The sequence below is a fragment of the Engystomops pustulosus genome, chromosome 6, assembly GCF_040894005.1.
Source record: "Engystomops pustulosus chromosome 6, aEngPut4.maternal, whole genome shotgun sequence".
NCBI classification, from domain to species: domain Eukaryota; kingdom Metazoa; phylum Chordata; class Amphibia; order Anura; family Leptodactylidae; genus Engystomops; species Engystomops pustulosus.
The window spans coordinates 19,934,981-20,007,069 of record NC_092416.1 but is presented as its reverse complement, the minus strand read 5'-3'; the positions used below and the strand labels follow the sequence as shown (position 1 = coordinate 20,007,069).

At 44.7% G+C, this 72,089-nt stretch overlaps 4 protein-coding genes across 4 annotated transcripts; all 4 read left to right on the top strand.

The window, feature by feature from the left end:
* Nucleotides 1–9,173: 9,173 nt before the first annotated feature.
* On the top strand, nt 9,174–14,301 carry LOC140065567 (serine protease inhibitor swm-1-like). Its single transcript, XM_072113159.1, has 4 exons — nt 9,174–9,373; nt 11,759–11,822; nt 13,546–13,584; nt 13,836–14,301. The coding sequence occupies exons 2-4, from the start codon at nt 11,786–11,788 to the stop codon at nt 14,201–14,203; spliced, it is 444 nt and encodes a 147-aa protein (XP_071969260.1). The 5' UTR covers nt 9,174–9,373; nt 11,759–11,785; the 3' UTR covers nt 14,204–14,301.
* A 17,505-nt stretch (nt 14,302–31,806) lies between these two features.
* LOC140134624 (mucin-5B-like) lies at nt 31,807–35,210 on the top strand. The gene is made up of 4 exons (XM_072155069.1): nt 31,807–31,872; nt 32,662–32,725; nt 33,682–33,720; nt 34,344–35,210. The coding sequence occupies exons 2-4, from the start codon at nt 32,689–32,691 to the stop codon at nt 34,712–34,714; spliced, it is 447 nt and encodes a 148-aa protein (XP_072011170.1). The 5' UTR covers nt 31,807–31,872; nt 32,662–32,688; the 3' UTR covers nt 34,715–35,210.
* A 4,137-nt stretch (nt 35,211–39,347) lies between these two features.
* Nucleotides 39,348–41,842, top strand: LOC140134625 (serine protease inhibitor swm-1-like). Its single transcript, XM_072155070.1, has 4 exons — nt 39,348–39,437; nt 39,702–39,765; nt 40,887–40,925; nt 41,379–41,842. The coding sequence occupies exons 2-4, from the start codon at nt 39,729–39,731 to the stop codon at nt 41,744–41,746; spliced, it is 444 nt and encodes a 147-aa protein (XP_072011171.1). The 5' UTR covers nt 39,348–39,437; nt 39,702–39,728; the 3' UTR covers nt 41,747–41,842.
* Nucleotides 41,843–53,788: 11,946 nt separating this feature from the next.
* On the top strand, nt 53,789–65,626 carry LOC140134622 (mucin-5B-like). Its single transcript, XM_072155068.1, has 5 exons — nt 53,789–53,813; nt 60,353–60,384; nt 60,518–60,581; nt 60,823–60,861; nt 64,999–65,626. The coding sequence occupies exons 1-5, from the start codon at nt 53,804–53,806 to the stop codon at nt 65,346–65,348; spliced, it is 495 nt and encodes a 164-aa protein (XP_072011169.1). The 5' UTR covers nt 53,789–53,803; the 3' UTR covers nt 65,349–65,626.
* The last annotated feature ends 6,463 nt before the right edge of the window (nt 65,627–72,089 follow it).

The following is a 72,089-nucleotide window of genomic DNA, read 5'->3' as shown; positions in this document are numbered from 1 at the left end:
TGGAACTCTCTGCCGCAGGAGGTTGTTATGGCCGACTCTATGTACATGTTCAAGAGAGGCCTGGATGACTTTCTGGAGAGAAAAAATATCACGGGTTATGGGGATAAAACATTTATTTAATTCTTGAAGGTTGGACTTGATGGACTTGCGTCTCCTTCCAGCCTTATATATACTATACTATGAAGGACAGCCACCAGCAGATCAACCAGAAATCAAATATATATAACGCTACTGTAGGCGTAAGTAAGCCGTTTGGATTCTCCTATGGCTATTTTCTAGCCAAGTATGAAAGCACACTACTATGCCAGATGAGATGACACTGAGTTATTAAAAAAATAAACGTAAAATAAAAAAGGAAATGGCAGACTGTGCCTAATTGAAATCAAACCCCTAATAAATTTTCCCACTTCGGTCTTTGCTATGGATATGTGCGTCACTAAGCGCAAAACACAGCGGTCGCAAGTCTCACTACAAATTGCTCACAATTTGCTAGTAGATGCACTGCAGCAAGGACAGCCACCAGCAGATCAACCAGAAATCAAATATATATAACGCTACTGTAGGCGTAAGTAAGCCGTTTGGATTCTCCTATGGCTATTTTCTAGCCAAGTATGAAAGCACACTGCTATGCCAGATGAGATGACACTGAGTTATTAAAAAAATAAACGTAAAATAAAAAAGGAAATGGCAGACTGTGCCTAATTGAAATCAAACCCCTAATAAATTTTCCCACTTCGGTCTTTGCAATGGATATGTGCGTCACTAAGCGCAAAACACAGCGGTCGCAAGTCTCACTACAAATTGCTCACAATTTGCTAGTAGATGCACTGCAGCAAGGACAGCCACCAGCAGATCAACCAGAAATCAAATATATATAACGCTACTGTAGGCGTAAGTAAGCCGTTTGGATTCTCCTATGGCTATTTTCTAGCCAAGTATGAAAGCACACTGCTATGCCAGATGAGATGACACTGAGTTATTAAAAAAATAAACGGAAAATAAAAAGAAACTGGCAGACTGTGCCTAATTGAAATCCAACCCCTAATAAATTTTCCCACTTTGGTGTTTGAGGTGGATATGTGTGTCACTAAGAGCTAAACACAACGGTAGCAAGTCCCCCTGCAAATTCCTCACAATATGGTACTAGCTGCAAATAAAAAAAAAAAAAGTATAACGTTATTGTAGCCCTAAGAAGGGCTGTTGGGTTGTTGTAGAATCACTCCTGCCTAACACTATTCTAATAGAACACCCTAACGCTTTCTCTGACCAGCAGCAGCTCTCTCCCTAGCGGCATCCAGACACAGAATGATCCGAGCAGCGCGGGCAGCGGCTAGTCTATCCCAGGGTCACCTGATCTGGCCAGCAACCACTGCTATCTACGTGTAAGGGTACCACGTCATGCTGGGTGGAGTGCAGAGTCTCCTGGCTTGTGATTGGCTCTGTTTCTGGCCGCCAAAAAGCAAAACGGCGGGAGCTGCCATTTTCTCGAGCGGGCGAAGTATTCGTCCGAGCAACGAGCAGTTTCGAGTACGCTAATGCTCGATCGAGCATCAAGCTCGGACGAGTATGTTCGCTCATCTCTAATGATAGTTGATAAATAAAAAGTATATTTTTTGGGGGAATGGTCACCAAATGTCTTGGACTTTCGGGACTCCCTTGTGTTATTTTACTTTGTTGTCATATTGTTTATTTTGAATGTTTGGTCGTCCACTTGGCAAATGAGATTCAATGTGGATAAATGTAAGGCTATGCACCTGGCAACTCCTTGGGGGAGTAAATCTGGGAGAGTCCCTTGTTGAGAAGGACCTGGGGGTACTAGTAGATCATAAATTGAATAACAGCATGCAATGTCAGTCAGCTGCCTCTAAAGCCAGTAGGATCTTGTCATGTATCAGAAGTAAGTGGTCTGGACTCTCGTGATAGGGATGTAATATTACCACTATACAAGGCACTGGTTCGGCCACACCTGGAATATGTCGTCCACTTCTGGGCACCGGTCCATAAAAAGGATCCCCTGGAGCTGGAGAGGGTTCAACGTAGAGCCACAAAAATGATAAGGGGTATGGAGGGTCTTAGTTATGAGGAAAGATTAAAACAACTAGATTTATTTAGTCTGGAAAAGAGACGACTACGAGGGGATATGATAAATTTATATAAATATATGAATGGTCCATGAAAAAAATATGGTGGTAAGTTGTTTCAGATTAAATCAAATCAGAAGACGAGAGGGCACTGTCTCCGTCTGGAGAAATCAAGGTTTAATCACCAGAGGCGACAGGGCTTTTTTTACTATGAGAACTGTCAATCTGTGGAATAGCCTGCCTCAGGCGCTGGTCACAGCAGGGACAGCAGAGAGCTTCAAGAAGAGTCTAGATGCCTTTTTACACCTAAATAACATTGATGGTTATGTTATATAGAATTTTTTCTTTAGAATTTTTTTTAGAATCTCTTCCTTACTCTATCCCTTCACTTCCTTGAGTGAACATGATGGGCAAGTGTCTCTTTTCAAACGTATGAACTTTGATACCATGTAATATTACACTATTCAAGGTATCGGTTCATAAAATACGGTCTATAAATTTTTTTTATTTATTTAGTCTCTAAAAGACTAAGTGGGGACAGGATTAATTTATATAAATATGTAAATGGTTCATACAAAAATTATAGTGAAAAGACGCTGTCTGTACCTCTAGTAACAGGGTTTAATCTCCAGAGGCGACAATATTTCTTGACTGTGTATCTGTGGAATAGCTGAGCTCAGGAGCTGCTCACAGCAGGGACAGCAGAGAGCTTCAATAAGCATCTAGATGCCTTTTTTCATCAATGTTTATGTTATGATATAGAATCGTTTCCCTTACATCCCTTCCCTTTCCTTCCTTTGTTGAACTTGATAGACATATGTCTTTTTTTCAACCGTACTAACTATGTTACTTTGTATAGGTTTTGTATGCTATAAACTTTCTTTACCTACATTTTTTTGGCTATTTTGTAGGTTTGCTCCTCCTGATGATAACCTCACTTGATACGAAGAGTAAGGCTTTAATGTTTTCCTTTTCTGCAGATCATTGTACTATATTTGCGCTATGTTTATCATATTCCTCTCTTTTATTTGCTCTATTATTCCAGAGGCATCAGCACAGCTATTCATGTGTTGTGTCTGGTATTACATCTCCGCTTCATAGAGCGAGTGAGGATGAGGATCTACATCCTGTATGTAGCAGTGGCGCCACTCATTTCTTATTTATTGTTTCTTGCAGTCACCTGTAGAATAGAAGAAGGTAAAGTATATACTGAGTGTGACGGCCACTGTCAACCCACCTGCAATAACTTTGATCCTCCATGCCCCAAAAAATGTGAAGAAGGATGTCTGTGTAAGAGTGGCACCGTAGCTGATAATACTGGAAAATGTGTTGCACCGCGGGGATCACCACATATGCAGCACGTGGCAATGACTGTGGTCGTTTCTGCAGGAAACCTGGAGACCCCCTAGTAAAGTGCTCACTACATTGTTTTCCAGGCTGCTTCTGTCTCCCTGGATATACACACGACGCATTTCTCTCCAAGAGATGCGTCCTACCCGAGGACTGCCCGAGGTACACATTACCATATTACTCCTACAATACTCCACCACACTGTCCACATATACAGGGACCTGGTCCAATGTCCTGGAGATGAGTCTAATGGGAATAAAATCATTGTCAAACATTGTTTTCATCTGTTTTATTTTATCTTCTGTTACATCCACAGATCTGGGATCAATCGCTGACCAATCAATTCATAGCCAATTTAAATGGTGGTGTAGATGATTTATTGCCAGAGCCTGGGGTCAGGACATGGGGAGATCTACTCTAGTGTATGGAGGTGGCCGGAGCCTGGGGTCAGGACAGGGTGAGATCTACTCTAGTGTATGGAGGAGGCCGGAGGCTGGGGTCACGACAGGGGGAGATCTACTGTAGTATATGGAGGAGGCCAGAGCCTGGGGTCAGGACAGGGGGAGATCTACTCTAGTGTATGGAGGAGGCCGGAGGCTGGGGTCACGACAGGGGGAGATCTACTGTAGTGTATGGAGGAGGCCGGAGCCTGGGGTCAGGACAGGGGGAGATCTACTGTGGTGTATGGAGGAGGCCAGAGCCTGGGGTCAGGACAGGGGGAGATCTACTGTAGTGTATGGAGGAGGCCGGAGCCTGGGGTCAGGACAGGGAAAGAACTACTGTAGTGTATGGAGGAGGCCGGAGCCTGGGGTCAGGACAGGGGGAGATCTACTGTGGTGTATGGAGGAGGCCAGAGCCTGGGGTCAGGACAGGGGGAGATCTACTGTAGTGTATGGAGGAGGCCGGAGCCTGGGTTCAGGACAGGGTGAGATCTACTCTAGTGTATGGAGGAGGCCGGAGGCTGGGGTCACGACAGGGGGAGATCTACTGTAGTATATGGAGGAGGCCAGAGCCTGGGGTCAGGACAGGGGGAGATCTACTCTAGTGTATGGAGGAGGCCGGAGGCTGGGGTCACGACAGGGGGAGATCTACTGTAGTATATGGAGGAGGCCGGAGCCTGGGGTCAGGACAGGGAAAGAACTACTGTAGTGTATGGAGGAGGCCGGAGCCTGGGGTCAGGGCAGGGGGACATCTACTGTAGTGTATGGAGGAGGCCAGAGCCTGGGGTCAGGACAGGGGGAGATCTACTGTAGTGTATGGAGGAGGCCGGAGCCTGGGTTCAGGACAGGTGGAGATCTACTGTAGTGTATGGAGGAAGCCATGGCCTGGGGTCAGGACAGGGGGAGATCTACTGTAGTGTATGGAGGAGGCCGGAGCCTAGGGTCAGGACAGGGGGAGATCTTCTGTAGTGTATGGAGGAGGACAGAGCCTGGGGTCAGGACAGGGGGAGATCTACTGTAGTGTATGGAGGAGCCCGGAGCCTGGGGTCAGGACAGGGTGAGATCTACTCTAGTGTATGGAGGAGGCCGGAGGCTGGGGTCACGACAGGGGGAGATCTACTGTAGTATATGGAGGAGGCCGGAGCCTGGGGTCAGGACAGGGAGAGAACTACTGTAGTGTATGGAGGAGGCCGGAGCCTGGGGTCAGGACAGGGGGAGATCTACTGTAGTGTATGGAGGAGGCCGGAGCCTGGGGTCAGGACAGGGGGAGATCTACTGTAGTGTATGGAGGAGGCCGGAGCCTGAGGTCAGGACAGTGGGAGATCTACTGTAGTGTATGGAGGAGGCCGGAGCCTGGGGTCAGGACAGGGGGAGATCTACTGTAGTGTATGGAGAAGGCTGGAGCCTGGGGTCAGGACAGGGGGAGATCTACTGTAGTGTATGGAGGAGGCCGGAGCCTGGGGTCAGGACAGGGGGAGATCTACTGTAGTGTATGGAGGAGGCCGGAGCCTGGGGTCAGGACAGGGGGAGATCTACTGTAGTGTATGGAGGAGCCCGGAGCCTGGGGTCAGGACAGGGGGAGATCTACTGTAGTGTATGGAGGAGGCCGGAGCCTGCGGTCAGGAGAGGGGAGATCTACTGTACTGTATGGAGGAGACCGGAGCCTGGGGTCAGGACGGGGGGAGACCTACTGTAGTGTATGGAGGAGGCTGGAGCCTGGGGTCAGGACAGGGGGAGATCTACTGTAGTGTATGGAGGAGGCCAGGGCCTGGGGTCAGGACAGGGGGAGATCTACTGTAGTGTATGGAGGAGGACAGAGCCTGGGGTCAGGACAGGGGGAGATCTACTGTAGTGTATGGAGGAGGCCGGAGCCTGGGGTCAGGACAGGGGGAGATCTACTGTAGTGTATGGAGGAGGACAGAGCCTGGGGTCAGGACAGGGGGAGATCTACTGTAGTGTGTGGAGGAAGCCATGGCCTAGGGTCAGGACAGGGGGAGATCTTCTGTAGTGTATGGAGGAGGCCGGAGCCTGGGGTCAGGACAGGGGGAGATCTACTGTAGTGTATGGAGGAGGCCGGAGCCTGGGGTCAGGACAGGGGGAGATCTACTGTAGTGTATGGAGGAGCCCGGAGCCTGGGGTCAGGACAGGGGGAGATCTACTGTAGTGTATGGAGGAGGCCGGAGCCTGGGGTCAGGACAGGGGGAGATCTACTGTAGTGTATGGAGGAGGCCGGAGCCTGGGGTCAGGACATGGAGATATCTACTGTAGTGTATGGAGGAGGCCGGAGCCTGGGGTCAGGACAGGGGGAGATCTACTGTAGTGTATGGAGGAGCCCGGAGCCTGGGGTCAGGACAGGGGGAGATCTACTGTAGTGTATGGAGGAGGCTGGAGCCTGGGGTCAGGACATGGAGATATCTACTGTAGTGTATAGAGGAGCCTGGGGTCAGGGAAGTGGGGAAATCTCATATATGGATATTTTATTGTTATACTACAGTATAGTAGTGTGACATGTACATATAGGGGTTAATTACTAAGGGTCCGTGGAAACACTTCTGGCATGGAAACACCTTCTGGCGTTTTGGGTTTTGCGCCACTGTGAAAGTTATTTAACCGGGGATTGAGTCGCAGATGATCAGTGTTTGGCGCAGCTGCGCTGCCATTCATGTGACAGAAATCAGGTGGCGGCCCGTTGGACGATCCGACTTATTCGGACTGAGTCCTGGATTTAACTTTCAAATTATGTCTCAAGATCAAGCACATGCACCGGGGAGAAGAAGGCGAACTCTGCCGGACCTGAGCGGGGAAGTGACACGTTCAGGATATCGTGCGCACGATCTTAGTGACTCCCTGCGCAGAGCATTATACACGGACAATGCACTTTCTATAAAGTCCCCCAGATGGAAAAAGTAAATGTGCTCCACAGTATCTAATTACATTTCAAAACTTTATATTACTGTTATACCCATAACATGAATGTACTGTGTAATAGTGATATATACAGTACAATTATACAGTGAATATTAGTTTACATTATGGGGCTTATTTACTAAGGGTCCGAACTTTCTGACGTTTTCGGGGTTTGCACGTCTGTGACAGGTATTTAACAGGGGATTGCGTCCCACACGATTGGCTTTTGGCGCAGCTGCACTGCTTTCATGCGATAGAAGTCTTTGGGCAGGCCGTTGGACGAACCATCGGATTCAGGCTGAGCGCGGGATTTAACTTTCAAAATATGTCGCAAGCCCAATCACTTACATGCACCAGGAAGAAGAAGGTGAACTCTGGCGGACCTGAGTGGGGAAGCGACACATGCAGGATATCGATATCGATCCTTAGTGAATCGCGGCACAGCGCATTATCGACGGACAGCGCATTTTCTGTGAATCCCTCCGGACAGGTAAGTAAATGTGCCCCAATGTGTATATACTGTATGGGGAAAAAATTTTACTGTATACAGTATACAGTATTCAGTTACAGACCAAAGGGATGAAGACTGTTGAAGAGCAGAGGGCAAAGTAGCTAAAACACTCTGCTTATACCAGGGCTTCCGAGTCCAAACCTCTTTTTGCATCAATGTCTGTACAATCATGCTCTCCGGTGCCAGGAGCCATGTGAGATGGGTCTCCATGCCCGAGTAGCTGCATGCTAGGATTACATCATCAAGGACAATGGAAAGCATCAGATAGAGGTGTGTAACACACAATGCTACTACCGGAGAGATGTTCTGTGGAGTGAAGGATCCAATGTCTTTGTACGGCAGTCAGAACCTTCATTTGTATCTTGTTTTCTCAAATGGGCTTTATTAAGAACAGTACAGTTGCCCCCCACTGTGACATACTGAGGCATCAAGAGTCCCTCAAGCCTCCTATACCCTAAAACTGTCACATCTGTGTTGCATGTTGTGTTGTGCCAGACTGCACCACAGACACATCTCAAAGATTCATGCTGAGCTCTCTTCACCGGGCAGGATTTTTATCTCTCAAAAACTATTTTTCCTTTACACAGAAAAGTTTTACAAACTTTGGTTCAGGGGACGGCCATCTCAATGCCACCTCCCACTGTATCACTCTTCTCCTTCCTCTGATGTCCCTCCTCACTTTATCCTCTATATCACTCCTGCTCTCCCCCTGGTGTGCTGCCTCTCTTCTGTCTCTACATATTTTTTATCTTAACTTAACTTCTCCTCTCTCCCCCTCTCTTCTCCCTCTACATATTTCCTCCTCCCTCTACATCTCTCCTTCTCTCTCCTCCCTCTACATCTCTCCTCCTATCTCCTCTCTTTAAATCTCTCCTCCTCCCTCTACATCTCTACTCCTCACCCCTCCCTTTAAATTACTCCTCCTCTCTCATTCCTATACATCTCTCCTTCTCTCTCCTCCCTCTACATCTCTGCTCCTCACCCCTCACTTTAAATTTCTCCTCCACTCTCCTCCCTCTTCATCTCTCCTCCCTCTATATCTCTCCTGCACTCGCCTCCCTCTACATCTCTCCTCCTCTCACTTCCCTCTACATTTTCCTCCTCTCTCCTCCCTCTACATCTCTCCTCCTCCCTCTACATCTCTCCTCCTCACTTCTCCCTCTACATTTTCCTCCTCTCTCCTCCCTCTACATCTCTCCTCCTCTTTCGTCCCTCTAAATATCTCCTCCTCTCTCCTCCTCCTACATCTCTCCTCCTCTCTCCTCCCTATACTTCTCTCCTTAGCTCTCCTCCCTTTACATCTCTCCATCTCTTTCCTCCCTCTACATCTCTCCTCCTCTTTCCTCCTTATACATCTCTCCTTCTCTCTCCTCCCCCTACATCTCTTTCTCACTCCTCCCTCTACATCTCTCCTCTTCACCCCTCCCTTTAAATTTCTCCTCCTCTCTCCTCCCTCTACATCTCTTCTCCTCTCTCCTCCCTCTACATTAATCATCCTCCCTCTACATTTCTCCTCCCTCTACATCTCTCCTTCTCACTCCTCCCTCTATATCTCCCCTTCTGTCTCCTCTCTCTACATCTCTACTCCTACCTCTACATCTCTCCTTCTCTCTATCTCCTCTCTCTACATGTCTCCACCTCTCTCCTCCCTCTACATCTCTCATGCTCTCTCCTCCTTCTACATCTCTCCCTCCTCTACATCTCTTCTCCTCTCTCCTCCCTAGACATCCCTCCTCCTCTCTCCTCCCCCTACATCTCCCCTCCTCTACATGTCTCCACCTCTCTCCTCCCTCTACATCTATCATGCTCTCTCCTTCTACATCTCTCCTTCCTCTACATCCCTCCTCCTCTACATCTCTTCTCCTCTCTCCTCCCTAGACATCCCTCCTCCTCTCTCCTCCCTCTACATCTCTCCTCCTCACCCCTCCCTTTACATTTTTCCTCCTCTCCTTCTTGGGTATAAGTATCTGCAATTTCCCCTCTGGCATAATTACCTTCCATCCTGATAACAGATCACTGGGTCTGATCGCATTAGGAGCCATTGGTTACAAGATTACAAACTTTTTTCTTCTTGAAATTTTAAGGTAAATGATGACACTTTTCTGCATGTGCAGTCTTTTCCTCTATGGTTCTATTTGTTCTATGTCTATGCTAGCTTGGATATCAGATGACGCGCAGTGTACATCATAGTGGTATTATCCAGTACTCCATCCCGAGAGTCAGTATTCTGCCGGTCGCCTAACCCTTCCTTCTGTATGTTGTGTTACCTCTTTTTTTTAGTCTTAGTTGTATTAATGTGGGTATAGTCTCATCCTATATCTCCTCCTCACTGTCAGAGCCTCCTTTACAGCTGATCTGACTATTTCCATGATGTGACCAGGGCACAAGGGCTGTTCTCTCCTCCCGGGTCTAAATCTATGAGCATTTCTATGACGCAGGCTTCAGAGTTGTTGTGTCTTGAATTTTAACCTTGAAGTGAGTAATGAATGTCTACACCAGGACACTACTGCACATCTTTTAGCAGAAGGTGTATCTCTCCAATTATGTGTCTTAAAATGCTTGGACACAGGGTTATCCTGAAGCCAAATGTCTCTACTTCATACTCTATACCCCGATTTGATAGAACTACAGCACAGAGCGGGGGTTTAGATACCTGTCTCTGTGTATGAGAAGGCATTGACATATCAAGGCTTTTTCTTCTACTTTTATAACCATTAACCAGATACAGAAGTGGCACTGGACCTCAGAAGGAATATGGGTACAGGGACTTCTGAGTTATTTTCAGTGCCCAGGTCATCCGGACCTCAGTGAGCACTCGGCACTCCACGTGCAGATCCAAAAGCTTTTATCTGCACTGGCTTGGGTATAGTATCTCTAAGATCCCACCATTGAGTCCTCTATGGGGCTCACCGGTTGCTGTCTTCTCTTGCCCCTATGAAGTACTGGATCAGGAAGCAGGAGCTCGGGGTTGGGCTTCCACACTCATACACAAAACCTAACTACCTTTCTTGAGGAAGAGAGGGAAGGCCAAGGGTGGGTACATGGATCTCCAAACAAGCTGAAAAGCACAAACACACAGCAGAAGCTTCAGAAACAACCACACGGAATAGCAGAGCTGCACTAACTATTCTACTGGTGTAGTCACTGTGTACATATTACTTATTTTTTACTGATCATGAGTTGCACCGTGCTTATAAATCCACTAAGGTGGATAATTATAGGGGTCAATAACGGGTTAATCTAGGTGACAAGGCTTAAGTAAGGTTTGCAGTCACTGTGACCTGCTCTTTTGTTACCTCCACAATTTGGAAGATATGATCAGCAGTGTTGATATCTAGCAGAGCAGGAGGTGTACAAGTTACCCAAATGCTGTAATCGATAATCAGCTTTCCCTGGAGCAGCAGTCGTCTTCTTTTCTCTCTGTGAGGTGGGAAAGTAACCGGCCGCTGTAAGCAGTTCTGATACATTCAGAATGATGAACCTAAACTTGGTCCAGAGCTACATACACAGAGGAGGAAACAGGGGCTTTGGGGGAGCGGGCAAAGCTGAATATCAATGTACTGTAGGTTCTACAGACAGAGGATCATTATAAGTGAGGTGGGTAGAGAAAATGGGACACTATAATATCCGCTATGTATAATGTCCACTTTTTTGTGGCTTGTCCTGATATGGATGGGGCTTCAGAAAAGATGGTCCAATAAGGAGGGGGCTTCAGAAAATATTGTGGCTATCTGCTACTTATTGAAATGTGGTGAGCTGACTATTTTCTTTTTCTACTATTTGCTACTACTCGACAATGTAACAATTGGCTTCTGGCAACACTGTGGCTATTGGCTATTGTGTGGCAGGCACTGTGACTGTTGGCTATTGTGGGGCAGGCACTATGACTATTGGCTATTGTGGGGCAGAAACTGTGACTACTGGCTATTGTGGGGCAGGCACTGTGGCTATTGGCTATTGTGCGGCAGGCACTATGACTATTGGATATTGTGGGGAAGGCACTGTGACTATTGGCGAATGTGGGGCAGGCACTGTGACTATTGGCTATTGTGGTGCAGGCACTGTGGCTACTGGATATTGTGGGGCAGGCACTGTGGCTGCTGGCTATTGGGGGGCTGGCACTGTAACTATTGGCGAATGTGGGGCAGGCACTGTGACTATTGGCTATTGTGGGGCAGGCAATGTGGCTACTGGCTATTGTGGGGCAGGCACTGTGACTATTGGATACTGCAGGGTAGGTCCTGTAAACCTCTGAGAGTGCACTGTTATTATTGACTGCTGTAGTACATTGTGACTATAGGTTCAAAGGAGTAACTGTGACTATTGTTTGAAAGATCTGTGACTATTGGCTACTGTTGGGGCACAAATATATTCTATGCCGGTGTCTAAGGTTATTTAACTATATATTCAGCTTTCTGGTTGCCCTGAACAGATCACAGTCATTTTTTGCCGTAATCGATTAATTGCAGGGAAACATCTTAGCCTTCAGTCTGAAGATGACCCGGACCTCCGTGATGCTGCTGCCATCCCTGAGTAAGTTGTATTTATTATCTTCTTGTACATTATTGTGTTACTTATAATATTACTGCTATTATACACAGATTCATAAATATTCTTTTTCAGGAATTTATAAATTGCATTATCTGTGCTTGAGATACAACAAAAACCTCAAATCAGGTTTTCGTTTATAGTTTGTAGACTTTAATAAGAAGTGCAGTCTGTGCCACTGCCAAATAGCTCTTCTTCACCTCTCAGAGCAAGAAAACCCAAGAGGGTGTCAAGTTCAAATTGTCAACTACACCAAATCCAACCAATATGCACATTTAAAAAAAAATCCTTTATTTATATAGCGCACACAGATTACGCAGCGCTGCGCAAAGTTTGCCAAATCAGTCCCTGTCCCTAATGGGGCTCACAGTCTAATCACCTACCAGTATGTTTTGGAGTGTGGGAGGAAATCGGAGGACCCGGAGGAAATCCACGCAAACAGGGGGAGAACAGACAAACACTTTGCAGATGTTGACCCTGGGACTTAAAGCCAGGTCCCCAGCGCTGCAAAACTGTAATGCTAACCACTGAGCCACCATGCCACCCATTTGATCTGAGTTATGGAATCTATTTTAATGTAGTGGGGCGATGTAAATGTTTGAAGTTCTGATTGGATAATTAGAATGTATAGATTTTTAGGGAATGGACATTTCTTTATTTGGGTGTAATATTACCACTGTACAAGGCATCGGTTCAGCCTCACTAGGAATATGCAATTCAATTGTAGGCCCCAGTCCATAAAAAGGAAGCCCTGGAGCTGGAGAGGTTGCTATGAAGAGCCACAAAAATAAGGGGAGTGGAGGGTCTCTTTCTTTAGTAAAGAAATTACTAAAATAATTTGATTTAATTTGTCTCAAAAAGGGGGGAGGGGATTAATTTATATAAATATGTAAATGGTTCATACAAAAAATATGGTGAAAAGTAGTTTCAGGTTATATCAAATCAGAAGACAAGACGTTGTCTGTATCGAGAGTAAAAAGGTTTAATCTCTAGAGGCGACAATGTTTCTTTACTGTAAGAACTGTAAATCTATAGCTGAGCTCAGGAGCTGCACATAGCAGGGACAGCAGAGAGCTTCAATAAGCATCCAAATGCCTTTTTTCATGAAAATAACATGATGGTTATGTTATAATATATAACATAATATAATATAGACCTGCTCTCTATCCTTCCTTTGTTGAACTTGATCTCTAGAGGCGACAATGTTTCTTTACTGTAAGGACTGTAAATATATGGAATAGCTGAGCTCAGGAGCTGCTCACAGCAGGGACAGCAGAGAGCTTCAATAAACATCTAAAATGTTTTCATCAAAATTACATGATGTTATGTTATAATATATAATATAATGTAATATAATATAATATAGAACTCTCTCTCTTACCTTCCTTTGTTGAACTTGATCTCTAGAGGCGACAATGTTTCTTTACTATAAGGACTGTCAATCTATAGCTAAGCTCAGGAGCTGCTCACAGCAGGGACAGCAGAGAGCTTCAATAAGCATCTAAATGTCCTTTTTTCATCAAAATTACGTGATGGTTATGTTATAATATATAATATAATATAATATAGATTTGTCTCTCTTACCGTCCTTTGTTGAACTTGATGGACTTGTCTTTTTTCAACCATACTTACTAGGTAACCTTCGCATTGTATATGTTTTGTATGTTATTAACTTTCTTTTATCTAATTTTTTTTTGTTATTTTGCAGGTTTACTCCTCCTGATGATGACCTCCCTTGATGCAAAAAGTAAAGATTTACTCTATTTTCTGCAAATCACTGTCCCACTATACTTATCACATTTCTCTCTTTTATGTTCTATTCTTCCGAAACATCGGCACAGCTATTCATGTGTTGTGTCGGGTATTATTATAGAGTGAGTAGGGATGAGTCGCAATACCACTTACATCCTGTAGATAGTAGTGGCGCTGTCCTGGATAACCACATTTTTCTATTTATAGACAAAATCCTAAGTATTTCTCATGTATTGTTTCTTGTAGTCACCTGTAAAGAGGAAGAAGGTAAAGAATATAGCGAGTGTAACGGCCACTGTCAGCCCACCTGCGATGACTTCACTCCCGTGTGCCCTAGAATTTGTGTAGAAGGATGTCTGTGTAAGAAAGGCACCGTAGCTGATAATACTGGAAAATGTGTGAAAAACGAAGCCTGCTGCACCGGGGGGAACACTACATATGCAGCATGTGGCAATGACTGTGGTCGTTTCTGCAGGAAACCTGGAGACCCTCTAGTAAAGTGCTCACTACATTGTTTTCCAGGCTGCTTCTGTCTCCCTGGATATACACACGACGCATTTCTCTCCAAGAGATGCGTCCTACCCGAGGACTGCCCGAGGTACAAATTACCATAATACTCCTACAATACTCCACCACACTGTCCACATATACAGGGACCTCCTCCAATGTCCTGGAGATGAGTCTAATGGGAATAAAATCATTGTCAAGCATTGTTCTTATCTGTTTTATTGTCCACTGAATGAAGATCTACAGTATTGATCCATAAATGATATCTCATTGTTTGGATATCGTGTAGATAGATCTAGATGCTGGAGTTGGTGTATGAGGTTGGTGAGACATTGGGGGTCATTTACAAAGGGCCCGAATCGCGGTTATCCGAATATCTCCGTTTTGCGCAGATTTTCCCTCGGGATTTTGGCGCACGCGATCGGATTGTGACGCAGCGACACCTGGTGGACATCGGGCGCACTACCTTAGTGAATCGCCGGAAGACCCGAATCCTCCACAGAGAACGCACCGCTGGATCGAGAATGGACCAGGTAAGTAAATCTGCCCCATTCTACGATAAATTATTGGCTACGACTCAGGATGATGCAGGGGTATGGAATTCAAAGTAACTTTTTGGTTGAGGGGTTTACTTCTTATAATTTTATTTTCTAATCAGTTTCACTTGAGGAGTGGTAGTTAGATTGTCTATAATATCTTGACCCGCTATACAAATGGCCCACAGTCCTGTCCGATCTACTGTAATGTATGGAGGAGGCCGGAGCCTGGGGTCAGGACAGGGGGAGATCTACTGTAGTGTATGGAGGAGGCCGGAGCCTGGGGTCAAGACAGGGGGAGATCTACTGTGGTGTAGGGAGGAGGCCAGAGACTGGGGTCAGGACAGGGGGAGATCTACTGTAGTGTATGGAGGAGGCCGGAGCCTGGGGTCAGGACAGGGGGAGATCTACTGTAGTGTATGGAGGAGGCCGGAGCCTGGGGTCAGGACAGGGGGAGATCTACTGTGGTGTATGGAGGAGGCCAGAGCCTGGGGTCAGGACATGGGGGGATCTACTGTAGTGTATGGAGGAGGCCAGAGCCTGGGGTCAGGACAGGGGGAGATCTCACCCGTGCCCCTCTATGTTTGCAGGTGGGGCGCTCGCACTGCTCACCTCTCCCCGTGCCTGATTCCCATCCGGCTTCAGGAATTTTAAAGGGCCAGCGGACCATTAATTGGCGCAGGTCATTTTCCAGAAATCAATTTTAACCTGCCTCTTCCTGCACACCCTGCCAAATCTTCGTGCCTTGTGCCTTAGAGAAAGCTTTGTCTGATGCCCTCCGCTGTCATTGTGATTTCCCATTGTGACCCCGGTTCCGTTTCTGACTATGCTCGTACGCTGCCTGCCCTGACCTCTTGCTTCATCTCCGACCTTGAACCTCTGCCACCTACATTGACCTATTGCTTGTCCCCGGCCATGAGATTGCTTGCCGACTTTGTACCTTGACCTTGGCTGCCACCGCAGACAAGTGGCGCCTGTGGAACAACCTGGTGGTACCACACCGCAGCAACACCAACCTGCATTGCGGCGGGCTCTGGTGAAGACAGGGTGCCATTTAGATTCTGTTCCAACGTGTCGGCTTGTGTCATCATCAGCTGTAGTCCAGGGGGTTCACTTACCCCGAGCCTTGACAGTAGTGCAGCAAATTAGACCAACAAATGGATTATGCAAATTACTGGACAGATTTTATGATCCAGCATCAGAGACATGGTGATAAATCTGGCACAGCAAAGACTAGTCTAGTCTACACTGATCTCATGAGCGACACATTGATACATCTCCAGTGTTCTGTAGTAGATAGTGATGAATAGACTTGTTAAAATTTGGTTTCAGACGAGATCCAGATTTAAAATATTTGTTTGGGCCTGGGTTTATTTTGGGGAGGGTAGTTGCTTCCGATGACAGCACCAATGGCAGACTTTGACAGGGGAAAGTGCCTGTGCACTCTTACTGATTGGTGACTGTTGTAACCTTCAGTCATTGCTGTTCTCTAATTATCATCATCATTAGAGATGAGCGAGCACTAAAATGCTCGGGTGCTCGTTATTTGAGACAAACTTTTCCCGATGCTCGAGTGCTCGTCTCGAATAACGAGCCCCATTGCAGTCAATGGGAGACTCGAGCATTTTTCAAAGGGACCAAGGCTCGGCAATAAAATGTGTCATTTTATTGAGAAATAATGTCTTCTGATAAGTTAGCAGATGTATGCAAATATCTGCAATCTATTCTTCACTGAAGAACACATTGCAGATGTTTCCATACATCTGCTAACTTAGACAATTTGCATTAACGCGAGCAGTTCTTGAGCGGGCGAAATACTCGTCCGAGCAACGAGCCGTTTCGAGCATCAATCTCGGACGAGTATACTCACTCATCTCTAATCATCATGTATTTTGCAAAAGGTTTTATGTTAATTTAGTTTTCTAGTCATTATAGAAATAGTTTGGGCTGAAACATCACAACGAGCCCACAGAAGTGACACATTCAGTCCGACAATGTTGTTGTAAGACATCATGTCAGAGGGACTGGGATAATGTGCCGGGATGGTAGTTACACATGGATATAGTGAGAGAAACAGTTAGCTTATCACTTGCCATTACTATGTTGACAGAGGAGAAGAGTCTGTTAAATGACTACCCTTAAAGATCACTGGGAGCAGAGACTGAGAGGAGGAACTGTAACTGAGGGATCATGGGATTTGTTGTATCAGAGAAACAAATTATTTCAGTTCTATTTTGTGGTTATTGACACTGTGTATTGTTGTATTAATTTATTTATAGTCTTAAATATCCAACAAGGACAATGGCACCACCTAGTGTCTCCTCTGGGGATTTGTTCAGCAAATAAAAAAATCTATAAAAAATGCCCTGTGCACTGTCCTGCTTGTAGTGACATACATGGAATAGGTGGTGCTCAAGTCCTAAGCAAACAGTTAGTTAAATATTCAAATTCGGAGAAGAGATGGACGGCACTCACCAATCTTCAATAAAATCTTCTTGCTCTTTATTTCACATCACAGGAGCAAAGACATACTCACAACAATACGTGCAAGGGAGGGGGGAGTGGAGGCAGAATGCCTACGGTCGGTGGTAATGGCCGTTTCGCGCAAACCTGCGCTTCTTCCGGCCTCCGATGTCAGTGATTTAAAACATGCAAGGGTATTTATGCACCTTTGGACCTAATGGGATACACCCACCAGAGTAGATACCTGATAGGTGGTAAGGGCTATAAATCTCTGCCCCCAGGAAGTCTACCTTTAAAACACCACTCCCCGCACACAAAGGGACAAGGGGGGGAATGTGGTAATTATGGACAGCGAAAACTACAAAGCGGAATCTGAAAGGTTATTAGGGGCCGAAAAAAACTATGAAAAGTTAACTAAAGACCCTACACCAAGATACATAGAACAACTTAAGACCCTACTAAGATCAGCAGTAGAGAAGGTCATCCTATCCAAAACCACGGCAGAAAAACTGCTCCCCCCTTTCCTAAGTAACCGGATTGGTATATTTTACCAAAGATCCACAAAAACCTGGAAAGACCGCCGGGCCGGCCAATCGTGGCTGGCATCGGGTCGGTTACGGAATATCTATCCCAATATATAGATTGGCTACTTAGACCCATTCTGAAAAATATCCCCTCATTTTTAAAAGATACCAATGATTTTTTAAAAGCACTCAACGAACAGATTTGGCAGAGCGGCTACCTCTTGGCTTCCATCGACGTGGAGAGCCTTTACACTCGGATTCCACACAAGGAAGGTATCTGGGCGGTTAGAGGGGTTATCTCAAAAATAGGAAGAGATAAGGATCTTGTTAACTTTGTATGTGATGCATTGCACTTTATATTGTCCCACAATGCTTTCATCTTCGATGGGACTTGGTACGCTCAACGAGATGGAACGGCGATGGGTACTCCCGTCTGTACTTATGCAAATATCTTCTTAGCGGTATTTGAGAGCCTTTACATTTTTAGCGAGAGCAACCCATTTGTTAAATACATCCAATTCTATAAGAGATATGTGGACGATGTGATAATAATATGGTCCGGTACCAAGGAGACATTCGAGGAAATGGTGACACACCCCAATAGAACAAATAGAATCAATATGATGTTTACTTTTACCATTAGTAGCCATAGACTCGAATTCCTGGATGTGCTGATAGAGATCAGATTTGCACATCCGTACATAGAAAACAAATTGCAACAAATGCCCTACTCAATTTTAATAGTTACCATCCACAACACGTAATAAGGGCCATACCGTACGGGCAACTACTGAGGACAAGACGCATTAATAACACCCAGGATAAATTTGAACAACAAGCCACAGAGCTTAAAGAGCACCTACCACCCCGATTCTACCTATAAAGGTAGAAGGGGTGGTAGGTGGATGGATGGGACGTGCGGATAGCCCTTTTTTGGGCTAATCCTCACGTCCCGGGTGTCTTTTAGAAAACTTTATTGCATGTATATGCTATTTTTTTTATGCGGCTACTGGGGCGTGGAGTAGCCGGACATGAGGCTACTAGTCACGGCTACTCCACGCCCCAGTAGCCGCGTTACTCCGCCTACCAGGTAATCTTCGGCGCGCAGCTACCAGGATTCCCTCGGCATCTTTGGCCTTCTGCTCATGCGCAGTAGCTCCAGCCCGGAGCCGCGCCCGCGCAGCCGGAGGCCTGCGTTCTGAGCATGCGCAGAACGCAGGGGACCCGGATGAGGGCGCACAGCTACCAGGAGCTGCGCGCCGAAGATTACCTGGTAGGCGGAGTAACGCGGCTACTGGGGCGTGGAGTAGCCGCGACTAGTAGCCTCATGTCCGGCTACTCCACGCCCCAGTAGCTGCATAAAAAAATTTGCATATACATGTAATAAAGTTTTGTAAAAGACACCCGGGACGTGAGGATTAGCCCAAAAAAGGGCTATCCTCACGTCCCATCCATCCACCTACCACCCCTTCTACCTTTATATGGCAACGCGTCACCTGACGATGCGGTTAGTGGGTGTGGCTCCCGGTCACGTGACCCGCCTGACGTTCTGGGGGCTGAGGGAGGCGCCGCCACTGCCTAAGACCTGCACGGCGTGGCGCGGCCCCGGACAGCCTCTTACCGGGCGGGCCGGGATTTGGTGGGTGGAGCGACGCAGCAACAGGTGGTGTTTTAAAGGTAGACTTCCTGGGGGCAGAGATTGATAGCCCTTACCACCTATCACGGGGCCTATCTACTCTGGTGAGTGACCATTAGGTCCAAAGGTGCATAAACACCCTTACATGTCTTAAATCACTGACATCGGAGGCCGGAAGAAGCGCGGGTTTGCGCGAATCGGCCGTTGCCACCGACCGTAGGCATTCTCCACTCCCCCCTCCCTTGCACGTATTGTTGTGAGTATGTCTTTGCTCCTGTGATGTGAAATAAAGAGCAAGAAGATTTTATTGAAGATTGGTGAGTGCCGTCCATCTCTTCTCCGAATTTGAATATTTATAGCCTTATTTGTAGAGATGAGCGAGCACTAAAATGCTCGGGTACTCGTTATTCGAGACGAACTTTTTTCCGATGCTCGAGTGCTCGTCTCGAATAACGAACCCCATTGAAGTCAATGGGAGACTCGAGCATTTTTCAAGGGGACCAAGGCTCTGCACAGGGAAGCTTGGCCAAACACCTGGGAACCTCAGAAAAGGATGGAAACACCACGGAAATGGACAGGAAACAGCAGGGGCAGCATGCATGGATGCCTCTGAGGCTGCTTAATCGCACCATTATGCCAAAATTATGGGCAACAGCATGGCCATGACAGAGTGACAGAATGAAGCTAGATAGCATCTAAAACATCCAATAATTGACCCTGACACTATAGGGGACGGCATGCAGAGGCAGCGGCAGCAGCGGAAGGCTAGAGAGTGGCATGGCGACATACCCTAAATGGACTCAGGCTTCAAACCAATGGGTGGCAGAGAGGAACCAAAGGAGGTGAGCAAGAAGCGCTGAAATGATTTCCTATGTGAACAAAAGGTTGACGGTATATTTAGTCGATAACACAGCATGGTGGCGACATAGTGACCAAGTTCCATAACCTATCTGGTGAAACACCCAAAAAATTAGCCTGACACAGCTCTTTTGATAAGGGGACGACATGTGGAGGAAGCCATGGAGACGACTTCCATGATTAAGAGCGACAGTATGGGGCATTCATATTGCTCTGCTATGATTGCAACTTCAGGTCTCCAGCATGGCGGCGACAGATGGGCCGAGTTCCACTATGTATCTGGTGAAACACCTGAAAATTCTGCCTGACACAGCTTAATAAGGGGATGATGTGCTGCATATCCTCTCGTGCTCCAGCGTCTGGGATATAGAGAGTTGAAATGATACATTGGTGGACGCTGTGGAGGATCGTGGAGGCAAAATGGACAGGAAACAGCAGGGGCAGCATGCATGGATGCCTCTGAGGCTGCCTAATCTTGGGATGGAGCTGGCGGTCCGCTGCCAGGCGAGCTTTCGCCTGTCTAAGCCCCTGTCTCTCGGCTCCTCCCCACCCAAAATGGGCCTGGGGGCCAGAAGCGTTTACTTTGAAAAAATTATAATTTTCAAATGGAGGCAGCGAACAAGTAGTAGATTAAAGGTGCTGCAGTTAAAACTATGTTAGTTGGATCTTGGGATGGAGCTGGCGCTCCGCTGCCAGGCGAGCTTTCGCCAATCCAAGCCCCTGTCTCTAGGCTACTCCCCAAACAGCACTTCTAAGAACCTTTTGTATAAGATCAAGTGTAGTAGCGTTCTTATAAGTTTGGGTTCTGGTTCTCGTTTGATAAGGGGACCATGTATGGAGGCAGCTATATGGACGACTTTTGGAGGCAGCTATGGCGATGACGTGTGGAGGTAGCAATGGAGACAACGTGTGGAGCCAGCTAAAAAGACGACGTGTGGAGGCTGCTATGGAGACAATTTAATTTGGATAGTGCCTGTATGTGGCAGTCCAAAAAAGTTTTCAAACCAGAGGAGCAGGTAGATGGTCCTCCAGAAAAATTAAATAGATTGAGTGCCTGTATGTGGCACTCCCAAAAATTGTTTAAAACAGAGGACCGGGTAGGTGGCCCTCCAGAAAAATTAAATACATAGAGAACTATAGCTAGAACCAGTTGGCCCTGGCAAAAAATAGCCAGTTTCCTCTGCTTTAGTGTACAAAGAGGAGGAGAAGGAGGACAATGAGGAGGAGGAGTGCATAAATTATTCAGGTTGAGCTTCTTTCACCTGGTGGAGAATGGAAATGCGGAGAAATCCAGGCTTTATTCATCTTAATAAGCGTCAGCCTGTCAGCGCTGTCAGTCGACAGGCGTGTACGCTTATCGGTGATGATGCCACCAGCTGCACTGAAAACCCGCTCGGACAACACGCTAGTGGCAGTGTAGGCAAGAACCTCCAAGGCGTACAGCGCCAGTACGTGCCACATGTCCAGCTTTGAAAGAAATGTGCAAGTGAATTAAGAGATCTATTTTTCAGGATCAAAATAAACAGCGAAATATAAGGTAGTGAACAATAATGGCTACATAGTTACAAAGTAAAAATTAGTTAAAAGGTACAAGAAAAAGTATAAGGATATATAATTAATTATATAACTATAACTTATACTTTTTCTTGTACCTTTTAACTAATTTTTACTTTGTAACTATGTAGCCATTATTGTTCACTACCTTATATTTCGCTGTTTATTTTGATCCTGAAAAATAGATCTCTTAATTCACTCGCACATTTCTTTTAAGAACCTTGAATCTGCGGCATCGGCGCCACTATATAGATACGAGCGATCGCGGCGTTTTTTGTGTGATGCGGCTGTAACCACAGACGCTCGCAAACCTTGCTTAGTTACCTAGTAACTGATTATGGACTGCACGTGATCTCAGCCGAACCTCAATGCACCTGGGAGCAGGTAGGACAGAGGTACATAAGGGAGCCTGGCACTCCAGGGGGGACTTTTACCCCTGAGGAAGTCTCCTAAAAGGAGTCGGAACGCGTGGGGAGCCCTCCACCCCCTCCACCCTCACTCCGTTGCTTTACAGATTTACCCTCTTCCACTCGACTGGAACACTGTTGTCCAGTGTGCAGTGTAATGTATCTAGGCCAGACTCTTTTGTGATAGGTATCTTTATTGCACCATTTTATCTCTTTATACCTTGGCTTGGTTAGCACACGTAGTCAGGTGTTTATGGAAAGTACTTTATCCCATGTGTGAGGGGGTGTTGTTGGTATATACTTACCTGTGTATCCAACTTTGGATTTTTCATGTGTACTTGGTACTTTTTAAGTGATTTTAACCTTAAGTTTTCCTTGTATGTCTTGTATGTAACCTACTATAAAGATTTTTTCATTTTTGTACTACCATTTGCCGTATGACACACTGGCTTCTTTTCTTGGTATATGCATTAACTGTTTATTGGTGTGTCGGCAATTATTATTTTTGATTAGGCTGTGCTAGGTCATTCTTTTGTGCGAACTATGAGATTTAACACATGGGCCAGGCATGGCACATGTGTCAGTCTGCCGAGTTGCAGAGCTGCCACCAGGTTACGGCCGTTGTCACACACAACCATGCCTGGCTTCAGGTTCAGCGGTGCCAGCCACAGATCAGTCTGTGCCGTGATGCCCTGTAATAACTCTTGGGCGGTGTGCCTTTTATTGCCTAGGCTCAGCAGTTTGAGCACCGCCTGCTGTCGCTTAGCGACGGCACTGCTGCTGTGCCTAGAGCTACCGACTGATGGCGCCATGCCCACGGATGGTAATTCAGAGGAGGAGGTGGAGGAGGGGTGGGAGGAGGAGGAGGCATAGTAGGCCTTTGAGACCTGGACCGAGGTAGGCCCCGCAATCCTCGGCGTCGGCAGTATATGACCAGCCCCAGGGTCAGACTCGGTCCCATCCTCCACCAAGTTAACCCAATGTGCCGTCATCGATATATAGTGGCCCTGCCCGGCAGCACTAGTCCATGTCCGTGGTCAGGTGGACCTTGTCAGAAACGGCGTTGGTCAGGGCACGGATGATGTTCTCTGACACGTGCTTGTGCAGGGCTGGGACGGCACATCGGGAAAAGTAGTGTCGGCTGTGGACCGAATACCGAGGGGCGGCCGCCGCCATGAGGTTTCGAAAGGCCTCGGTCTACCAGCATCTCCAGGCTAAGTAATTTGGAGATGTGGATGTTGAGGGCTTGGGCATGTGGTTGGGTTGCACAATACCTCCTTTTGCGGTCCAGCGTTTGGGGTATGGAGAGCTGAACGCTGGTGGATGCTGTGGAGGATCGTGGAGGCGAAGATGGGGTTTTCGCACGGGAGGTGTTTGGGCCGGGGTCCTGGGCAGGGGGCTGAGTAGCAGATGACACAGGGGAAGGAGCAGTGGTGTGCCCGGCCGGAGGTGAACAGGCTTGGCGCCATTGAGTGGGGTGTTTAGCATTCATATGCCTGCGCATACTGGTGGTAGTTAAGCTAGTAGTGGTGGAACCCCTGCTGATCCTGGCGTGGCACAGGTTGCACACCACAGTCCGTCGGTCATCCGGTGTTTCTTTAAAGAACCTCCAGACATCTGAAAATCTAGCTCTCGCCACGGGAGCTTGACTACAGGCAACATTTGGCGCTGATGCACCAGCTCTGGCCCTGCCTCTCCGTCTGGCCCCACCACTGCCTCTTCCAACCTGTTCTGCTATAGGACTCGCCTCCGTCTCAGAAGCACTGTGTTCACCCGGCCTATCAACCCAGCTTGGGTCTGTCACCTCATCATCCTCCGATCCCTCAGTCTGCTCCCCCCTCGGACTTCCTGCCCTGACAACAACTTCACCACTGTCTGACAACCGTGTCTCCTCATCGTCCGACACCTCTTTACACACTTCTTCCACTACGTGAATAATGTCATCATCACCCACAGACTGCGACTGGTGGAAAACCTGGGCATCGGAAAATAGCTCAGCAGCAACCGGACAAGTGGTTTGTGACTGTGGGAAGGGTCCAGAAAAAAGTTCCTCAGAGTATGCCGGTTCAAATGCCAAATTTTGCTGGGAGGGGGCAGACTGGGGGGAAGGAGGCTGAGGTGGAGGAGCTGGAGGAGTGCTGATTTCGGTGACATGGGTGGACTACGTGGAAGACTGACTGGTGGACAAATAGCTAGAAGCATTGTCCGCAATCCACGACATCACCTCTTCGCACTGTTCTGGCCTCAACAGTGCTCTACCACGAGTACCAGTAACTTAAGACATGATGAACCTAGGGAGTGTAGCTCTGCGGCGTTCCCCTGCTCCCTCATCAGCAGGTGGTGTCTCACCCCGCCCAGGACCACGGCTTCTGACCCCTGCAGTAGTTGGACGCCCACGTCCACGCCCTCGTCCTCTACCCCTAGCCCTCGGGTTAAACATTTTCCAAATTAAAGTGTAAACTTTAAATTTTTTTTGTGTTTATTTATTTATTTAATTTTTTTAAACAAAACAATGCTATCCTATTGCTATGGCTAGTTTCTAACCTACACTGACAGCACACAACTGGATTTTGTGCTGTGCCTGATGACTTCGAGTTATAAAAAGAAATAAAGGTAAAAAAAAATAAATCAGCAGACTCTGCCTAATTCTAATCAAACCCCTAATAAATTGTCCCACTTTGGTGTTTGAGGTGGATATGTGTGTCACTAAGAGCTAAACACAACGGTCGCAGGTCTCCCAGCAAATTCCTCACAATATGGTACTAGCTGCACTACTAATGCCAGCAAGCCCAGCCACAAGCAAAGCAATAAAAAAAAAGGAAAATATAACGCTATTGTAGGCCTAAGTAAGCCGTTGGGGTTCCCCTATGGCTTTTTTGTAGCCTACAATGAGAGCACACTGCTTTGCAAGATGACTTTGAGTTGTAAAACGAAATAAAGGTCCAAAAAAATAAATCAGCAGACTCTGCCTAATTGAAATCAAACCCCTAATAAATTGTCCCACTTTGGTGTTTGAGGTGGATATGTGTGTCACTAAGAGCTAAACACAACGGTAGCAAGTCCCCCTGCAAATTCCTCACAATATGGTACTAGCTGCACTACTAGTGCCAGCAAGCCCAGCCACAAGCAAACTAAAAAAAGGAAAGTATAACGTTATTGTAGCCCTAAGAAGGGCTGTTGGGTTCTTGTAGAATCACTCCTGCCTAACAGTAAGCTAATAAAACACCCTAACGCTTTCCCTGACCAGCAGCAGCTCTCTCCCTAGCGGCATCCAGACACAGAATGATCCGAGCAGCGCGGGCAGGGGCTAGTCTATCCCAAGGTCACCTGATCTGGCCAGCCAACCACTGCTATCGACGTGTAAGGGTACCACGTCATGCTGGGTGGAGTGCAGAGTCTCCTGGCTTGTGATTGGCTGCCAAAAATCACAACGGCGGGAGATGCCATTTTCTCGAGCGGGCAAAGTATTCGTCCGAGCAACGAGCAGTTTCGAGTACGCTAATGCTCGAACGAGCATCAAGCTCGGACGAGTATGTTCGCTCATCTCTACTTATTTGTTATGATTTAGTGGCTAATATCCCTGGAATACCTGTTAGTTGTAAGGTTTTTTTTCACATTGTTGGCGATGGGTTGTAGTATAGCCTGTCCCCATATCTGTGCTTTCACTGAGTGCTGCGCTGAACTTTGTGTGGCTTCTCTGATTTCCATAAATACTGCATCTTATTTCCATTTTTGGAAATAATAAACTGGAAAATATTTTTCCATTGTTGCCTAATTGTAACCACTTCCTGCTCAGCGCTGCACATATTCAGCGCAGAGCAATGGTACTTAGTGTCCAGTGCCGCACATGATCCCAGTTGGGCTCACAACCAGTCCTGAAACTGGACCAGGAAATGTCAGCGGTAAAAACAGATCATAGTGGGGGTCATTTACTAAGGGGATCGTGCACTCCGGCGGACCTCGGCGGACTTCAGCGCAGCAGCGACACCTGGTGGACGTCGGAGGAACTACCTTAGTGAATCCCGGCCGGACCCGAATCCACCGCAGAGAACGTGCCACTGGATCGCGAATGGACCGGGTAAGTAAATCTGTTCCAGTATGTTCCTATTGCATGTGTTAACCTGTTAAATGCTGCAGCATGGCTGCAATATTTAAATACCTTCAAGGGATTCTTTCCCACAGCACTCTGACCGTGATCATTCCCTGCAATGCATCAGTACTGCAGGCTATTATAATGATTGCAAATTCATGTCTCATAGAGGGACTGGTGAAAAAAAGTGTAAAAAATTGTTGTAAAATATAAAAAAATCAACAAATGAATAAAAATGCTCCAACCCCCACATATTTGGTATTATTGTACTTCCTGTACAATAAAGCAAAATCAATACAGACAGTCCCCAAGTTACATACAAGATAGGGTCTGTAGGTTTGTTCATAAGTTGAATTTGTATGTAAGTCCGAACTGTATATTTTATAATTGTAAATTCAGACCGAATTTTTTTGGTCTCTGTGACAATTGAATTTTAAAAATGTTGGATTGTCATAAGAACCAGGAATAACAATAAAGCTTCACTACAGACACCTGTGATAACTGTTACAGCCGATTATTGTAGCCTAGGACTAAAGTACAGTAATTACCAATATCCAGTGGTCCGTTTGTAACTAGGGGTCGTCTGTAAGTCGGGTGTTCTTAAGTAGGGGACCGCCTGTATTGCAAATTATCTCCCAAAAATTCTGAAAATCAATGTTCAATTTGTGAAGTCTAATAAAATATAAAGACATTTTAAAAATGTTCAAGACATAGAGAAGGCACTTGGAAAATGTTAGTTACTATCAGTCTGAAAAGGAGACAATTTAGAGTTTACTTTAAAAAAAAAAATAAATGCAAAACACATCAACCAAAATTTACCAATAAAGTACATTGGGGCACATTTACTAAGGGTTGCACTATTGCACTTTCCACAAAGTTAGTAAAACGCAAGCAAAGATACAGAAATCATACTGAGTTGTAGAATAAATATGAAATATACACAAAGACAAAAAAAGTAAAAAATCAGACTTGTTGTTCAAAATTCAAAACAGAATTGATGTTTTTGCTTTAACCCGCCCCCCAAAAAAGTTTAGCAAATAGGACGTAGCAACCCCAAAACCTTACCCCCGAAAAGTGTGTCTTGTCCTGAGAAAAATAAACCCTTAAAAACTTCACCCATGAGCCAACTAAAAACCACCAAATTCTGAAATATGGAAGCGCAAGAACGGAAAAGGACCTCAGCGTTCAGGGCTTAAAGGGGTTATCCGGGTTTAAATAATTTTTTGTGTCCGGGCTGGGGAAGGCTAGTTAAACATAATAAACATGTACTTACCTCCTGCGGCGCCGCTGATGTACTGCGCCGCGGTCCCTTCGATCCATGCCCTTGTTTGTTTACAGGGGCACGGAAGCCGCGCACAGGGAGCTTCCGGTCCTCGATGTGGACGGCTCCTCCCATCCGTCCCTATCTCTCATCCGTTGTAAGCGCTGGGAGATGGTGCGCATGGGAGCTTCCGGCCGGCCGGAAGCTCTCTGTGCGCACTTGTAATGAAACCGTCGCACAGAGAATTCCGGCCGCGGCACGGGACATCGGCAGCACCGGAGGAGGTAAGTACATGTTTATTGTGTTTAACTAGCCCTCCCCAGCCCGGCCATAAACATTTTTTAAACCCGGATAACCCCTTTAAGGAGATGTAACGTCCCTGTCTGTGCTTATTAGCTTTGACATGCAGCCTGGGACTACTGGAGGTGCGCACCTGTTTTTGTCCACAACCTGTAGGCGCAGGGTGGGGATGACCTGGCAGGAAAAGTAGTGGTGGGTGGAAGCTTCATACTGTGGGACAGCGGCCACCATCATATCAATAATAATAATTCCTTTATTTATATAGCACCTACATATTCTGCAGCGCTCCACAGAGTTTGCCAAATCAGTCCCTGTGCCCAATGGGGCTCACGATCTAATCAACCTACCAGTATGTTTTGGAGTGTGCGAGGAAACCGGAGGACCTGAAGGAAATCTACGCAAACACAGAGAGAACATACAAACTCTTTGCAGATGACCTGGGTGGGACTTGAACTGCAAATTTGGTGACATAACCTCTATTTCAAGTAATCAGTCTGAACACAGACTCCCCACAAAGGGAATGTGACAGCACAACCTCCGAAGTGGTTGTACAGGCGATCCCCTACTTGAGAACACCCTATTTACAGACGACCCCCAGTTACAAACAGACCTCCGGATATTGGTAATTTACTGTACTTTAGCCTCAGACTACAATAATCAGCTGTAACAGTTATCACAGGTGTCTGTAGTGAAGATTTATTGATAATCCTGGTTCTTATGACAACCCAACATTTTTAAAATCCAATTGAGACCAAAAAACAACTTGTCTGGGGTTACAATTATAAACTATACAGTTCCGACTTACCATATTTTTTTTCGGACTATAAGCCGCACAAAAAATCCTTTGATTTTCTCAGAAATTAGAGGTGCGCCTTATAGTCCAGTGCGCCTTATATATGAACCGTACTGACAGACAACAGCTGCCTTGTACTGTGCACAGGTCTGCCCCCTGCTGCTCATTCATCCTTATAATCCGGCATACATTGGTGTAAAATCACCTAACATCCGGATTATCTGGGGGACACTATTTGAAGATTGTGACATTGGTTACATGTGTGACAATGAACATAAGCGTGACGTGAAATATAAAAACAGAACTAGCAGGCTTATTGTCACAGTGTGAATAGATCCCTATCAAATGGGTCATGTAGTGTTAGCACATGTGATTACATCATTGTTCCATTATATAAGATATTATAATAGGCAGGATATATTTTTATCGTGCACAAATAAAATAACTAAATGTATATAATTTGTGTGTTAATGAGATTTAGGTGGATTACATAGACTATTTTAACTGACGTGTTTTATGTAATGTTTTTATTATGTATTATGTATTAGGTTATGTATTATGTATTAGGTTGTCTTGCATAAGATCCAGGTTTTGTACCTAACCAGGTGAGCAGTAACAATTGTGTGCACTGGTATGTGTAAGTGTGGACCGGCCACTTTGAAACCAATCATGATTTAGAGCGTAGTTCAGCCTTCATAAAACCCATCAATTTTGTGGTTGTGTTTCTGTTGTGACATGTTTTCTGGTCATCAAATAAAGCTACACTAGAAGAATTTTATCTCATACCATAGGTGAGCGCTGGGTCATTTCTTTATTGTGATGTAAACTTCCTCGGGATCCAAGGCGGACGGTTTGTGTGCACGCAAAGCACTGGTGGTCGGTGAGCACTGAAGGTACTGGAGATCGATAAACACTCAGGGTATTGGTGGTCGGTGATCAATAAAGGTACTCATGGTTGGTGATCAATGAAGGCACTGGTGGTCGGTGAGCGCTGAAGGTACCGGTGGTCAGTAAGCACTCAAGGTACTGGTGGTTGGTGAGCACTCAAGGTACTGGTGGTCTATGATCTATCAAGGTACTGGTGGTTGGTGAGCACTTAAGGTACTGTTTGTCAGTGAGCACTTAAGGTACTGGTGGTCTGTGAGCACTCAAGGTACTGGTGGTTGGTGAGCACTCAAGGTACTGGTGGTTGGTGAGCACTCAAGGTACTGGTGGTCTGTGATCAATCAAGGTACTGGTGGTTGGTGAGCACTCAAGGTACTAGTGGTCTGTGATCAATCAAGGTACTGGTGGTCTGTGAGCACTCAAGGTACTGGTGGTCTGTGATCAATCAAGGTACTGGTGGTTGGTGAGCACTCAAGGTACTGGTGGTTGGTAAGCACTCAAGATGCTAGTGGTCAGTGAGCACTCAGTATACTGCTGGTTGTTGAGCACTGAAGGTACTGGTGGTCGTCGATCAATCAAGGTACTAGTGGTTGGTAAGCACTCAAGATACTGGTGGTTGGTGAGCACTGAAGGTACTGGAGATCGATAAACACTCAGGGTATTGGTGGTCGGTGATCAATAAAGGTACTCATGGTTGGTGATCAATGAAGGCACTGGTGGTCGGTGAGCGCTGAAGGTACCGGTGGTCAGTAAGCACTCAAGGTACTGGTGGTTGGTGAGCACTCAAGGTACTGGTGGTTGGTGAGCACTCAAGGTACTGGTGGTCTATGATCTATCAAGGTACTGGTGGTTGGTGAGCACTTAAGGTACTGTTTGTCATTGAGCACTTAAGGTACTGGTGGTCTGTGAGAACTCAAGGTACTGGTGGTTGGTGAGCACTCAAGGTACTGGTGGTTGGTGAGCACTCAAGGTACTGGTGGTTGGTGAGCACTCAAGGTACTAGTGGTCTGTGATCAATCAAGGTACTGGTGGTTGGTGAGCACTCAAGGTACTGGTGGTTGGTGAGCACTCAAGGTACTGGTGGTTGGTGAGCACTCAAGGTACTGGTGGTTGGTGAGCACTCAAGGTACTGGTGGTTGGTGAGCACTCAAGGTACTAGTGGTCTGTGATCAATCAAGGTACTAGTGGTCTGTGAGCACTCAAGGTACTGGTGGTCTGTGATCAATCAAGGTACTGGTGGTTGGTGAGCACTCAAGGTACTGGTGGTCGGTAAGCACTCAAGATGCTAGTGGTCAGTGAGCACTCAGTATACTGCTGGTTGTTGAGCACTGAAGGTACTGGTGGTCGTCGATCAATCAAGGTACTAGTGGTTGGTAAGCACTCAAGATACTGGTGGTTGGTGAGCACTGAAGGTAGTGGTGGTCGGTGAGCACTGGAGGTAGTGGTGGTCGGTGAGCACTGGAGGTACAGGTGGTCGGTGAGCTGAGTGAACTTTTATTTATTTCTCTAGGGAATAATAATGGTGTGTGAGTGAGCACTACCAGGTGTACATAAACATATATCCTGACCAACTGTTCCCATTTACCCACTACAGATATATAGGGGGTTATTTATCATAAACCTGCGCTCATGCTCCGGCCTACGATAGCCCCACCACTGCTCTGGAGCAGCCGGATAAGTATCTGGCAGGGTCTGGCGCAGAGATATCTCTTTGCCAGACCCTGTCCGGCATGGAAATAAACACAGCTGGCGACTTTTCACATATAAAAATTGGACGGTTGCAGCAAGTGCACATGCGCGAGGACAGGAATTCCCCCCACCTGCCACTTCCCGCTGGCTGTGCCTCCCCCTCTTTCACACCTCTCCGTCGTGAAGCCGACGTGGCGCAGAAGCCCTGATAGATGTCCCCCATAGAGTCAATCCTATTGATGTGTAAATTTGACACAATCAAGGTTATCAATTAGATATAATAATTCTGCCAAATACTACTTGTTTTATTACTTTTAACTAATAAATGTTACATTTTAATAGTCCGATTAAGGGAAACTTTTGTGGTTGCCTGATACTTTGTGACAATATATGAAGAGTCGCTCCCTATTGGAACTAAGGTGGGACTTCCTCTTCTAGTGGGGTGTAATACTTATTTCACCTGCTTTATGACCTCTACAGCGCCAACTACAGGAGACATGTGATATGACAGGTGCAAAAATAAAATAGATCACCAGGACATTACGTTCCCACATGTTTGCAGACTATTTCTAGACTAAGCTGATCTTAGTAATAAGTGTTATTTATTTATTCATAACTTACACAATCACTGACTGTATATTTTATGCTGACGCACATGTAAAATTAAATACCACTTGCAGGTTACAGGTTACACCCAGGACACACCTGAACCCTCAGTATATATATGAGGCACTAGTAGTATCTGCATCACAAGGAACCTGTACCCAGAGCATTACCCAGGTAAGTACCAGAGCTACTACTCTATATACACTAAGGTCATTTATATCATTGCCCCTGTACAAGGTGTATGTGACGGAGAGGACCCCATCTGTAACGTCTCTGTGGGGTCTTTTTTGTGGAGTATTCCTCCTCCCTTGTAGGAGAAAGAACTTTACCCTATTTGGATTATTTTTAACAATACTTTAAAGTTTAACACTCATTTGAGATCGTTTCTATATTGTATGTGTGTGTCCGTGGGGGGGGGGGGGGGTCATTTTTCTGATATACCTCATTTACCAATTCTGCTTAGTTTATTAAAATAAACTTAATCTCCTCCCTCCCATAGAGTTGCATATTCCACCTTGTACAGTGGGTGTCTGTGCAGGCTGCATGAACTTACATCTAATCTCCCTCTGTTTGGTTAAACAGCTCTGAGAAGGGAGGATTAACAGCTTGATCTTTGAAATTACTGCTCGTAGCATAGTGCAGCCAGGGACAGAGCAGGAAGGGTTAACAATCCCAGCTGTGTAACAAAGAGGAGGGTGAAAGAGAGACCTGTCTCCAATCATGGAGACATATTTGCCATAGCAACAGAGAAGACACATTGTTACTAAGTGCCACATTGCAGCCTGTTACTTTGCAAACTGATCAGAATATCTTCATGAAGTATATTAGAGAAATGTAATATACTTCAATATTAAATATCATCTGAAATGACTGATATTCTTTAAATATGTCAGCCTGGGGGTGAGAAAAGCAAAGTTTCATCTGATTTAAAGTTTATTTTTACCATAAATGAATTAATTGCAGATAAACGTCTGAACCTCAAAGCTAAAGATGGCCCAAACCCTGGTGGTGCTGCTGTCATCCCTGAGTGAGTAGTATATGTCATCAATCAGTACATTATTGTCTCCTTCTATGCTGTATATACAGTTTAAAGGGAATAAAGATCATTTTAACCCCTTACTTTACAATGTTATTGATGTACAGTTTTATTGATGTTTTAGCTCCAATCACTCCCTAGACTGCTCAGTGCAATATTCCAGGGTGTGGGCGGGGCCTCTCTTATCAGACACATTATGATCCATCTAGTTCTGTGGGGTGACAATGTGGTTATATTTTCAGGGTACAGGGTTATATACACTTTCACATGACTTCTGACATTGTACTAACACATGGGGGGTCATTTACTAAGGGCCCGATTTGCAGTTTCCCGACGTGTTACCCGAATATTTCCGATTTGTGCCCATTTTCCCTGTATTGCCCCGGGATTTTGGCGCACGCGATCGGATTGTGGCGCATCGGCGCTGGCAAGCACGTGACGGAAATTGGGGGGCGTGGCCAAACAATAGCTCGACAGATTCGGAAAAACCGCCGCATTTAAAAAAAAAAAAGGGTTGCAGGACTCGCGCTTACCTTCATTAGGTATAGGCCGGTGTACTTCAGTGCATTCCGGCGGGCCTCGGGGAACTTCAGCGCAGCAGCACCACCTGGTGGACGTCGGAGGAACTGCCTTAGTGAATCCCGGCTGGACCCGAATCCAGCGCAGAGAACGCGCCGCTGGATCGCGAATGGACCGGGTAAGTAAATCTGCCCCATTGACACATAGAAGGAGGGACGGCAGAGATGAGAGATGATGAGATCCATGAGATGCCAATTACACACACAGCCCTAATACATCTGCGTTCTCACAGATAGGTGCCTCCCCCTTCCCCCTTCTATTATATTCTATATTATATCCTATGTCCTCAGGTTACTATCTACACCCTCTCATGTTTTCTGTATTTTTCACTTCATACCAGGATTTTGCATTTGTCTTTTATCTTGCAGGTCTGTTCCTCCTGATGGTAACAGCACAAGACCCAAAGAGTAAGGATTTATGTCCATAAAGATGTGGTCATTGTATTCAGATTTCACTCCATATTGTAATGTGCAATGTATCACTTCAATGTTCCCTTATCCTAAATCCCCAGACCCATCCCCCAACCCAAGTGTCCGCTGCTTACACCCTAACATGGGCTTATAATAGATGTCACTTCTACTCTACATGCAGATGGTGGAGGATGATTGTCCGTATACTCCATCTGTCCAGGGGAATAATCATATGGATGGCTCCTAATATAGAAGAGGACTAGGAAATCCCAATACTTCCCGATGCTTCTCATACAGACACTACAGACCACATCCAGTGCAGTTTTCATCCAGAGAAAGACACCCCCAACATAGGGGCCCAACATTTTATATTAAACAATAAGAATCATTACCTTTGGTCCATGATTAGGAAAACATGGCTTATACTTCCAGGGACATCCGTAGACCTGTCCATGGGCTGTGACTGGTATTACCGCTCAGCTTCATAGACTAAGAGGGGATGACCTGAAATACCACATACAACCTGGAGACACTGGTGGCGCTGTCCTGGGTAATGATATCCTGCTGATTCTAGACCACACGTAAGATTCTTTTTAATTCTCCTTATTTGTTTCTTGTAGTCTCCTGTGAAAAGGCGGAAGGTAAAGAATACAGTAAGTGTAAGGGTCACTGTCAGCCCACCTGCGATAACTTCACTCCTCCGTGCGATAAAAGATGTATAGAAGGATGTGTGTGTCAGAAAGGCTTCGTAGCTGATAATACTGGAAAATGTGTGAAGCAGGAAAGCTGCTGCACCGGAGGGAACACCACATATTCCGATTGTGGCAGTGACTGTGGCAAGTTCTGCAAGGGACCCAAAGATCCGATAGTAGATTGCTTCTTTCCTCCAGACCAAAAGTGTTTTCCTGGCTGCTACTGTCTCCCTGGGTATACACATGAGAAATTAGGCTCAAAGAGGTGCGTCCTACCTGCGGACTGCCCAAAGTACTAAACACCATAATACTCCTACAATACTCCATCACACATACCCAGGGACCTGGTCCAATGTTCTGGAGATGCGTCCTACCTGCGGACTGCCGAAAGTACTAAACAGCATAATACTCCATCTTACATACCCAGGGACCTGGTCCAATGTTCTGGAGATACGTCCTACCTGCGGACTTCCCAAAGTACTAAACAGCATAATACTCCTACAATACTCCATCACACATACCCAGGGACCTGGTCCAATGTTCTGGAGATGCGTCCTACCTGCGGACTGCCGAAAGTACTAAACAGCATAATACTCCTACAATACTCCATCACACAGTCCACATACCCAGGGACCTGGTCCAATGTTCTGGAGATACGTCCTACCGGAGGACTGCCCAAAGTACTAAACACCATAATACTCCTACAATACTCAATCACACTGTCCACATACCCAGGGACCTGGTCCAATGTTCTGGAGATGTGTCTAATGGAAATAAAATCATTGTCCAACACTGTTTTTATGTTTTTCATTGACTGCGAATACATCCAAAGATCTGTGATCAATCTCTGACCAATCAGATCACATCCAATCTAAATGGAGTTGTAGATAGACAACCTACTAATCTATAGGTAATATCTGAAATAATGTATTTCCTAATTGTTTACTTTTTACTTTTCCATGAAATATGGTAGTTATAGTTCCTGTAAATGTCCCGCTTTATTCAGGAATCGGTAGAGAGGGTCTTCATCCCCCTCCAATGCCCTAGAGTTCTCATTTATGGCGACATCAACATTAAAGGGGTTGTCAGAGACTGTACATTGGTGGCCAGGAGGGGGCTGCGTAAAAAAAAAAAACATTTACTTACCTCCCAGTGCCCTCCGGGCATCCCATGATACCATCGCTCTGGTCAGTGTCCCATGTAAACAAACAGCGGTACAGAAGCCGCTCAGCATTCAGCTTCCGGTCGGCTGAGGTGGCCGCCCATGCCCAAATGTTTCTATTGTCAGTGTTGTATATGCGGGGTGAGTGACCCAGATAAGAGGGCGCCGGGACGTAAGTTAATGGTTATATTATTAAGCAGCCCCCTCCCGGCCACCCTTGTTTTTTTATACAGTCTCGGAAAACCACTTTATCGTCAATTAATAGTGATCTCGTGCAGTTGCATACAAGTCAATGTGGTGGAGCCATGTATGCACACAAGTGCTGCATTCACCTTATGATTGGGGGTCCCAGCAGTTAGACCACCTGTGATTACAGTTATTCCCTTTATCTTGTGGACATGGAACAACTTTCCATAGTAAAAAGAAGAAATAACACAATTGTTTTACGTTGCTCAACAAAAGACAAACTTAGCCAAAATGTCTTCATCTATGATGTATCAGCCATGGCCGGCTCTACGAGTGGTGGCCATCTATGGCTGCTCTATGCCCATCACAAATGTTTGATGTTGTCACATACAGCCAGTGCATCTTCAAAGAAGAAGGTAAAAAAGACACAAAGAGGAACAAGATAAATATCTTTTTTTTTTTTAACAATGGCTACTGGGGCATCAGTGTGATACAATGGCATCGTTTTGACTACTGGAGTCTATTGCAGACATTGGAGCAGATTTATCAAGCTGTCTAAAAGTCAGAATATTCTTAGTCGCCCATGGCAACCAATCACAGCTCCCCTTTAAAATAATCATGAGCCCTGGTACAATGAAAGCTGAGTTGTGATTGAACACCGTTTCCAGCAATGTTCTTTTATTATATCTTAGAACTGCCGATTTTTGTCAAAATAATAGTTTTAGAATATGCAAATCAGCTCAAGGTGCTCTGCAGCGCACCTCTAGGCTCCTCCGCTAAGTAAATTATGCACGCCTAGGTGTCTCCTGGCATCACCTACGGATCCCTATCAGAGCTGCTGACGGCACCAGCTCTCTCGAAATCTTGTGCATGCGAGACAACACCTTTACTTGCGCCGTCGACAGATGAGAACTGCGGCAGGATTTTCTTCCTCCTCGTTTTCCTTACACAGTTCTCATCTGTTGAGTGGTGTTTTCACGCATGTTCGAGATTTTAAATGAGAGATGGTGACGTCAGAGCGAATCTATTAGTTTGTGGCGGTGTCTCAAGGTGATCTGAGCTGATTTGCATATTGTTAAAACTACCATTTTTCTGAAAACCGTCAGTTTCGAAGATATTATAAAAGAAGCTTGTTGGGAAAGGGCACCGGACGGGGAGGATAGTGATGCACATCTACCTTCAGGTAATCTGATGGAAGTTGCCCTTTAAATGAAATCTACCATTGGATTTCATGCATTGTAAACCAAACATACCTTGAGAATGCAGCTACATTGATGCAGAAACATATCTTGTTTAATCCCTGATCCAAGTGGTTTTGCTCAAAAAACAATTATAAAATTCAGGTCTGGTTGAAGACTGCCTGCCATGCGTAAGCACATTCATGAACTGTCAAGACAGGACTAATCAACCTGAGCTGGATGACTCATACACAGCAGCTGGGGATAGTGCAGTGATTGATTACTTCTGCCTGTCAGGCACAACACAGTAATGGCTTAATAGTGTCTGATAAAAAAAGGGTGCTCACAATATGTGAGGGGCCCTTCTCTCCTTAAAGGGGTTGGTCACTTTTCAATAAATATCTTCCATTAGACATGCCTCTGCATGTATATGTACCTGTGTATTTGCCTCCTTTAAGAGCCTTAGCCTTTACCTGTTCTCACCCTGCTGCCCTCTGCATATGCACAGCTTCCTCTCTATCACTGCTCTAGCCTTTCCTCATGGCATCACCCACTGTGTCTCTGTTTTCACTGTTTGTCCTCATTGACAAAGCCAGGACGAGGGGACGGGCAGGGAGCTGGTTGCATCTCCACTGCTACAGCTCCTCCTATTCAGCAGAGTTTAGACATGTGAAACAAAGTATCACTGGGAGTCTGCACACAGCACTAAACTAAGTCACAGCCTTGCAGAATCCCTTGATGAACATTCAGGGATTATTATTAAGGCAGGAAAGCCACATATGCAAATTATGTAAAAGACTGACCACCCACTTTAATAGGTCATGTAGAATAAAGTTGACTATGAATGACCACCCCATTCAGAAACTACCAGACATTTCTGCAGATATTAATGGTGATGCTTGGAAGGTGAAGTGTGAAGGAACCTCTTAAGCTTTCATAGTAGCAGGAGAACATCATCCTTCACAACACTTGCCAGGAACTTATCTATCTATTAGTTAATATCTTTCTCCTGTTGTTTTCTTTGGCTTTTCTTTCCGGAAAATGTGTGGAACCTGCAAGGAGAAGTCATGTGAAGCTTCTGGCTTAGCGCCTTAAGGCATGACGAGATGTCACCACAATCCATCGTGTGAGGAACTCTGGCTATTATTTTAACAGCCTAGGACATTATGTTCTTCCTCTCATACTGTACATAGGAGTGACACCAGGAAGACAAGACTTTCCAGTCCATCAGGTGAAGAGGTTCCTCTGTGCTCCTGTTATTCAGCCATAGTTATAGGGAAAACTATCTATAACCAGCAGCATGGTCGGCTAACTGCTATAACAAAATTCAGTCATTCAAGGACACATAAACTTGGTTGATTCAACTCCTTGGATTCCATGTCAAACTTTACAAATACCCAAATATATCTCTGTATCTTCCCCAGGGTTATTAGTAGGGGAGACCAGTGACCAGTAAAGAGGTGAGGGATGTGGCGTGAGGTCACAGGTTAAAAAATGAACAGTAGACCACCATTACCTTCACGGCAAGGGAAGCTTTACCTCAGAAATCAAATTTTAGGAGCCGTGGGGACCCACCTGATCCGACGAGCCCCCCCATGGCCACATCTGTTGATGCAACTTTCAGTGAACAGGTGTGAAAACAGGTTTGCCTTTATGTTTCGGCATTTTTAAACCTTTGAACAAGTTTTCGATATACGTTAATACTTTACCCCTGTGTCACGTCTCTTAATCTATAACATTCTATGGTTTGACTTTCTAAACATTGTGGATTGGACGGGTGCGTCACAACAACTGATGAGAAATGTATGGCAATAACACGTGGAAATATCACATATGTATGCAGAATATTTGTGACCTGTCCAATACTCCCTGTATGACAGGAGATATATGATAGTACATATAGGACATTAAAGGAAATCTAGTGCTAGGATCAAGCATTGTGAACCCAGCACACTGACATACTGGTGTGCACCCCCTCTGGCAGGATCTGCTCTTCTTTAAGCTTCCTATGCCCTTGTTTCTAAGAAAAAAAAAGGCTTAAAAAATTATGCAGATGAGCCTAAGGGGCTCCAGGCTCCATTAACCCAGCCCAGAGCCCCTAAGGCTCATTTGCATAAATATTTTTTTAAAAAAAGAAGCTAACAGAGGAGCAGGGGCACACACCAGGATGTCAGTGTGCTTTGTCCACACTCCTTGATGTCCTTTAAAAAATGGATCACATCTACTAGAACGAGAGGTGTACAAGTGACCAGGACATGAAGCTGCACTTTATTTGCATAAATTCTCTGTACTAAGCAGAATTTAATATGACGTTGAATGTATTTCTGTAACTTACACAATCACTGACTGCAAATTATCTGGTGACACCCATGTCCTATTACATACAACGTGCAGGTTACAGGTTACACCCAGGACACACCTGAACCCTCAGTATATATATATGAGGCACTAGTAGTATCTGCATCACAAGGAGCCTGCACCCAGAGCATCACCCAGGTACGTACCAGAGCTTCTACTCTTATACAGACTAAGATCCTTCATATCATTGAGTTTATATGACAGAGATACAATGTCAATGCGGTTTTATTTGGGGACTGATGAAGACCACCACATCCACATGTGTGCAATGGACTAAGTATTCCTCCTCCTGTTTTACTTATATTGGAAAATACTTTAAATTTGTCAGTCTGGGGGGGTCGGGAATAGCAAAGTTTTATCTGTAATGAAGTCAATTTTTCATTATAATCAAAATAATTACAGAGAAACGTCTGAAACTCAAAGCTAAAGATGATCCGAACCCTGGCGGTGCTGCTGTCATCCCTGAGTGAGTAGTATATATTATCTATCTGTATATGATTGTCTACTGCTATATATACATTTACAGTGAGATAAGAACTATACACGGTAAGCAGCTCATCACATTGAAGTTGGTTTTCTGAATTCACTTATGTGCCCCTATGATGCCTTGCATTGTCCCTTCTGGATTTCAGACAGCGGCAGCTCTCTCTCCCCTCTCTGAGCAGGAAGTCACAGCATGACGCTTAGCACAAATTGTTAACTAAACCAAATCCAACCAATCAACGTTTTTAAACCAAATCTTTATCTGACATGGAGTCTAAAAGGTCATGTCATTTAGGGGAATATACACAGTAATGCCACATATCTATATACCTCTACTAGAGCAGCAGATTATATGTCAGTGATGGCGAACCTTTTAGAGACCAAGTGCCCAAACTACAAGCTAAATCCACTTATTTACCGTGAACTGCCAACATGGCTTCTTAAGCAGTAATGTATTGCTCCCTGTTCTTCCACATTTTTCCATCATATCAGCCCCTTGAGGCCACCAATAAAGTTCAAAGAAGCAGAGCAAATACAGACTCTTATTGTAGCTTCTCTCCAGGGTCTCTCTGTACAGGCAGAATGGTGGGTCTAGCAGGATGACCTACAAAGATAATGCTGTTCTGTCAGCACCTTTTCACTTTTTCTGCAGTTCCAAAGTGTCACTGTAAGTTGCGTGGGACTGCATGAAGATTTGGTGGATTTGGTCATATTTGGTGAACTGGGGCAATGGTCTGAGTGCCCACTGAAATGGCTCCGAGTGCCACTTCTGGCACACGTGCCATAGGTTCGCCACCACTGTTATATGTTCAGTTTATGGGTTTGGATAAATCTATACTGAATGTGTAGTCCTCTAAGAGCAATGAAAATCCTTAGTAGTTTCATCTCTACCCCCTGCCTGGACATAAGAAGGCAAATACATCCAAATTATGGAGGGAGGGGTACAATATAGACACTTACCTAACCTCAGTAGTTCCTCTCATACATCTCATCTTGTTGGATGCTGATACTATTATATCCTCAGGTTACTTTCTACAACCTCTCATGTTCTATCAATTTTCCCCTTTTTATACCAGGATTTTGCATTTGTCTTTTATCTTGCAGGTCTGTTCCTCCTGATGGTAACAGCACAAGACCCAAAGAGTAAGGATTTATGTCCATAAAGATGTGTTCATTGTATTCAGATTTTACTCCATATTGTAATGTGCAATGTGTCATCACACTTCAATGTTCCCTTATCCATCCTAAATCCCTAGACCCATCCCCCAACCCAAGTGTCCGCTGCTTACACCCTAACATGGGCTTATACCACACACCAATCTCCAGGGGTCCTATTTCTAAATATTATTTACTCAACACCATTAACTAAAGTCCAGGATAAGGAAAATATGGCTCCTTCTTCCAGAGACATCCGTAGACCTGTCCATGGGCTGTGACTGGTATTACCGCTCAGCTTCATAGACTAAGAGGGAATGACCTGAAATACCACATACAACCTGGAGACACTGGTGGCGCTGTCCTGGGCAATGATATCCTGCTAATTTTACACAACACCTTAGGTTTTTATTAATTTTTCTTATTTATTTCTGCTTGTAGTCACCTGTAAAGAAGAAGAAGGTAAAGTATATAGTCAGTGTGACGGTCACTGTCAGCCCACCTGCGATAACTTCACTCCCATGTGCCCTGAGAAATGTGAACCAGGATGTCTGTGTAAGAAAGGCACCGTAGCTGATAAAAATGGAAAATGTGTGAAGAATGAAGCCTGCTGCACCGGGGGGAACACCACATATTCCGCAGAAGGAAATGACTGCGGCAAGTTCTGCAGGAAACCTGGAGATCCTCTAGTAAAGTGCTCAACTGATAAATTTCCCGGCTGTTTCTGCCTCCCCGGATATGTGCCTGAGGCATTTAATTCCAAGAGATGCATCCTAAAGGCGGAATGCCCCGTGTACAACACATCATAATACCCCTACAATACTCCATCACTGTCCACATATACATGGACCTGGTCCAATGTTCCGGAGATGAGTCTAACAGAAATAAAATCATTGTCAAACATTGTTCTGATCCATTTTATTCATCTCCGACTACACCTACATCCACAGATCTGTTATCAATCTCTAAACCAATCGGATCACATCCAATTAAGATGGAAGGGTACGCAATCTATTGATCTATAGGTTATATCTGCAGTAATTTGCTTCCTAAATGTAATGAGTTCTTAAAATACGGTTTAGTGTCTGTAAGAGAATTTCGCACTTTATCCAGGAGTCTCCCTCCAGTGCCCTGGAGTGTCCGTTCATGGCGACTTCTACATTAAAGGGGTTGTCCACTTTCAGCCAATATTTGATATTGTTTGTGTAATGAAAAGTTATGTAATTTTCCAATATAAAATTCTGTATCAGAAGCGACACATGCAGGATATTGGGCGTACGATCTTAGTGAAACGCGGCTATACGAACATGTTCAAGAAAGTTAATTGTCCTTCCCAGCATGCACCACATTGATAAAATCAACTTAAATCCATAATGCCAAGAACTGACACAAAATTGGTCCCATTCCCAGAAAGTGCAAAGGGTCTTACTCTACAGTAAGGTCTATATGTGACCAGACTGGTGATCATCTCCCCTATCACAGTGCACCCCATCTGGAAAGATTAAGAATCATACACATATGTAGATTCTGAACGCCACCTGGACATCCCAGAATATCAATGAATCCCTTTATACATACCTCCCAACCGTCCCGTTTTGGGCGGGACAGTCCCGTTTTTTAACCCTTGTCCCGCCTGCACGCATCGTTAAGTGAAAGTCCCGTTTTTTTTGCGTTTTCACTGATTTTTCCGTCTTGTCCCGCCCCCGAGTCCCGCCCCCCGAGTCCCGCCCCCGTCCTGCTCAGGATACAGAGAAGCCAGGGGGCGGGGTGCAGCGTCCTCCTCCTCTCCAGCTCCCGGCTGTCTGCTGCAGAGCCGGCACCTCCCCCCATCCCCTCCCCTGGGAGGCAGAGCACTCCCTGTCCTCAAGCTGCCACTTGCAGGCACATGGATGGATGGATGGATGGAGCAGTGCAGAGTGTCCTATTCTCTGCACTGCCCCTGCACAGCAGCCCCAGGGGATCAGCCTCCGTGCAGGCAGGAGCTCTCCAGTTCTGCAACATCAATAGCTCCCTGCCCCCACCTCCTCCTGCTCTTCACTGAAGTTCGTCTGATGAAGCAGAGCCGAGTGTGTGCAGCTGCTGCAGTGTGATAACAGGTACTCTACAGTGACTGCAGGCAGCAGCTAAAGGGTTAAACACTTTCCTCCATAGACCCCCTGCCCCCATCCCTAACCCCCCCAGTGCCCTTCTATTCTGCTTTTATTGTACCATATACTTAATCCCTTAACCCCTTAAGGACGCAGGGTTTTTCCTCTCATTTCTCGCTCTCCAACTTCAAAAATTCATAACTTTTTCATGTTTCCGTGTACAGACCTGTGTGAGGGCTTATTTTGTGCGTAACAAATTTTACTTTCCCGTAATGTTATTTATTTTAACATGCCGTGTACTGCGAAGCTGCAAAAAATTCCAAATGTGGAAATTTTTTTAAAAAAAACCGCACGTGTCACGTTCTTGTGGGCTCAGTTTTTTCGACTTTGACTGTGCACTCAAAATAACACCTCAGCTTTATTCTTGGTTCGGTGCGATCGCGGTGATACCGGATTTATAGGTTTTATTGTGTTTTAATACATTTTCAAAAATTAAACGAATGTGTGCAAATAAAATTTTTGCCATCTTCTGACGCTAATAACTTTTTCATACTTTGGCGCACGGAGATGTGTGAGGTGTCATTGTTGGCGAAATGAGCCGACGTTTTCATTGCTACCATTTTGAGGTCTGTGCGACATTTTGATCATTTTTAATTTCATTTTTTATGTGATGTAAAAAGGTGTAAAAGTCGCATTTCGGACATTTGGGCGCCATTTCCCGCCTCGGAGGTCACCGCCGCCCGTAACCGTTTTTATATTTTGATAGATCGGGCATTTTGGGACGCGGCGATACCTAATATGTTTGTGATTTTTACTGTTTATTATGTTTTATATCAGTTCTAGGGAAAGGGGGGTGATTAGAATTTTTAATATTTTATAAATTTTTTTTATTTTTAAAACTTTTTTTTTCTTTTTTATTTCCACTATTTCTTAGACCATCTACGGTACATTAACCCTAGATGGTCAGATTGCTCCTACCATATACAGCAATACTTCTGGCTCATTGTAACGAATCTGCAGAAGCCATGTAGCCTCATGTCAAAAGAAGACCCGAGGCTACCACGGCAAACGATCGCCGCCCCCCGATGACGTTCGGGGGCACAGCGATTCTAAAAAAGACTTTGCCGGCGACAATGACCGACCGCGGTTATTAGCGGTGGGGGTTTTCTGCAACATGCAAAACCCCCCACCTTGTATGAAGAGGACTCAGCCCGTGAGCCCTCTTCATACACTCCTTATACTCTCTGCGTCGTAGAGCTACGGCGCAGAGCGTTAAGGGGTTAAAGGGGTTTTCCCACAAATACAAGTTAGGCCCTATCCATAGGACAGGGCTTAACCTGCTGATGTGTGGGGGTTTCAGTGATGTGACCCCCATGGATCATGAAAACGAGGGGTCTGTTGGGGTCCACATAAGGTCATCGCTCTGTGACAGTAATGGAGCAGAATGGTCATACACGGCCGTCTGCTCCATTACTCTGACGGAACGATTTTTGCGTTTCCATATTTCACTCCCCACTTTCAAAAATCAATAACTTTTTTATTTTTCCATGTACAGAGCTGTGTGCGGCCTGTTTCTGCGTAACAAATTATACTTCCTAGTGACAGTATTAAATATTCCAGGCCCTGTACTGGGAAGCGGGAAGGAAAATATCAAATGTGGTTTTTATGGCTTTCACTGCGCGCTCCATAGGACCCCTCCCCTTTACTGCGCTCCATAGGACCCCTCCCCTTTACTGCGCTCCATAGGACCCCTCCCCTTTACTGCGCTCCATAGGACCCCTCCCCTTTACTGCGCTCCATAGGACCCCTCCCCTTTACTGCGCTCCATAGGACCCCTCCCCTTTACTGCGCTCCATAGGACCCCTCCCCTTTACTGCGACAACGAGCATGTCCCCCCCCCCCTAGACAACAAGCATTTCCCCCCCTAGACAACGAGCATTTCTCCCCCCCTGGACAACGAGCATGTGCCCCCCCCCCTAGACAACGAGCATGCCCCCCCCCCCAGACAACGAGCATTTTCCCCCCCCCCTAGACAACGAGCATGTCTCCCCCCGACTCCTAGACAACGAGCATGTCTCCCCCCGACTCCTAGACAACGAGCATTTCCCCCCCCCCTAGACAACGAGCATTTCCCCCCCCCCTAGACAACGAGCATGTCTACCCCTGACCCCTAGACAACGAGCATGTCCTCCCCTGTGGCTGCGTGCCCTTTTTTGTGTGTTTGTGTTATTTTTGTCTTCCAGGACCGTGCCTGCTGTGGACTGCTTCGGATTCGAAGGATTACGTCGATGACCGACATTTCTAACAAATAAAATGGTCAACGAGGGTGTGTCTGCGTTTTTTGTTCAATAAAATTTTCTGAAAACGGTGTGATTATTTATTTTTTTGCGACACTCTTCATAGTTTGCCATAGTAGTGGTGCCGGCTAGGTGACGGTGCTCATTACTAAGGGCTGGCCTTAGTGTTTGCCTTAATTTTTTTGGCAAATTCACACTAACGCCCATACCATTACCCCGGTACCCACCGCCACCAAGGGTGCCGGGAAGAGCCGGGTACAAACCAGTACCTGACCGTCTATAGATGGTCAGGTGTTGGGGCGGCTGCAGGCTGTTATTGTTGCGCTGGGATAGCCCCCTAACAGTGGCCTATCCCAGCGCAGTAATGGCAGGCTGCTGCTGCTTTTTTGTATCAGGCTGATTTGAACAATAGGGGGCACCCCATGCCGTTTTTCACCCCATTTTTTTGTAAAAATGGGGGAAACAGCCTGGGAGCCCCCTTTAAAGGGGGAAACCCACGCATATTTTTGTCAAAAATTTGAAGAAAAAACGGCATGGGGTGCCCCTATTTTTCAAATCAGCCAGATACAAAAAAGCAGCAGCAGCCTGCCATTACTGCGCTGGGATAGGCCACTGTTAGGGGGCTATTCCAGCGCAACAATAACAGCCTGCAGCCGCCCCACTACCTGACCATCTATAGACGGTCAGGTACTGGTTTGTACCCGGCTCTTCCCGGCACCCTTGGTGGCGGTGGGTACCGGGGTAATGGTATGGGCGTTAGTGTGAATTTGCCAAAAAAATTAAGGCAAACACTAAGGCCAGCCCTTAGTAATGAGCACCGTCACCTAGCCGGCACCACTACTATGGCAAACTATGAAGAGTGTCGCAAAAAAATAAATAATCACACCGTTTTCAGAAAATTTTATTTGACAAAAAACGCAGACACACCCTCGTTGACCATTTTATTTGTTAGAAATGTCGGTCATCGACGTAATCCTTTGAATCCGAAGCAGTCCACAGCAGGCACGGTCCTGGAAGACAAAAATAACACAAACACACAAAAAGGGCACGCAGCCACAGGGGAGGACATGCTCGTTGTCTAGGGGGGGGACATGCTCGTTGTCTAGGGGGGGACATGCTCGTTGTCTAGGGGGGGCATGCTCGTTGTCTAGGGGGGGCATGCTCGTTGTCTGGGGGGGACATGCTCGTTGTCTAGGAGGGCATGCTCGTTGTCTGGGGGGGGCATGTTCGTTGTCTAGGGGAGGACATGCTCGTTGTCTAGGGGGGGCATGCTCGTTGTCTGGGGGGGACATGCTCGTTGTCTAGGAGGGCATGCTCGTTGTCTGGGGGGGGCATGTTCATTGTCTAGGGGAGGACATGCTCGTTGTCTAGGAGGGCATGCTCGTTGTCTGGGGGGGGCATGTTCGTTGTCTAGGGGAGGACATGCTCGTTGTCTAGGAGGGCATGCTCGTTGTCTGGGGGGGGGGACATGCTCGTTGTCTAGGGGGAGTGGAATATGCCCCCCAATTATATACATAAATATACATTGGTGCCAGTGGATGCGTTGAAGGTATGAGCAGTGACGTGGCCAGGGGGTGTGGTTAGGGGGCGTGGCTAGGGTGTGGCTTCTGTGGGTAAAAAATTTGTCCCTCTTTCTCCTCCACAAAAGTTGGGAGGTATGCTTTATATTATCCGAGGTAGTTTACTTTGCCACTTATAAAGCAGTTTTTTCTGGAATAAGATCTAATCGAAGATCTATGTTGGAGCTTTTCCTATTTCTTGGTAATTCAGCAACACAAGGAGTGGACAGCTCTGCGGCCCTGCCAGATCTACTGCAGTGTATGGAGGAGGCTGGGGTCAGGACAGGGGGAGATCTACTGTAGTGTATGGAGGAGGCCGGAGTCTGGGGTCAGGACAGGGGGCTATCTACTGTAGTGTATGGAGGAGGCTGCACCCTGGGGTCAGGACATGGGGAGATCTACTGTAGTGTATGGAGGAGGTTGGAGCCTGGGGTCAGGACATGGGGAGATCTACTGTAGTGTATGGAGGAGGGCGGAGCCTCGGGTCAGGACAGGGGGAGACCTACTGTAGTGTATGGAGGAGGCCGGAGCCTGGGGTCAGGGCAGGGGGAGATCTACTGTAGTGTATGGAGGAGGCTGGAGCCTGGGGTCAGGACAGGGGGAGATCTACTGTAGTGTATGGAGGAGGCTGGAGCCTGTGGTCAGGACAGGGAGAGATCTACTGTAGTGTATGGAGGAGGCCAGAGCCTGGGGTCAGGACAGGGGGAGATCTACTGTAGTGTATGGAGGAGGCTGGAGCCTGTGGTCAGGACAGGGAGAGATCTACTGTAGTGTATGGAGGAGGCCAGAGCCAGGGGTCAGGACAGGGGGAGATCTACTGTAGTGTATGGAGGAGGCCGGAGCCTGGGGTCAGGACAGGGGGTGATCTACTGTAGTGTATGGAGGAGGCCAGAGCCTGGGGTCAGGACAGGGGGAGATCTACTGTAGTGTATGGAGGAGCATGAGGTCAGGACAGGGGGACATCTACTGTAGTGTATGGAGGAGGCCGGAGCCTGGGGTCAGGACAGGGCGAGATCTACTGTAGTGTATGGAGGAGGCCAGAGCCAGGGGTCAGGAGAGGGGGATATCTACTGTAGTGTATGGAGGAGGCCGGAGCCTGGGGTCAGGAGAGGGGGATATCTACTGTAGTGTATGGAGGAGGCCGGAGCCTGGGGTCAGGACAGGGGGAGATCTACTGTAGTGTATGGAGGAGGCCGGAGCCTGGGGTCAGGACAGGGGGAGATCTACTGTAGTGTATGGAGGAGGCCGGAGCCTGGGGTCAGGACAGGGGGAGATCTACTGTAGTGTATGGAGGAGGCCGGAGCCTGGGGTCAGGACAGGGGTAGATCTACTGTAGTGTATGGAGGAGACCAGAGCCTGGGGTCAGGACAGGGGGAGATCTACTGCAGTGTATGGAGGAGGTTGGAGCCTTGGGTCAGGACAGGGGGAGATCTACTGTAGTGTATGGAGGAGGCCGGAGCCTGAGGTCAGGACAAGGGGAGATCTACTGTGGTGTATGGAGGAGGCCGGAGCCTTGGGTCAGGACAGGGGGAGATCTACTGTGGTGTATGGAGGAGGCCGGAGCCTGGGGTCAGGACAGGGGGAGATCTACTGTAGTGTATGGAGGAGGCCGGAGCCTGGGGTCAGGACATGGGGAGATCTACTGTAGTGTATGGAGGAGGCCGGAGCCTGGGGTCAGGACAGAGGGAGATCTACTGTAGTGTATGGAGGAGGCCGGAGCCTGGGGTCAGGACAGGGGGAGATCTACTGTAGTGTATGGAGGAGGCCGGAGCCTGGGGTCAGGACAGGGGGAGATCTACTGTAGTGTATGGAGGAGGCCGGAGCCTGGAGTCAGGACAGGGGGAGATCTACTGTGGTGTATGGAGGAGGCCGGAGCCTGAGGTCAGGACAGGGGGAGATCTACTGTAGTGTATGGAGGAGGCTGGAGCCTGGGCTCAGGACATGGGGAGATCTACTGTAGTGTATGGAGGAGGCCGGAGCCTGGGGTCAGGACAGGGGGAGATCTACTGTGGTGTATGGAGGAGGCCGGTGCCTGAGGTCAGGACAGGGGGAGATCTACTGTAGTGTATGGAGGAGGCCGGAGCCTGGGGTCAGGACAGGGGGAGATCTACTGTAGTGTATGGAGGAGGCTGGAGCCTGGGGTCAGGACATGGGGAGATCTACTGTAGTGTATGGAGGAGGCCGGAGCCTGGGGTCAGGACAGGGGGAGATCTACTGTAGTGTATGGAGGAGGCCGGAGCCAGGGGTCAGGACAGGGGTAGATCTACTGTAGTGTATGGAGGAGACCAGAGCCTGGGGTCAGGACAGGGGGAGATCTATTGTAGTGTATGGAGGAGACCAGAGCCTGGGGTCAGGACAGGGAGAGATCTACTGTAGTGTATGGAGGAGGCCAAAGCCTGGGGTCAGGACATAGGGAGATCTACTGTAGTGTATGGAGGAGGCCGGAGCCTGGGGTCAGGACAGGGAGAGATCTACTGTAGTGTATGGAGGAGACTGGGGTCAGGACAGGGGGAGATCTACTGTAGTGTATGGAGGAGACCGGAGCCTGGGGTCAGGACAGAGGGAGATCTACTGTAGTGTATGGAGGAGGCCGGAGCCTGGGGTCAGGACAGGGGGAGATCTACTGTAGTGTATAGAGGAGGCCGGAGCCTGGGGTCAGGACAGGGGGAGATCTACTGTAGTGTATAGAGGAGGCCGGAGCCTGGGGTCAGGACAGGGGGAGATCTACTGTAGTGTATGGAGGAGACCGGAGCCTGGGGTCAGGACAGGGAGAGATCTACTGTAGTGTATGGAGGAGGCCGGAGCCTGGGGTCAGGACAGGAAGAGATCTACTGTAGTGTATGGAGGAGGCCGGAGCCTGGGGTCAGGACAGGGAGAGATCTACTGTAGTGTATAGAGGAGGCCGGAGCCTGGGGTCAGGACAGGGGGAGATCTACTGTAGTGTATAGAGGAGGCCGGAGCCTGGGGTCAGGACATGGGGAGATCTACTGTAGTGTATGGAGGAGGCCGGAGCCTGGGGTCAGGACAGGGTGAGACCTACTGTAGTGTATGGAGGAGGCCGGAGCCTGGGGTCAGGACAGGGGGAGATCTACTGTAGTGTATGGAGGAGGCCGGAGCCTGGGGTCAGGACATGGGGAGATCTACTGTAGTGTATGGAGGAGCATGAGGTCAGGACAGGGGGAGATCTACTGTAGTGTATGGAGGAGGCCGAAGCCTGGGGTCAGGACAGGGGGAGATCTACTGTGGTGTATGGAGGAGGCCGGTGCCTGAGGTCAGGACATGGAGATATCTACTGTAGTGTATGGAGGAGGCCAGAGCCTGGGGTCAGGTCAGGTGGAGATCTACTGTAGTGTATGGAGGAGCATGAGGTCAGGACAGGGGGAGATCTACTGTAGTGTATGGAGGAGGCCGGAGCCTGGGGTCAGGACAGGGGGAGATCTTCTGTAGTGTATAGAGGAGGCCGGAGCCTGGGGTCAGGACAGGGGGAGATCTACTGTAGTGTATGGAGGAGACCGGAGCCTGGGGTCAGGACAGGGGGAGATCTACTGTAGTGTATGGAGGAGGCCGGAGCCTGGGGTCAGGAGAGGGGAGATCTACTGTAGTGTATGGAGGAGGCCGGAGCCTGGGGTCAGGAGAGAGGAGATCTACTGTAGTGTATGCAGGAGGCCGGAGCTTGGAGTCAGGACAGGGGGAGATGTTCTGTAATGTATGGATAAGACCACAAACTGGAGGAGATTACTTGCACTGGTACACATCCTCAGCAGTGTATTTTTTCAGGAGAAGATTTAAATCTCTGTTTATAAACAATCATAATATTATGGTAGAAAAGACAAATCTTGTGGAGATAGGACTGTAAGACTGTAACATAAGTTTTAATCAAATTATAATAACAATTCTCCCTACAACATATCATGACAAACACCGTAGCACATAACACTGATGAGAGAAGTCCAGATAATTCATTTACACAATAGTTTATCAAAAGATAACAAAGATTAGATGTACAGATGGTAATCTGGGTTCTCTCTCAGAACATCTTGTGGATGACAATGACTAATTCCAGAGCGATGATTCCCCGGGGTTACACTTCAGGCTGTATCGGTATACACACATCAAGGCACTGGGTGTTCTTATCCTTAGGACGACAGGGACGGCAGAGAGGTCTACATGGTGTCCCATTGCACTCTACAAGATTAATAGGTTTTGCTACAGAAAAGGAAAAGAATGATAGGCAAGGAAAAGGATATAAAAAAACTTGTGTAGAATCAACAGTCAAGATGTCCACCATCATGGATCCCAAGTGGGACCATCTATGACACATGCAAGTCTGGGTTTTTCACCATAAATATGATATGGATCAGATGTGCTATAAAGACCCAACACACAACCTACTTATAAACCAGATATTAGCTCATCAGATAAGGATTAAAGGAAATCAGCCAGTGTAAAAAAGTAAAAATAACATTACAGATACTTCCGCTCCTCTAGCTGTCCTTCGCAAGTCTTTACTTACTGGGATCACCTACAAAAGAAACTTATAATTAGCAGCACGGAGCACAGGGACAAGATCTCCGGTGCTCCGGGCTGCTAATTATGCACACACCTGCAGCCACACCTCCTTTTTCATACTGGAAGTATGGAGAGGGAGGTGGCATTGGTGTGCATAATTAGCAGCCCGGTGCGCCGGACATCTTATCCCTTTGCTCCGTGCTGCTAATTATAAGTTTCTTTTCTAGGTGATCCCAGGGTGTGAAGACTAGCGACAGACAGTGCTGGGATTACGATGAAGAAGAGCAGGAGTATCTGTAATGCTATTTTTACACTGGTTTATTTCCTCTAAGGCAGAATCTTACCCACGGAGACTCCAAACTCCTGGAAGCTTAAAACTGTGAGAACTAAAAAACACAAAAAAAACATCAAATTAGTAAAAAGAATATCCATTCCATCCACTAACATACAAGAAATGCTAGAAATTAAATGGATATTTCATCATAACAACCTCTGATCAGTATAGACGTCCTATCATTGGGTGAGTGGGATCACTAGATTGGGGGGTCCTGTGTCCCCCATTATATGGAGTTACAGTGTAGAGTGGGACTTCTTCTAGATAAGTATCATCCTCTTAAATAACCACATCAAATATTGACATTTCGGATTTTGCTAGTTTCGGCAGTGAAGTGGTTACAGAGACAACGCTCTGTGATTACGGATTCTACATTGATACATGCAGTTGTTGCTGTCACATTCAGCTCACAGAGCATTGTCCACACTGCAGACAAATGTGACCACAAGTTGCTATGTAATTTGCTATCAATGAATAAAATTATCCTGTATATCCTGTACCTCACCTGTATATAGATATGTAAAATTATACGCATCTATATCCACTGGGTCTAAATAGTTTCAAGGTATATTTAACGCTAACAACTCACCCAGAGCCACAGCAACAGCAATTCGGAGAGACATCGCGCCACCAACTGTGAAGAAAAAACAACCAATCAGGTAGAAGAAATTTAATCAAGTATTAAAAGATTATTATTATGAGCAAAAGTACTGTGAAATAAATTTCTAATCTGTTGATACCTATGGATGCGGCTACTAAAAAACTACAGAACTACTGTTGATTTAATACAAGGCACATCTGCTCCCTCTGCACTGACCATTGCTCTGCCCATGGTGTACAGCAGATATCAGCATTAGAGAAAATTATTAGATGAAAGAGAATTTACATCTCATTTTAAATTTCATATTCTGGATGATGCCACCAACCTGGACCATGAAATAAACATAATCTAGAAATGGTTTTACTGCACTTTAACACTCTAGTATTGGTTTATTAGGTCAGGTTCTGCCCCAGGTAAGTTGAAATAAAGTTTTATAAAGTGCTGAAATGATTTAGAATGCTGACAAAAACATTTTGAAAATCAGCATAGCATAGGCTATTGGAACCTGTCACCAGCTAAAAATGACATACTTGGTGACAGGTTCCAATGGCCTATGCTATGCTGATTTTCAAAATGTTTTTGTCAGCATTCTAAATCATTTCAGCACATTATAAAACTTTATTTCACATTACATGGGGGCAGAACCTGACCTAATACACCAATACTAGAGTGTTAAAGTGCAGTTAAACCATTTCTAGATTATGTTTATTTCATGGTCCAGGTTGGTGGCATCATCCAGAGTCAAGGAGGTGGAGTGTTTAGCACTGAAGTCAAGCTCTCCGCACCTCAGAACATCTGCTCTTCTGTGACAGACATTCTGCACCTGACTTCGGGAGATTGAGTTATGATGTCCTTGGATTCAGGACCGTCACAGCAAAGGGAATTCTTAAGGCTGAGAGAGCTTGACTTCAGTCCTGAGTTCTCTGCCTTCATGGCTTTATACAACCAATGTACACTGCAAAATCAAGGCAGCGGAGCGTTTAGCACTGAAGTCAAGCTCTCCGCACCTAAGTAAACCCCCTTTTATGTGACAGACATCCTGCACTAGACTTCGGGAGATTCGGTTATGATGTCCTTGGATTCAGGACCGTCAGTCACAGCAAAGGGAATTCTTATGTCTGAGAGAGCTTGACTTCAGTCCTGAGTTCTCTGCCTTCAACCAATTTACAGCTCACTTTTAAAGTAGATTTTGTGTCTCATTAATAGTAATTACTGCACGTCGGGCACATACGTCATAGAACTGCGGAGCGGGAAGGGAACAGGTTATTCTGCCGCACTGATGAGGAAATATTAATCAGATATGTAAAGTAGACATTTGCGTCACTGCTAGTGCTTCCTCATACCCTGCATTACTAATTACCTGCTAGTTATTGAGAAACATATGCAATCCTGTGTATTAGAGAGGTATTTTTGAGGCTGAAGAAAAGTTGTGTCTGGAGCCCCCTACTGCATTCCTACACCTCCACCATAGAGCCACGGATGGTCACCGGTGAGTTGCCAAATGCCTAACCAGTACTATAGCCACAAGTTACCTTCACGTGTGAGACAATGGGGCAGATTTACTTACCCGGTCCAATCGCCATCCAGCGGCGCGTTCTCTGCGCTGGATTCGGGTCCGGACGGGATTTATTAAGGCAGTTCCTCCACCGTCCAGCAGGTGGCGCTGCTGTGCTGAAAAGCATCGGAACACGCTGGAGTTCACCGAGCCGGGCTGAGTGAAGGTAAGTGCAAGCTCCGCGACAGATTTTTTGTTTTAAACGCAGCGGTTTTTCCGAATCCGTCGGGTTTTCGTTTGGCCACGCCCCCCGATTTCCGCCGCGTGCATGCCAGCGTTGATGCGCCACAATCCGATCGCGTGCGCCAAAATCCCGGGGCAATACAGGGGAAATCCGCGCAAATCGGAAATATCCAGGTAACACGTCGGGAAAACGCGAATCGGGCCCTTAGTAAATGACCCCCAATGATATTTATGTCCTATTTAAGCCTTTTTAGATGCTAAATGCCACGGGGATTAGGAGAACCTTCATTGTAGGGTAAACGTTGGGTAGATACCTCTAGGACTCCATGGTGGCTCTTGGATTCTCTATGGTTTTTACAAGGGTAGACCTGCAACCGGTGGGGAAATGTTCTCAACACTTTCATCTCTGATGATGAACGTTGGGGTTGTAGATGGGTTCAGGGCCCCCTTTCATAGGATTAGTGTCCCCACCTCCTCCTCAGCTTCAGCTTGCTCCCTGACCCCCTATTGATATGGTCATTTAGGATAGTATTAACGTCAAATGCCCAATATCATTGAATAACTGGCCCCTCCTTATGGTTTTAGTGCCCCCTTATAAGTTATTATAGCTTCATAGGTTTAGTGCCCCCTTGTAAGTTATTATAGCTTCATAGGTTTAGTGATTTGCACTGACCCTCGACTATTTATTACTGTTTCCCAGCTACCAGCCCGATAAAGGGGGATTTTGGGGATTGGGTTCTTTTTACTCAGTTCCTATGGGTTCCAGTGGTTCTGTCCAGCCCCTTAGTCTGTGCTATTTATCATACGCACCCACTCCAGTCCTTCATACATCACAGGAGTAACATACAACCCTCGCAGATACTTATATACAAAAACACTTTACTAACAACATACATGTGACAAAGTAACTACATAAATACAATACAAAATACATAGAGAACACAACTACACACAAACCTCCTTTCCTGACCCCTCCTGGCCCCCAGTAATGTGTATGTATATACAATATATTCTATTACTACAGGGGCTCCTGTATATACCCTGAAGCAGGAGTCACATCCAGTACCTGACCGTATACATGTACATATAGAGACATCTATATATCTACTCCTCCAATACACGTGCAGGGCACAGATCCAGGTGTGAATGGGATACGGCTACAGGTTGTATATGTAGTTACACTAATATATACACACTCACTGCAGACACTTATGTATATATGGTAAAACACAGAACAATTGGAACATCTATAGGTCCACGTATAAAGTCTACTATATTATAATAAGTACTATGTTATAATTACTCTTATAAAGTCCTATGCATACACAGAAAGCACACACAATATATAACCTGGTTCCGTGGGTTAAGTGCTTGTCCAGGAGGGTCAGGAGACAAAGAGAGAGATTTCTGGTTTTACCAGCCTAATTATCCCTGTGGGTAGTCCCTGCTCCCCCCCACCCCCCATAACTCCACCCTAAGACTCCTAAGACCCTGAGATAGAGAATCTCACACCCGATTTATGATGGATGTTTCCTGCTGAAGGGCTTTGTCATACAGTACACACTCACCACAGAATATCAGTGACTGCGGTCAGTGTATACTGTATCCATTTACCCTATATGTAATATATATAATCATAGAGCAGAGGATTCAGTTAGGAACAATGGGGCACATTCACTTACCCGGTCCAGTCGTGATCCCACGTGCGTTCTCCGACGTGGATTTGGGTTCTGCCAGGATTCACTAAGATCGTGCGCCCGATGTCCACTAGGTGTCGCTACTGCGCCGAGGTCCGCCGGAGTGCACCTGCTTGTCCAGGTGCATGTGAGTGCTTGATCTTATGTCACAAATTCTTTTTTTAATTCCACGTTTTTTCCGAATCCGTCTGGCGCGTCCCCCGATTTATGTTGCGTGAAAGCCGGTGCCGATTCGCCAAAATCCGATCGCGTGCGCCAAAATCCCGGGGCAATTCAGGGCAAAACGGAAATCGTCAGGAAACCCACGAAAGTGCGGCGTTTGGACCCTTAGTAGATGAGCCCCAATGTTCCTCTGTAACACCTTCCCACGTGGGGACTGCTCTGTGTGTCCACTGAGGCAACAAACAAAAGAGTTTCAGAATCCAAAAAATCAACAGCTTCTCCCCCTCCGGCATTTCATCAATTGTGAAACCAAGAATGTGATTGATGCCCTCATGTTGCAAAGTCTACATTGGGCAGACTACTCAGAGGGTCCAGTAACATCTCGCAGAACCAATGCACATTCCCATTTTCATCAGGGTAAGGCACTTTCCTCGGGTGCAATGCATTTTAGATTATGCCATGGAGGAGAAACGAAAGGACTGCGAGTAATTGGGCTGGACAAAGTATTCCCGAATATTAGGGTTGGTCATATGGTTACACTCTGTTTTTCTTACGGATCTTTATGTTATCTTTTGTAGGGGAGACTTTTGTGAGAATACATTAATTTGTGGATTTGCACATTTGTATATATTGAAATTGTGGCTACCGATGCCATGTTGATGCAGGTACTTACCGTACGACTTGTGAGAGAACCATTTGTTCCAACACAATCAGGGGTCAGGGGTGGTGGGAGGGAGAATAAAGCATTGTCTTTCCTCCTTTCTTTGTTTTGTGCAGTACTTGTGTATTTTTAATTGAATTTAAAAGTTGTGTGTTATACGTACTTTTATGAATTAATAAAGATTACCTCATGTCATTCAGGTCCTTTGTAGCACACTCCTTTTTCTTGTGTTTATAAGGATATTTTTTGGTGTGAGGGACAGTTATAGAGTAGTAGTACTGTGCCCATATATACAGGAAAGGAGTAGTAGCACTGTGCAGTGCAGGATAAGAGTAGTAGTACTGTGCCCATATATACAGGAAAGGAGTAGTAGCACTGTGCAGTGCAGGATAAGAGTAGTAGTACTGTGCCCATATATACAGGACAGGAGTAGTAGCACTGTGCAGGATAAGAGTAGTAGTACTGTGCCCATATATACAGGAAAGGAGTAGTAGCACTGTGCAGGATAAGAGTAGTAGTACAGGACTGTTCCCACAAATACAGGACAGGAGTAGTAGCACTGTGCAGGATAAGAGTAGTAGTACTGTGCCCATATATACAGGAAAGGAGTAGTAGCACTGTGCAGGATAAGAGTGGTAGTACAGGACTGTTCCCACAAATACAGGACAGGAGTAGTAGCACTGTGCAGTGCAGGATATGAGTAGTAGTACTGTGCCCATATATACAGGGAAGGAGTAGTAGCACTGTGCAGGATAAGAGTGGTAGTACAGGACTGTTCCCACAAATACAGGACAGGAGTAGTAGCACTGTGCAGTGCAGGATAAGAGTAGTAGTACTGTGCCCATATATACAGGACAGTAGTAGTAGTACTGTGCTATGCCCATATATACAGGATAGGAGTAGTAGTACTGTGCAGTGAAGGATATGAGTAGTAGTACTGTGCCCATATATACAGGGAAGGAGTAGTAGCACTGTGCAGGATAAGAGTAGTAGTACAGGACTGTTCCCACAAATACAGGACAGGAGTAGTAGCACTGTGCAGTGCAGGATAAGAGTAGTAGCATAGCTCCCAACCGTCCCGATTTTGCCGGGAAACTACCGTTTTTCCCCAGAGCAGACATCGGGAGGGAATCCTTTTCAGAGAAGTGTCGGGCTTAGCGGAGAGCGCAGGGACCACGTCATCAGCTTCAGATCAGCATCTGTCCATATATGGTCACTGCATCTCCTAGGGTTCCCCAGAGCAGACATCGGGCAGGGAATCCTTTTCAGAGAAGTGTCGGCTTAGCAGAGAGAGCAGGGACCACGTCATCAGGTCAGATCAGCATCTGTCCATATATGGTCTTCAGGGCTTCCCCAGACACAAGCTCTTTATTTAATTAAATAAAGTTTAATTCGAACCTGGGACCCTCTGCACTGTAGACAGGAGCCTTAACTAACTGAGCTATAAGCCCAGTGATACAGAGCTGAGGATTTCTGGTAACTAAGAAGTGTTATCTGCCACTGTTACATTGTGACACAGACTAATGCACTGATATATAGAGAGGGGTCTTCTCAGAGATTATTATTGTAATTATTGAGACTATTATTATTATTATTAATTTTATTATTTTTATTATTATGGAGACGATTATTAATAATAGTAAAAATGATAATAATCATCTCAATAATAATAATCTCCATAATAATAATAATAACAATAATAGTCGCAATAATTACAATCATCTCTGAGAAGATCCCTCTCTATATACCAAGGCATTAAATCTGTGTCACAATGTAACAGTAGTCATAGTTCTTAGTTACCAAAATTCTCAGCCTACATAATCACAGAGGTCATAGCTCAGTGGGTTGAGGCGCTGTGACATTATTGTACATGGACACTGCAGGTTCTAGGTTCAAATCCCAATGAGGATAATTTTTTTTTTTTTCTTGAGATGATTTTTATTATTATAATATGGCTAAAATTTGGGGCGTGGCAAGGGAGTGATTGGGGGTGTGGCTTAGGGGGATACCTTTCACAAATGTTGGGAGGTATGTAGTAGTACTGTGCCCATATATACAGGACTGGAGTAGTACCACTGTGCAGGATAAGAGTAGTAGTACTGTGCCCATATATACAGGACAAGAGTAGTAGCACTGTGCAGGATAAGAGTAGTAGTACTGTGCCCATATATACAGGACAGGAGTAGTACCACTGTGCAGGATAAGAGTAGTAGTACTGTGCCCATATATACAGGACAGGAGTAGTACCACTGTGCAGGATAAGAGTAGTAGTACTGTGCCCATATATACAGGACAGGAGTAGTAGCACTGTGCAGGATAAGAGTAGTAGTACTGTGCCCATATATACAGGACAGGAGTAGTACCACTGTGAAGGATAAGAGTAGTAGTACTGTGCCCATATATACAGGACAGGAGTAGTAGCACTGTGCAGGATAAGAGTAGTAGTACTGTGCCCGTATATACAGGACAGGAGTAGTACCACTGTGCAGGATAAGAGTAGTAGTACTGTGCCCGTATATAGAGGACAGGAGTAGTAGCACTGTGCAGGATAAGAGTAGTAGTACTGTGCCCATATATACAGGACAGGAGTAGTACCACTGTGCAGGATAAGAGTAGTAGTACTGTGCCCATATATACAGGACAGGAGTAGTAGCACTGTGCAGGATAAGAGTAGTAGTACTGTGCCCATATATACAGGACAGGAGTAGTAGCACTGTGCAGGATAAGAGTAGTAGTACTGTGCCCATATATACAGGACAGGAGTAGTACCACTGTGAAGGATAAGAGTAGTAGTACTGTGCCCATATATACAGGACAGGAGTAGTAGCACTGTGCAGGATAAGAGTAGTAGTACTGTGCCCGTATATACAGGACAGGAGTAGTACCACTGTGCAGGATAAGAGTAGTAGTACTGTGCCCGTATATACAGGACAGGAGTAGTAGCACTGTGCAGGATAAGAGTAGTAGTACTGTGCCCATATATACAGGACAGGAGTAGTACCACTGTGCAGGATAAGAGTAGTAGTACAGTACTGTGCCCATATATACAGGACAGGAGTAGTACCACTGTGCAGGATAAGAGTAGTAGTACTGTGCCCATATATACAGGACAGGAGTAGTACCACTGTGCAGGATAAGAGTAGTAGTACAGTACTGTGCCCATATATACAGGACAGGAGTAGTAGCACTGTGCAGGATAAGAGTAGTAGTACTGTGCCCATATATACAGGACAGGAGTAGTAGCACTGTGCAGGATAAGAGTAGTAGTACTGTGCCCATATATTCAGGACAGGAGTAGTAGCACTGTGCAGGATAAGAGTAGTAGTACTGTGCCCATATATACAGGACAGGAGTAGTACCACTGTGCAGGATAAGAGTAGTAGTACTGTGCCCATATATACAGGACAGGAGTAGTAGCACTGTGCTGTGCAGGATAAGAGTAGTAGTACTGTGCCCATATATACAGGACAGGAGTAGTAGCACTGTGCTGTGCAGGATAAAAGTAGTAGTACAGGACAGGAGTAGTAGCACTGTGCAGTGCAGGATAAGAGTAGTAGTACAGGACAGGAGTAGTAGTATGGTGCTATTGCTGTCAGAGAATACTCAGAAGCCTTTGTGCATTTATAGGTTTTCCAGGATATAACAATGCTGCCATTGTCTGCAGATAACATTGTGACACCAATGGCGTAATACTAAATTAAGTGCAGATCTAAAAGGTACAACCTGTTACAATTACACAACATATAAGATATATACCTGTCACCCAACAGCAGCAGGAAGTCACACCTGGGCAGTCACACAGGTAGGTACCAGCTGCTCCTCCACTTCATTGCTGATCCATATTAGTCATAGAGCACTGTAATATCTGATAGCAAACCCTGCAAGTTTCCAATCACTGAAAGCAAGCAGAGGTCCTAAAAACTGGAACTTTACAGAAAAAAGAAGAGATGATGGGACTGACCGTGACACCCACCTCTGTGCTACTGCTGTCGTCTCTATGTGAGTGAAAAATTTTTATACTCCTGTGATTTCTGTCAAACTTTTTTGGTTTTTAATAGTATTTTGCTGTGAATCGCAGCTGAGCTGCAATTACACAACTCTGCCACTAGGTGAGAGCGGAGCTGTCCTGCTCAGTCCTATGTGTGGTACTAGAGACAGACAGAATCTGCAGATCAGTAGGGGAGAAGGGTCCCAGGTTCAAGGACTAAACCGGATGTTTTTGCTGGTTATTGTGTTGCAGGTGTCGTCTTTCTATTGAAGGGAGTGGAGCTACAGACGAGTGAGTATGAGCTCTGCCTTACTATCCAACATCCCAAACTTGTACTAATAACCTGGAATGTTCTGTATTTATCCTCTTAATATTTCCTGATCGGGTGCCATAAGTACTTTTACATAAGTTGCGTTGTCCCAACAATATAATTGGTTGGAAATAATTAGGTAATAATCATTAAGGGTGTGTTTACTTGTGCAACCACATTTGCATCGCTCCATAGCAGCTGATTTTTTTTTAAAAAGTGCGAGTAATCCGTTGAGAATTTTTTGTTAATCAAAAGTATATATGATATAAGATATAAGAAAAGCAAAATATCTTATTGAAGAAAAATGTCATATGTCCTTTTTTTGCCCTTTCCTTTCTTCCTTATGTAAACAGTTTGTATAAATCAGCTCTATCTCAATGACAGCTAATAAGAACCTGGTCCTAATGACTTAACTCTTTACAGACAGTCTCTGGATAGTGTAATCATTTCTAACTGAACTGAAATGTTAGATATGTTCTAGTAGTTAATCGTTAGTCTTCTTATCTGATAGAGGTGGACAGAGCTCTTTTTGCTTTCAGATACACTGCTCACTACAGGAGAAGGAGCAGAAACAAGACTCATAGAAGCTTCTTTACCTAATTAAGTTTAATATTATCACCAGCTCTATTAATTTGTACAATAAAAGTAAATTGTTCATATGTCCTTTTTTGCCCCTTCCTTTCTTCCTTATGTAAACAGTTTGTATAAATCAGCTCAGTCTCAATAACAGCTGATAAGAACCTGATCGGGTTACTAGTGACTTATCTCTTTAGAGACAGTCTCTGGACAACCTTATCACTCTTAAGAACTAAAATGTTAGATATGTTCTAGTAGTTAATCCTTAGTCTTCTTATCCGATTAAGGTGAATATAGCTCTGAATGCTTTCAGATACACTGCTCACCATGGGAGAAAGAGCAGAAACAAGACTCATAGAATCTGCTTTACCTAATGAAGTTTAATATTATCACCAGCTCTATTCATTTGTGAAATAAAAGAAAATTGTTTATATGTCCTTTTTTGCCACTTCCTTTCTTCAACATGTAAACAGTTGATATAAATCAGCTCAGTCTCAATGGCAGCTGATAAGAACCTGATTGGGTTCCTAATGACTTAACTCTTTACAGACATTCTCTGGATAGTGTCATTACTCCTCAGAACAGAAACATCCAGTAGCTATGTTCTAGGAGTTAATTGTTAGTCTTCTTATCTGATTGAGGTGGATAGAGCTCTGAATGCTTTAAGATACACTGCTCACTACAGGAAAAAGATCAGAAACAAGACTCAGAGAAGCTTCTTTACCTAATTAAGTTTAATATTATCATCAGCTCTACTCATTTGTGAAATAAAAGAAAAAATGTCATATGTCCTTTTTTTGCCCCTTCCTTTCTTCCTTATATAAACAGTTTGGATAAATCAGCTCAGTCTCAATGACAGCTGATAAGAACCTGATTGGGTTCCTAATGACTTAACTCTTTACAGACATTCTCTGGATAGTGTAATTACTCTTAGTCCTTAATTCTTAGTCTTCTTATCTAATTGAGGTGGACAGAGCTCTCACTGCTTTCAGATATACTGCTCACTACAGGAGAAAGAGCAGAAACAAGACTCATAGAAGCTGCTTTACCTAATTAAGTTTAATATTATAGTCAGTTCTATTCATTTGAGAAATAAAAAAAGGTTTAGTTACTGGGGCAGATTTACTTACCCGGTCCATTCGCGATCCAGCGGCGCCTTCTCTGCGGTGGATTCGGGTCCGGCCGGGATTCACTAAGGTAGTCCCTCCGCCGTCCACCAGATGGTGCTGCTGCGCTGAAAAGCATCGTAACGCACTTGAATACACCGAGGCCGGCTGAGTGAAGGTAAGTGCAAGCTCCGCGACACATTTTCTGTTTTTAAATGCGGCGGTTTTTCCGAATACGACGGATACTACATGCGCCACAATCCGATCGCGTGCGTCAAAATCCCAAGGCAATTCAGGGAAAATCGGCACAAATCGGAAATATTCGGGTAACACGTCGGGAAACCGCGAATCGGGCCCTTAGTAAATGACCCCCACTGTCTTATATTGTCTTGGTGAAAAATCTGCCATTCTTTTGTGTATACAGCTGTCATGCTCTAGTTTTTAGTCTGCATGGTTATAGGCTATAGTCCTGTGTTCCTTTAGTGTGCCTCCCTGTTCTAATAATATTGGTGCTGACTACAGGGTAACTTTGTAGTCTGTTACTCCGGACACACATAGACCCCAATAAAGCTGTGTATACAATCCACTAAGAGATTTTTTGCTAAGAACCTGCACTTTTTTTCAATGTATCAATTCATCACCCAAAAGAATGAAACAAAACATAATAATGTATGTGATTTTTATAGTATTTGTAACATGTATAGTTTTCATCTGTTCCTGCTGTCTTAAGGTGGGGACTGCTATTGGAGGGGATCTACCTGTCAGCCATAGTGATGTAACTGCCTACGGTCATGTGATTATGATATCAAATATTGTAAGACATAAAGTCTGCCATCTATAGGCTCCTACATTACACTACATCATCATGGATGGAATTGTACTCCTGAGTCATAGTACAAGAAGTACAACTGCTCCCTCTAGTGCATGAAAAACAGAATGCACACAGAGTGCTCACACTGCAGAATTACGTGTCATTTTTTTGCTTTGCATGAATTAAAAATACATTTTCACGCCCCATATTACACTGCGATCCACGTAGAACGCCAAGTAGAAAAATAAACTAGTCCAAGCTCTTATGTCAGGAATCCATTCATCACTGTAGGGTCTAAGCTTAGCCATAAGAGGGCACACACTACATATACTATAATATTACTTATGTATCCAGTGGAGCTCGCATGGGGCTGTGTATTTTTTTTAGCTTCTCTTTCTTTATCCCTCTTAAAGGGATGACCTGTCAGGTGCAAAATGCCTGCGGTACCAATAGCCGTGACAGATAGATGTCCGATATGTGTGCAGGAACCTTTGTACACAGATGCTCCATAGCTATAGCCCCATGTGCACTGGGGTGGGGCAAGAGTTCAATGTATATCTAATACATACAGACCCCCCACTATATTCATAAGTATATTCATATTCCATGCAAATTAATTACAACTAATACAACCTCCTGTCTGATTACACTATCATTATGTATGTTAAATTATGTTATATCACAGGGAGTAATCAGAGCCGCGCACCTGTGTGACCATGGTTCTGTCCACTGGATGTAGCTTTCCATGGGTGGCTCAGTGGTTAGCACTACAGCCTTGCAGCGCTGAGGTCCCAGGTTCCAGTCCCATCCAGGTCATCATCTGCAAAGAGCTTGTATGTTCTTTCCGTGTTTGCGTGGCTTTCCTCTGGGTCCTCAGGTTTCCTCCCACACTCCAAAACATACTGGTAGGTTGATTAGATTGTGATCCCCATTGGGGACAGGGACCAATATGGCAAGCTCTGTGCAGTGCTGTGTAATCTGTGTGGGCTACATAAAGAATTATTATTATTAATTCCATAGAATGACAGCAAGCAGAGATCTAGAAATCTGCGAGGAATGGATACAGAAATTATATTGTAAATTTGTATAACTTTTTATAAAACAATAACATTAATTTTCTGTAATGGGAATACCCATGCATGAATATTAAGTGTCCTCCCAAATTAACTATATCATAAAAATCCCCCCAAATTGTATTGTGTGTATTGTGTGTATTGTGTGTATTGTATGTATTGTGTGAATTGTATGTAGAGTTTAACGAAGGTCGGGCCAATGATTGGCTCAAAATATTTTACCAAAAGACTGTACAGACCCATATCCCAACACTAAAATACGATCATTAAAATAGTATATATTAATGTCACCCAATACTTTTGCACTGATTTATACTATTCTAATGAAACTCTAATAAAAGTCAAATTTTAGTGTCCGGATATGGGTAAAAAAGTGACTGTACAGTCTATTGGTAAAATAAATTGTATGCAGAGTGAACCCCCTGAATGAGTTAAATATAATATAATGCCCTCCGAAATGAATCATATTATTGACATTTCCCAAATTATCGATCATATGGGAAGTTTATTTCATTATGCCCCTCCCTCTCTTATCATTTTATACTTTTTCAGACACTGACACGAAATGTGGATCCAACCAAGAATATGAAACATGCGGGAGCGCCTGCCCACCGACCTGCACAGACCCTGAAGAAGGCGTGTGCACTGACCAGTGTGTGCCCGGCTGCTTCTGCATTAAAGGCTATGTGAAGCTGGGAGAAGGGTGCATAGAGAAGGCAAAATGTCTGACCTGCGGGAAGAACGGCACATACGACACGTGTCTCTCTCCGTGCCGCAGCACCTGCAGCAGTAGGGCCAAAAGATGCGCCACCCTGTGCGAGGAGGGCTGCAGATGTAACCCGGGGTACGTGACCCTGGACAAGACAAGATGCGTCCTTCCCGTGGATTGTCCCAAGTATTAAAATATTGGAGACGACCGCAACCGAGACCATCCGGGCGGCCATATTTCTATGTTTTGTCTCAGATTTTACATTTATTTAGGCTTTTCTGAAATGATGAAATTCTCCTCTATCTTCTATATGATGGAAGCCGATTCTACAAGGGGCTGCACCGCAGCAATGGTGGCGTCATGATGTCACTACCTTGTACGGATTTCCTTTTCCTTTCAATCATAGATGCGCAATCACTTTTGTATGTGTTTTTCTCTATGTGCTCCATAGAATAAAGTAATCCTAAGGTCTCGGGGGCTTTACTCCAAATTATTAAGGATATTGAAGTAGACAATGACACTATCCTTTGTACCTGCGACGTTACCTCCTTATACACCTGCATACCACACTTGAAAGGTGTAGCTGCTATTAGAGAATTTTTGGAGAAGGATACACGGGTTTTAGAAGAACAGAAGAATTTTATAATTAATTTAATAAATTTTGGTCTCGAAAGGAACTACTTCTGGTTTGAGGGAAAGTTCTTCCTACAAAAGTCAGGAACGGCCATGGGGGCTAAATTTGCCCCCTGTTATGCGAATTTATATATGGCCACCTGGGAAGACAAACATATTTTTTACAATAATCCATTCAAAGACCATCTAAAACTATATAAGAGGTATATAGATGACGTCATAATTTTATGGCAGGGCCCCCAGGAATTACTAAATGACTTCATCAGGTATATTAATTGTAATGATTTTAACTTAACTTTTACTTCCAATTACAGTACTTCAAATATACATTTCTTGGATCTAGAACTTATTGAAGATAAAAACACCATTTATACTAAAACCTTCTTTAAAGATACCGATTGTAATAGTTTTATCCAATACGGCAGTTGCCATTATGCGCCGTGGTTGAACAACATCCCAAAGGGACAACTAAAAAGAATAAAAAGAAATTGCACCAAGAAGGAGGATTACGAAGAGCAGGCTGCAACATTAAAAGAGAGGTTTTTACAAAGAAATGATAAAATAGAGGAGCTAGATAAAGCACAAACCGAATTAGAGCAAGAAACCTCAAGAATGAGTGATAGTGAAAAGAAAAATAAGAATAAACATAATATTATGGGCGAAAATAATGAAAAAATAGTTGTTCCATTCATCACCGATTATACGAAGGACGCACACATCATCAAAAAATTTTTTAAACAGAATTGGCACATTTTAAAACACGATCCAGTCATAGGACACCTTATAACAGAACCAAAAATTGTTCACAGGAAAAAAAGGAATGTGAAAGATTGTATAGTACAGAGTAGTATCAATCATAAAGATGACTACACAGATATAGCACATAAAGGTTTTTTTAGGTGCACACATTGTAAAGTGTGCAACAGCACGGGAGAATCATCCACGGGTGGTATTTATAATTTCACTTCATCTGACAACGCACAAGTTTTTAATATAAAACACTTTGCCACGTGTGACTCCATTCAAGTTATTTATATGATTATCTGTCCATGTGGCTTAAAATATATTGGAAGAACCATAAGGAAACTGAAGGTTAGGGTTGGAGAACATTTTAGGAACATCAAAAATGGTAAATTAGATCATTCTTTGTCTGCCCATTATGTGAAATTTCATCAAAACAATCCCAAGGGTACTAAGTTCTTTACCCTTGAACAGGTATCCCCACATTGGAGAGGAGATGATCTAGAAAAGAAAATGAGCCAACGAGAATCCTTTTGGATTTATCAATTAAAAACCCTGATCCCGATGGGACTCAATGCAGACTTTGAGATTAAATGTTTCCTCTAGTATCCCCCTGCAACTGAGTATGAGGTTTATAATCACTATTGAACACTAAACACAGAGCACTTTAATTTTTGCACATTAGTATTAATACATAATCTACCTCATATTTTATGTTGAATGTTATACATATATATCTATGTTAGAATGGAAGAATATTTTGTTATTAAATATATCAAAATTCATTACGGAATTCATATAAGAAGGAAGTTACTGATAAGATGAAAAATAATTTTTTAGTAAAAATAATTTTTTAGTATTGATACCTTCTTACATTTATATAGTTTGATATGTTTTTAATACGTTTTTAATATGTATGTTCCCCCTCCACTTGGATGTCTCATCCAAGTAAATCTCACTGATGTAGTCTGGGAGAGTAATTACTATAAAGAGTCAACAATGCATGCACGTCGGTAAGCCCCGGAAGAAGCCGTGGAGGCGAAACTCGGAGTCGGGCGAGGAAAACCGAAAGTGCATTTTTAAATTACTAAAGGCCTTATTTTAACTTTTGTCTGTGAGTATATTGAATAAATGTTTCAACTTAATTACCACAAAAGTTGTCTGCACTATCGCGTGTTATCTTCTCTTCCTTTTGACGAGTGAACCGGAGTGACCGCGAAATTTGTGGAACACACCACACGGTGGCAGCAGTTCCTGGTCGGAGGATTTTACCCACGCACCGGTAACAAACAACGATCCGGGGTTTTCGTCCAGCAAGACCGGAAGAAAGCTGAGTGAGAGCGTGGAATACGAGCACACCTTTTTCCATCAAGAAAGGTACTGTCTAATCTAACTTCACTCTTGGCGCTTGATGTGCGCTAATAAAGAGCGGGCAAGGACGTTGATGCGGTGAACAATATACTTCTTTCTTCTGTTGAATCTTTAGGTGTTTTTGGACTTTCTCACCTGTGTTCCCCTGCGCCGTCAACCCCCCCACCCCCTATCGAATGTTTTTTCTTTTACATAATAGGTTAAGGTTTGAGCTTTTGTGAAATTTTTGTTATTTGTGCAGAGTGTAACAGCCTGTGAAGCTGCAGCACGGAGAGGGTATGGTAACACCGCCCAGGGCTCTTTAGATTCATTATCATTTTAAAAAGTAATTATAGAAGGGAGAGACCATGGATAACAGATATAAGAAGATTCCCACAGTTACTGTGCCTGGATCTATGACGAATGTCCCTCGTTTATCAGGATGGATTTTCATGGTAGATTTCCTTTAACAATCTCTGTGATATAAAGAGGTGCTGCAGCGACTAGGTGGATGATTCTCTAATTCTGGAAGTCCCCAGTCTGTAATAAAGGCGTCTCCGGATCCGGCAGAGAGAGTAATGGCCGGACATGTTGTACTGCAGTCACTCATCTGCACATAACACTTTCCATCATGGAGAACAGTGACCAACGTGGCAGGTGACACAGGAGCCGTGACATCAGTAATGGAGATTATACAGGAGGGAGATCACTCATATACAGCTATAACATACAGCTCCCCAATCATGTGTACAGAGGACTATACAGTATATACTATACAGAGACACAGTATATACTATACAGAGACACAGTATATACTATATAGAGACACAGTATATACTATATAGAGATACAGTATATACTATATAGAGACACAGTATATACTATATAGAGACACAGTATATACTATACAGAGACACCGTATATACTATATAGAGACACAGTATATACTATACAGAGACACAGTATATACTATATAGAGACACAGTATATACTATATAGAGACACAGTATATACTATACAGAGACACCGTATATACTATATAGAGACACAGTATATACTATATAGAGACACAGTATATACTATACAGAGACACAGTATATACTATATAGAGACACAGTATATACTATATAGAGACACAGTATATACTATATAGAGACACAGTATATACTATACAGAGACACCGTATATACTATATAGAGACACAGTATATACTATACAGAGACACAGTATATACTATACAGAGACACCGTATATACTATATAGAGACACAGTATATACTATACAGAGACACAGTATATACTATATAGAGACACAGTATATACTATATAGAGACACAGTATATACTATACAGAGACACAGTATATACTATATAGAGACACAGTATATACTATATAGAGACACAGTATATACTATATAGAGGCACAGTATATACTATACAGAGACACAGTATATACTATATAGAGACACAGTATATACTATACAGAGACACAGTATATACTATATAGAGGCACAGTATATACTATACAGAGACACAGTATATACTATATAGAGACACAGTATATACTATACAGAGACACAGTATATACTATATAGAGACACAGTATATACTATACAGAGACACAGTATATACTATACAGAGACACAGTATATACTATATAGAGACACAGTATATACTATACAGAGACACAGTATATACTATACAGAGACACAGTATATACTATATAGAGACACAGTATATACTATATAGAGACACAGTATATACTATATAGAGACACAGTATATACTATACAGAGACACCGTATATACTATATAGAGACACAGTATATACTATACAGAGACACAGTATATACTATATAGAGACACAGTATATACTATATAGAGACACAGTATATACTATATAGAGACACAGTATATACTATACAGAGACACCGTATATACTATATAGAGACACAGTATATACTATACAGAGACACAGTATATACTATATAGAGACACCGTATATACTATATAGAGACACAGTATATACTATACAGAGACACAGTATATACTATATAGAGACACAGTATATACTATATAGAGACACAGTATATACTATACAGAGACACCGTATATACTATATAGAGACACAGTATATACTATACAGAGACACAGTATATACTATACAGAGACACCGTATATACTATATAGAGACACAGTATATACTATACAGAGACACAGTATATACTATATAGAGACACAGTATATACTATATAGAGACACAGTATATACTATACAGAGACACAGTATATACTATATAGAGACACAGTATATACTATATAGAGACACAGTATATACTATATAGAGGCACAGTATATACTATACAGAGACACAGTATATACTATACAGAGACACAGTATATACTATATAGAGGCACAGTATATACTATACAGAGACACAGTATATACTATATAGAGACACAGTATATACTATACAGAGACACAGTATATACTATATAGAGACACAGTATATACTATACAGAGACACAGTATATACTATACAGAGACACAGTATATACTATATAGAGACACAGTATATACTATATAGAGGCACAGTATATACTATACAGAGACACCGTATATACTATATAGAGACACAGTATATACTATATAGAGACACAGTATATACTATATAGAGGCACAGTATATACTATACAGAGACACAGTATATACTATATAGAGACACAGTATATACTATATAGAGACACAGTATATACTATACAGAGACACAGTATATACTATATAGAGACACAGTATATACTATATAGAGACACAGTATATACTATATAGAGGCACAGTATATACTATACAGAGACACAGTATATACTATACAGAGACACAGTATATACTATATAGAGACACAGTATATACTATACAGAGACACAGTATATACTATATAGAGGCACAGTATATACTATACAGAGACACAGTATATACTATATAGAGACACAGTATATACTATACAGAGACACAGTATATACTATATAGAGGCACAGTATATACTATACAGAGACACAGTATATACTATATAGAGATACAGTATATACTATACAGAGACACAGTATATACTATACAGAGACACAGTATATACTATACAGAGACACCGTATATACTATATAGAGACACAGTATATACTATACAGAGACACCGTATATACTATATAGAGACACAGTATATACTATACAGAGACACAGTATATACTATATAGAGGCACAGTATATACTATACAGAGACACAGTATATACTATACAGAGACACAGTATATACTATATAGAGATACAGTATATACTATACAGAGATACAGTATATACTATATAGAGACACAGTATATACTATACAGAGATACAGTATATACTATATAGAGACACAGGGGAATATTTATCAGGGCCTCTGTGCCACGTCAGTATTTTGAAGGGGCTTGAGGGGTGGCCTGACCGGTCGAGTGGAGGGTGCGACCGACCCGGAGTGATCTGGCCCAGGGCGTTACTGTCGGAAGTCAGAAAGCTGCAAAAAACCGGTCTAAAAGCCTTGATTACTGTTGTGCAAGTTATTTTAGACAGTGGGGGGGGGAGGGGATTTACTAATTCTGGCGCAAGCACGAGTGTTGGCATTGGAGATCAGCCTCCGCAAGGCACAGCCCAATGTATTAAAGTGGTGCACGGCTGTAAGTAATTAATGGGTAGACGGAACTTATCAGTCGTGCGCCATAAAAATGCCGACATCAATGAGATGTGCGCCAAATTCTTACATGGACTGCGCCTTAATTTTGCTCTCTGACCATTTTGTTTCTGGTCTATTGTGCGCCAAAATTTGCACAAAAAATGCCGACAAAATACACATTAATGTGACGGATAACGTGGAAAAGTTGGTCCACGCCCACTTGTCCGAAAAAAAATAGGAGGAGTCGGGATAGTCGGAAACATCTGCTCTTTCGGGGGCAAACTCATTAGAAATGACACAATACACTTTTGCGCCAAAACCCCCCACAAGTACGGACGCAAGTACGATAATACATCTGCCCCTGGGTTTTTGGCACAAAACTACCAGAATTGTGGCACAAGTGCGTTTATAAATCTCCCCTAAAGTGTATACTATACAGAGATACAGGTCCACATTTATCAAAACTAGTGCAGGGGGCGCCAGATTCATGAATTGTGGGGCGCAGTCTCCATTAT

Coding starts and splice junctions, on each gene's coding strand:
- LOC140065567 (XM_072113159.1), top strand. CDS start 11,786: ATGACCCGGACCTCCGTGATGCTGCTGCCATCCCTGA. Junction 11,823..13,545: donor GATGCTGCTGCCATCCCTGA/GTAAGTTGTATT, acceptor GTTATTTTGCAG/GTTTACTCCTCCTGATGATG. Junction 13,585..13,835: donor GACCTCCCTTGATGCAAAAA/GTAAAGATTTAC, acceptor TGTTTCTTGTAG/TCACCTGTAAAGAGGAAGAA.
- LOC140134624 (XM_072155069.1), top strand. CDS start 32,689: ATGGCCCAAACCCTGGTGGTGCTGCTGTCATCCCTGA. Junction 32,726..33,681: donor GGTGCTGCTGTCATCCCTGA/GTGAGTAGTATA, acceptor TTTATCTTGCAG/GTCTGTTCCTCCTGATGGTA. Junction 33,721..34,343: donor AACAGCACAAGACCCAAAGA/GTAAGGATTTAT, acceptor TGTTTCTTGTAG/TCTCCTGTGAAAAGGCGGAA.
- LOC140134625 (XM_072155070.1), top strand. CDS start 39,729: ATGATCCGAACCCTGGCGGTGCTGCTGTCATCCCTGA. Junction 39,766..40,886: donor GGTGCTGCTGTCATCCCTGA/GTGAGTAGTATA, acceptor TTTATCTTGCAG/GTCTGTTCCTCCTGATGGTA. Junction 40,926..41,378: donor AACAGCACAAGACCCAAAGA/GTAAGGATTTAT, acceptor TTCTGCTTGTAG/TCACCTGTAAAGAAGAAGAA.
- LOC140134622 (XM_072155068.1), top strand. Junction 60,385..60,517: donor ACACCTGGGCAGTCACACAG/GTAGGTACCAGC, acceptor GGAACTTTACAG/AAAAAAGAAGAGATGATGGG. Junction 60,862..64,998: donor GGGAGTGGAGCTACAGACGA/GTGAGTATGAGC, acceptor ATACTTTTTCAG/ACACTGACACGAAATGTGGA.